The sequence below is a fragment of the Physcomitrium patens genome, chromosome 3, assembly GCF_059467195.1.
Source record: "Physcomitrium patens ecotype Gransden chromosome 3, ASM5946719v1, whole genome shotgun sequence".
NCBI lineage: Eukaryota > Viridiplantae > Streptophyta > Bryopsida > Funariales > Funariaceae > Physcomitrium > Physcomitrium patens.
Genome location: NC_143412.1, coordinates 4,549,510 through 4,621,598, shown reverse-complemented (window position 1 = coordinate 4,621,598; position 72,089 = coordinate 4,549,510). Strand labels below are relative to the sequence as shown.

Sequence of the window (72,089 nt, the reverse complement as noted above, 5' to 3'; positions counted from 1 at the left end):
ACTCAAAATTTGCATACTTTTTAATATCTTGGTTAAAAACAAGTACAAGAAAGATGAAATCAATTGCACTTACCAATTGAGAGAAATAAAAGATAATCCAATTGAGTATTAGGTGGCCTCTTATTCTAACTTAAATGCTTAACTTCTATCACTAATACCTCCTTCTTGAACTATTGAATTACTCTCAAATTTCACTTAAACATTGAAAATTGAGTCTTGTATCTAAAACAATTCACTACAATCCAATTGATAGATCATTGAAATCTTATAAATATTCATAGATGCTCAAACTTTAATTTTTGAAATTTCAACCCACAAAAACCTTCACACACTTCAATCTAACTATTTGATTGATATCAAAATTTTCATATACATTCACAATTAGCATAATGTATTGCCTAAAATTTTACTTATACATACACTATAAAATTCAAAAAATTCTCAAATTTATAAATCTATTTTTAGTTTTTAAAATCTAAATCAACTGAGAATATCACTAACTTTGAAAATTCTTCAAAAATTCAATATTAATTCAATTAATATAAAAGCAATGCATAAAAATCTATTTTCAAGTCTCCTCTCAAATCTCACTTTCTAATCTATAAAAGAATCTCAAAGTTACTATGTAGATGTAGTTATATGCCTTAGGATCTGATTTTAATCTAAGTTGACAACTAGTCTTCTCTGAGTGTCAATTTTTAGTAATTTGAGGTAAGTTTTACTTTATCCTATTGTTAATTCTCTCCTCAACATGCCTATATTAATTTCTTATCTCATTTACTTTGATTTGGGTCATTTATGCCTCTATAAAGTAAAAACAAGTTCCTTCTATAAAACACCAAGATTAAGATTAAATATATTTTTACCTTTCTATCATTTATCCTTATTTTTCTACTACATCTTTTTGCTAGGAACTTCTATAATAACATCCATATTTTTTATTTTTCACTATATAGTCGTGTTACCACATGACACCATCTTGTTCATTTCTTGCCTTTTTGTACCTCATGTCATATTTATTCCACTTTATGGTTTCAATATTGAAGCAAATAACCCAACAAGTCTAATCCTTCTTTATGTTATATTTGTGGTGGCAAATTTTCTTTATAAATATTCAAGTCTGATACTTTAGTCATAAATATATTGTTTATACTTCACATGTGTATGCACTTTGTAATATATCTATCTATATATATATATATATATATATATGTATATTCCTTAAATTTGCAGTAGTACACAACTTGAAAATAAGTAAACTAGATTATTGGTATATTTGAGATCTTTATCCGCTTCTTTTTAACACAATATACTAAAACAAAGAACAAGTGTATGTCTAATTTTCACTCAAAACAATTCTTAGTCTTGTAATGTGTTTGAGATTTGAATGCTTCAAATAGAAAATATCTGTATTTGTATATGTTTGATGAAAATATATTAGCTGGTATGCTCTATTCTCATTCACCAAACTTGTTACAAAACTGTGAATGGCTTCAATGGTCAACTTTGCTTATACCGTGCCTTGCTTGTCACAAGGTTCATTGGTGAAGTAGAAAATGATCTAATTTTAATGACCTTCTGATCTAATTTTAATGACCTTCTTATCTAATCATTAGCGGACCCTGTGACGAAAACCGCAGTCACGAACACCGTCGAATCACTGTTGCAAGGAAATCTCCAACACCAGCTCACAACTCAAAACGACCAGTACCCATGAGATTTTGCAGTCACTTGACACCAAGCAACAACACAATTCTGCAAAGTACATAGAAAGCATCAGCACTGTTGACGATGATGTGAGGTCGATGTTGTAAGGAGGATATCTGCTGCGATAACTCAGAAAGAGGTGAAAGAATGATTCAAAAGCACTCTTTGCAAGGCCCCGCCATGGCTGGAGTCCCATTCTTAGGCAGGACCAGGTCACAATGCAACGTTACTTCAGCGAGGATGGGTTTTAAATGCAGACCGTTCTTTGGGCTTTGCAGTGCCATAGTCACCAAGTTGTCCGCAACTTGCCCTGGTCAGACCTCCACTTCGATGCCGCTGGGGCATGTGTGATGTCGCGAGCTCGCCTTTGATATTCTCTGTTCATGTACAACTCAGGTTCCAATTACTCATTTGATCGGCCTTTCAAACGCAGATCCGACTCATTATCGCTTACGAGAGGTTTCCAGTGGCACATAATATTGTCTTGCCTGGCTGTTGACATTGGTATTGCACCGATTATTTTTATTCGTTTACTTCGAACACTTCATCTACAACATCGAGTTCTGAGACGGTGCCCCATCTACAAATGGCGGAAGCTCTGGCATTAACCGTTCTGCAACCAGTGCTGGAAAAACATTTGTTGGTGATGTTGGAGGAGGTGGCGCTTCCAGAATGGAACGACCACAAGCACGAGAAGGAGCTGGAGATTTGTCGGTGGAGATTTGTCAGTGCGGAGTCTCTTCCTAGGCTTCGGAATGAAGATCACTGGTCCCTCAGAGGTTGGCGGGAAAATTCCCATGAAAGATATGATAGCATAGCTACGTAATGAGCTCAAGGATAAGAAGAACATGCTGGTTATTCAGGACGTTGTTTGGAAAGAAGATTTGCTACGCTTGGTGACATCTTTGGTCCCCTTAAGAGCGGGGTGCAAAATCCTCGTCACCACTCTCATAGAGGAGGTGTTGGACAAAAATCATGTGACGAAGCTCGCAGTCGTGTTGCTAGATGAAGAGAACAGCTGGAAGTTGTTCTGCTGGCAAGCGTTTCGAGGGACCTCTCATGTCCCCCCGGAGCTGGAAAAGCTTGGAAGTATCGATCGAAGATTGCAGGATTGCTTTGTGTACTCGCTGCATTTCCAGAGGATTGGGAAGTCGACGTAAACGAGGATTTGCTGCCGTTGTGGAGAGCGGAAGGGATTGTGGGTCAGTTGTATGCTCCGAAGCTAGAAGCATGTGGGCTGGTGGGGGTGCTGGTCTCCCGCTCGCTGATTGAGCTCAAAAGCTATGAAAATGGTGAATTGTACTGCATGGTGCACGATATTCTTCGGGACCTGGAGCGCCACATAGTGCAGCATGAGAAAGCCGTCACCGAGCGAGAGTGCCTGTATGAGGCAGGGCGGGACATGAGGGATGGATTGCCTCGTGAATGGAGAAGATGTTCTGATACCAAGGATCCAGGCAGAGGCAGGAGGACTAGACTTTCCGCTCGGAGGTTGTCTGTCATGTCGACAAATCTGAAGGAGCTACCTGCCAAACTGGATGCCCCGGAGCTGGAGGTTCTTCTGTTACAAGAAAATCTATTGGAGTGTATTCCGAAGAAATTCTTCAACAACCTTCGTAACATCCGCGTTCTGGATCAGAGGGGGACTTGTATGAAGGTGCTGCCGGAGAGTGTGGGAGACCTAAAATCTCCGTCACTACTCAATTTGTCTTGGACGGGTAAGAGACACTCCTAAAGTCAATCGGGAAGTTTACCGGCATGGAGGAGTTGTATCTTGATTGGTGTCTGCGTCTCAGTTACTTATCTTCCAATTTGATTCACCTCACCAGGTTGCAAATTCTGTATATTTATGGAAGTGAGTATTTGTGGAGAACAGGCCTTTGGGAGGGACTTCCCAAATGTTCAGCACTTGGAATGCCTTTGGCTTAAATGTGAGGGATTGATTTTCTCTTCCAGACTCTTTGTATTCCCTCTCACTTCTGAAAACCCTAAATATAGCATGTCTAACGTTGGTCGTACTTTCAGCTCTAGATCGTCTTCCAAACTTGGTGAGTTTGTGTATCATGAATTTTGATGTTTTGGAGGTTCTACCAACTTCTTTTGGTAGAAAAGGTGGTTTTGGAGCTATTGTGGATTTCAACTTAGGAGAATGAGCAAGACTTGCATGTTTGCCAGAATTGGAGGATGGTGCAATGCCATGTCTTAAATAGGTTGGTTTACAGTCATTGGGGGGAGCTTGATGCTATTCCACATTCATTTGCAAAATTGAAGAACTTACAAACCTTAAGACTAGATGGTTGAGACAACTTCAAAAATTTGGAGTATGAGCATGTAAGCTTTGAGAGCTTTTCTAATTTTGTAGAACTGAATGTATTGGATTGTGAATCACTCTCTCAATTGCCTTGTAGCCTTGCTTTCGTACCTCACTTTAGATTGCTTCAAATGGATCTTGATTGTAAAGCTTCCATTCTTCTGAAATTAGAGGAAGCAATTTCAAATAAAAATATGATAATAAAAAATAGTTTTGATTAAGAGAATGGAGAAGATGATATATATATTTGTTAGATGGATTTATCACACCTAATATACATTGGATAACACATTGAATTGATTGATAAGGTAGCACTATTATAGTTTTAGTTAATAGCATATCACTTTGTATTATATTTTTTACAAATAAGTTATATAAAATTTTGGTGATTTAAAAATCTACATTAGGGATTTTGTTTGAAACATATATGTTTTTCATTATTGGATGTAAAATTATAAAATAGATAGAAAAAAATATTATTGGGATTATTTGTGGTTTAATATCCAGCCAATAGACAAATCCTTTTCTGATAAATCTTTTTGATTATTTAGAGCATTTTAATATAACATGTATTGTATGTGTAATAAGTTGAATTGGTTTTGAAATCTGGGATATAAATAAGAGGTAAAATGAACAAATGTTTCACATAAGTATATGTATATATATATATATATATATATGAATATGAAATTATACAAATTTAATAAAGAATAGAGACAGGATTAATACACCAAAATCAAATTATAAGAAATGAAGAATTTACCAAAATCAAAACATAAGACATGAGGAATTTAGTTTACATTATCAATCAAATAATAAAACTAATAGGAATTCACAAGTGATTTTCAAACTGTGATAGAAAACACAGTATATGTACTGGTTTCCAAATGAATATCTTGTGTAAGTAAAGGAAAATATTTTCTTATGAAACAATTTCATCTCAAAGTAAAGTAAAAATCTACAAATTTAGAGGTAAATTTTATGTTTAATATTGTTTCATAGTATTCTATAATTTACCTTACGCTTTTGCAGACTAATATTTTATTTGAGCATTTGAAGATATATACTTTGTGTCCCCTGTTTTGTATGTATGATAATAATTGATAAAATTATTAGTAAACTTGATCTATTTTAGTGAATTTCAAACCAAGTATTCTAAATTTATGTATTTCATTGCTCTCTAATTAACTCAAATTTTATGGTATATAAAATTTAAAAATAGAAAAACCAAAATTAAATCATTTATCAAATTCACCAATTATGATCTCAATTTATTCTTTGAAGAAATAAAAATCATTTAATATTCCTCAAAATAAATTTTTATTAAAGTATAAAATAATAAATAAAATACATGTTTTATTCATTGGTATTGAAGTATGGCCAAACCAGCATGTTTTTCAACATGAATATGAATAAAAAATACTCTTGTAATAATTAAAAGTTTCTATATGATTTGATGAAATTTTTAGATTAGAAATTGTATCATTATTTATATTCTCTTAACTTTCAATCCAGTTATTGAAGAATTTATTTATATATAATTTAAATTAATTAATAATTAGTTTTATTCAATTTTGATGGCTGATATTTTGATAAATAGCCATACATTATCTAGTTTTGTTAAATAACTTTTTTTGATCTTTTGAAACTTTTTTCTAAATATATATATATATATATATATATATATGAACTTTTCCAAAAAATAGGTTAAAAATCTAGCAAGGGCCATTGGCAACTTATATATGTATCCAAAATCACCAATTATAATAGTTGGAAAGCCAAGTTTATGATTAAAATTGTACTTGCATGCAACCTTATATTTTTACTAAAAATTCATTAAAGATTTTAAACATACATTATTGATTTTTTCAATACATTGTCTATTTTTTAAAAAAAATTGTAAAAATATGCTTAATTTTGAAAAAATAAATATGACAATCATTTAGAACAAAAACAAACTTAAAACAATTCATTTGGAATTGCAATAGAAGATTACAATTGAAGCATGTTATGATTCAAGTAATTAAAAGTTAGAATTTACGTTGCATGTGTCTTAAAGAACCATATCCAATGTATTTGTATTTATATTTCTATTGCATATCATCAACAGAACTTAGCCTACACATGAAATTTTTCAATGGAAGAATTTCTCATGGATGAATGATATACAATTTGTGCAATTATTATACACTCAAACTTAATTATCAAAAAAAACAATGAAGAATCTAAGTTTTAGAACTAGTAACCAGAAATAATGACCTGAAATGAACAAAGTATTTGAGAAATGTGTATTGATCTTGTCACTTATGGAGCACAGTAGTTAGAAATTAAAATCAAACATTAATGAGTAGGACAGTTTTTGTCAGGGAGGATAAACTTATAGAAGTTACATCTGACTTGGAGATTTTGAGCACAATTTGATAAGCAAACTTAAGAATGGAGAACACTATAAGTGCCAATTTAACAATAAAAAAGTCCTCAAATGCAACCTCCAATACATAATCTGTAGTGAAAATTTTTAAAACATATATGATCAAAACATTGCTATTTATCATCAGCCATTCTTGAAATTTATATAACTATATGTATATATATATATATATATATATATAGATACAAACATATATATGTATTTTCTTCAAATTTGTAGTAGTAAACAACTTGAAAATAAGTAAATAAGACAATTGATATGTTGATGATCTTTATTTTTTATTTTGAGAAAAAAATAAAATTAAAAATCTAATATTTTTTATTTATATTGATTCATAACCTTATTAAATATTTGAAATTTTAATATTACAAATAAATAACATCTATATATGTATATATTTGATGAAAATATATTTGTGAATATACTCTATTGTCATTCATCAAATGTCTTAGAAAATTGCAATTAACTTCAATGGTCAACTTTGTTTATTTCTTGCCTTGCTTCTAATATATAATAAGGTTCAATGTTGAAATAGAAAGTGATCTAATTTTAATGGCCTTTTGAGCTAAACATTGGCAGAATAGGTGACATAAAATATAGGCATGATTGCCATCAAAGTAGTGATGCAAGGAAATCTACAATACCAGTTCACAACTCAAAACCACTATTAGCCATACGATTTTGCAATCATTTAAGACAAAGCCACGACATAATATTGTAAAATCCATGGCTCAAATTAGTAAAATTAAAGATATTGTGACTAGTTCAAAACTCAAAACTACTATTAGCCATAAGTTTTTGCAATCATTTAAAACAAAGCCACAATATAATATTATAATATCTTTAGCTCAAATTAGTAAAATTAAAGATTTTATGAAGTTTGTGTTGTAAGGATGATATTTGGTACTATATCTCAATAAGAAGTAAAAGAATGATTCAAAAGTATCATTTGTAAAGCCTCACCATAGCTAAAATAGTATATTGAGGCAAGATTAAGTTACAATGCACTGTACCTATAATAAGGATGGATTTTAAATATCCATTGTTTTTAAGATTCGGTAATGCCATAGTCACCAAGTTGTTTGTAACTTATCCAAGCTAGCCCTCATCACTAAGTTTGGAATGAATCTATGGATAGTATTACAAATCCAAAAGAACTTTTATTATACAACAAAGCTGAGGTTCAAAAATACCATATATGATAGGAACTAATTGACCTTAGAATGCACACTTAGATCAATATAAATGAAAGTTGTAAAATAGAATTAATTTAAAAGTGGATTCAATTTCTTCCTACAAATTTGGTAAGTCATAATATTATAATAATCTACATCTTGTTTATATTAATACCATTCAAATAGAAAGTTATAACTTTCTAAATCAATTCTTTTAAGATTAAAAGACCAATTATGTAGATTTTTCATGGAGTCAAGATGCTTTACAAAAATAAGTAAAGAAGCTTCATGGGAATGAATCAAGCACACCATTAAACTTATTCACATATAAATTAGTGTCAATTTTATTAGAAAAATAAGCAACCATAGCACTATTTAAAAGCATTCACTTTGATTGTATAATTAATGGTTTTTGCAATATATTTGGATCATATTTGAAATTTAGTATAATTTGGATTTTAATTCTAATCTAATTTTTCTTAAGTAAATAACCATAAAAAATTCAACATAGGGATATTTAAATATTGTACTTCAATAATTTTTTCTCCCAAGCATTATAATGCCTTGACTATAAAGCCAACTACCAAAGCCACTAATATTCTCTATACTACTTCAAGCAACCCTTCTGATAGGTATATAACTAAATCTATATGAAGCTATTCAAGGTGAAGTTTTATCTTTTAGATTTAAAAAGAATTTTAATGGATAATATTTTAGAAATAATCCTATTATTACAAAAAATGATTTAGATACAAAATAGATAATCCAAGATATAATATACCTTAAAGACCATATTATCAAAGCTAGTTTTTTCAAATATAAGATATTAATACTCAATAAAAACCTCTTTTTGAATAAATTATATAAACTTATATATGTAGATTAGATTAATATTTTTTGAAATATAAAGTATAAACTATTCGATACTAAAATAGAAAGTCTAAAAATTAGCCAATAATTCTATAATTTATATATATATCTATTTTTGGAATGAATAATATTTTTTAAATAATAGACTCTTTACTTCTTTCTTCAAATATTTGTAGGCTTATATCTATTCTTATAGATTATCTAAAAGGACTTTTTTTTTGGACTATTTTGCACATGCCAAGACAATTGCAAAGTAAGTTGAAATTGTTCTCAAGTCAAATGAGCAACAAGATCTTTTTAAAGACCCTTTTTTTTTTTACCTTGTAATGGATATTGTCGAATTACGTGAAGTCTTGCTTGAGAATGCACCAACCTCTTAGATATAGAAGATAAACTAGGAATTGCAATAATAAAATTTTTAAAACTCTAATAGAATCTTAAATAAATTCTAATTAAAACTTAATAATTATAATCAAATTTTAATAAAATTCAATAGAATTCATATAAAAATTATAAAAAAAAAAATAATAATTTTAAAGAATTTCTAAAGAAATTATAAAAGAATTTATAAAATATTAAAAATAAAAATCCTACAAAATAAATAAAAATATAATAAAGAAATAAAAAATATTTTTTTAGAAATATTAAAAATAAAAATTCTTAGTAAATCCCAATCAAATTCTAATAAATCCTAAAAAAATAATAAAAAATCCTAAATAAGTCTTAATAAATCCTAAAAAAAAAAGCTTAAATAAAATCTTAACTAAATTCTAATAAATTTATAATAAAATCCTTAATAAATATTAAAAAAATTCTAAGTAAATTCTAAAAAAAATATTATGGTAATTTTTAAAATTTAATAAATATTAATTTAATTGTACACCTTGACTTAAAATTTGTATAATTTTTAATTACTTAGTTGATAACAAGTTTATAGACTTGCACATAAAGATGCAATAGAGACTATTTCCTTTAAGTTAGTTTATAATACTCAACCACTACTTCCTACTAAGTATATTATTCTAATATTTTAGTTATTCAATCCTCAAGATTATACTCTATACAAAATATTTGCCACTAGATTGGTTGATATATATTATATCAATGAATTATGTAATATGGCATAACAAAATATTATAAATAGCCAAAGGATGATGGCTAAGTACTATTAGTCCAACAAACCTTGACACATTTTTGTTAAACGTTTCTTAATTTTTTGGTGCTTTTAGAACCCTAAAATTACTATAAGAAAATTTAACTCAATGTGGTATAGTTTCTATTGTAACTAATTAATGCTTCCTAATAACACAATATTCTTCAGCAACCAAGAGTATTATGATCCATACACCACTATTGTTTATGTAGCTAAATCAAAATACTTCTATATAAGAGATTTAAATACTATTTCTATACCAATGCCATTACAAGAAATATTTGAAATTATGAATAATCTACAAAGGCCAAATGTATAAGAGTTTTATTTTCAAACCAAAAAAATAATTGATTTTCAACATATATAGATGGTATAGAAACCACTTGCTTCTTAAACCACTTTCCACTCAATTTGTATCAATATAGTTGTGCTTATTGACACAACATATAATCTTATGGTTATTCCTTAATTTAACTAAAAAATACATAACAAAATTGTGTATGTCAAATAAAGTCTTAGAACAATGCTTGCAAGGTATAATCAATTGAATCACAAATTTTTCTATTATAGATATACATATCTATTCCAATAGTTACATAGATAATATAATTAAATAAAAAATAAGTTTAAATAGATTAATTTGATAATATCTTACAAAATAGCTTTTTAAAAGCTTCATAGACATGGTTTCACCTTTATATATGTTTATAGGTGATTCATAGATTGAACACTTCACTAATAATTTAGCCACATATTGCACATATTGATAACTTATATTACAAGTTAATCATATGGCGCACATATAAAAAACTTTTGTTGCAAGTTATGATATTTATTTTGTAAATTGAATACATGTTAGAGATCCTATAGAATGTCACCACATACCTCTTAGTTAGATAGTATATATAGAAGTAAGAGTGAAGCCTTCTTCACTCTTATCAATACCTTTCAAGTCTTTAGTCTTGTTTTGATATTTTCTAGTATTTTTTTCTTTAAGAATAATCATTCTAGTTTCAATACTATATTGATTTTGAATGAATATCTATTTTTTTTAATCTTAGAAGAATGTATTAAGTAATTATTTGTTCAAAATTCATATCTTTAATAATTATAAGCTAAAATAAATTTCTACTAGTTAGAAGTCTATCATACTTTGTAACAATTTTAATTATCTATTAATTCTATTATTTTATAATTATTATTTAATTTATATCCAAAAAAATTTAAAATTCTCTAATTATGAGCTAAAATAAGTTCATATCTAATAAATAATATAAAATACTTTAAATTCTATATATTTAAAAAAATACATATTATATTATATTATATTATTTTATTTTATTTTATTTTTTAAAATATATTTTATTTTATATTATTTAAGATAAATTTTTTTATCTATAAATAAATTTTTATTTATAAATAAAAATTTATCTATTTTTAATCAAAATTCATTCATAATTTATTATTTCCTTAAATCTTAAATTTATTTGTGATTCAATTATATTCAATTATGATATTTAATTAATAGATTATCATTTTACAATATTTATTGGATTTTTTTACAAATAACAAAGACTAATAATGAATTTGGACAAAATTGAAAAGTACTTCTAGCTTGGACACCTTAAAGCTTCACTTTTTTACTTTATTGCTTTAGAACGTTGATAAATACCCTTTTAATGATGATTCCACTTTAACTCCAAGTCAATCTGTTTCAAAGTCTCTAATCTTTAATAATTTCATTAAGATTCTTACTATAAGAAAATACCAATAACAATCCTTTGTTAGTTGATTCAATCATTGAATACCTCTATTCTTGCTTTCTAATGCTCACTTTGGCTTGACCGCTTCTTTGTTTATATTTAAGCTATCCTACATCAAAGACTTAAACATTCTTATAGCCTAATATTGTAGTAGAGATAGTTGCATCAAAAAAGTGCTAGGCCTCTGACTGCTATTAAATGCTCAAAAAAGATGCAAGATTATAAAACACAAATATGATTTATAACTTATCTTCAAGAAGACAATTACATCAAATAGACAAGTCTAGAATGTACAAGAATACCCAAGATGCAACTAGATATCCTAAAATCACTTCTATTCCTATGGAGATCCTTTTTGTATATGTATCACTCAACAACTTCTAATCTAATTATCCAAGTGGGTTTAAAATTCTCTAAAAGTTAACTTATATCTGTAATTACTTCCATACAAAAAATCAACCATAAATTCATTGCAAGTCTTTAGATATTGCCTAATCTCTAGTAGATGCTAAACATGTCAATTTCTAGGCACCTATGCACTAATTCTTTTATATTTCAAAAATTCAAAGGTCAAATACTATAAATTTTTCATATGCAACTTTTCAACATAGTTATCTACATTTGTGGAAATATTTAGCCAAAAATTCATCTAAAAACTCAAGATATGGCAAAAATCAAAATCTCTATTAAAACAACTCACTTACAAATCCTAGTTTTAAATACTAACTTTCAACAACTCTTTCTCCTTTGTTCTAGATTATAATGTATCAATATTTTGACATAAAATGTAATTTTTTAAGTCAAATTTTAAATATCACTTTTCAATTCTTCAAAGCTTTTCTATAACTCTCTATATGCTTAAAAGAGTAATAGTAGATACCAAAAACACATCCTAACTTCAAACAACCATAACTCTCTCATTACTACTGCAAATTACACATTTTTTTTTACCCAAATTCTAGCCCAAAATACCAGCTTTTTGAATCCAGCCTCTATACTTTAAATGGGTTGCCTTCCCTCAAATGGTCTGCCTTGTCTCAAATAGGTCACCCTAAAGTCGTCCCAAACTCCAATATGGTCCCAGTTAACATCTCAAAGTCCATTGAGTATATCTTCCAATTAATAGAAATGAAGTCCTTTATCACTTATCCTATCCACCCATATGGTATGTTCTAGGAGTCAAAATACTATACCTTTCACTTCAAAAGCCTTTTAAACTTCTTACTAATAAATCCTACAACTTCTATCTTTAATTACTAAATTTAAACTACAAATTTAAATAAATTACATAAGTATTTTTTATTTTTTTATTTTTTTTATTTTTTTATTTTTTTAATAATAGTCCAAACTTTCATAAAATTTCACCTTATTTTTACATATTATTCTATTTTTCAGCATGACTCCAACTTTAATCTATGAAAGCACAAACAAAGCTAAGAATCCATACAACAACCACTGACGTAAATGTAGATACTTACTTCAATTACCAAATAGTAAGAAAAATTTGTATCCTAATCTACATTGACTTTTTGTAAAGCAATAACTTTCACTTGTGCTAGATAGTACTTGAAGTATAAACATTTATTTGTATAATAAGTTTTATTGAAAAGAATCAAAATTTGCTAAGCACATTGTATTTCTATTTCAACGTCAAAATTATACTAGTGGTTGGCCTTTGAACTAATGCAATAATAACAAGAGTTGCAAATTCTTTGGACTTTGTAAAGTATGATAAGAATTTGGACTAAATATGAATTATTAAGTAATTTGGACTAGATATGAATTATTAAGTAATTTGGACTAGATATGAATTATTAAGTAATTTGGACTAGATATGAATTATTAAGTAATTTGGCCTACATGGTGAAAACGTCCTTGCATACCTTTGATATATAATAACACTTAAACAAAAGAAGAAAAATTTATATTGTAGTAATAACCAGAAGAAGAATAAAAATGAAGCAACTCCTTAAATTAGATAAATTCCATGCTATGGCCACAGATCTATTGAACTCTAAACTAAAGAAGAATTAGCTAATCAACAATAAAGAAATACTTCTTTGTACACATAGATACCTTGTAGTAGTATTGTATTACGTATAATCTTACTTTAAAATGCACTAGGCATCTAACTATGGAAGATAAATAGAAATGCAACAACAATTCTTTCAAGTCTAATAGAATATCAAATAAACTTTAAATAAACTTTAATAATCTTAATCAAAATTTGATCAACCCAAAATAAATTTAAAAGAAGTAACAAAAGAAACACAAAGAAGTCATAAATTAATCTCAGAGAAAAATAATAAAAAAAATCCAAAAAAAATATAGAGATAAAATCTTTAAAAAATAAAAATAATCTTTAAAAAATACTATAAATAGAAAATTTAAAAGAAATAATAAATAATATTTAAAAAATAATAAAAATATAAATTATAATTAAATCCTAATTCAGTCCTAATTTAATCCCAATTAAAATCCTAATCAATCTTAACTAAATCTTAAATTAAATTTTACTTAAATTCTTATCATAATTCTAAATAAAATCCTAATAAATCTTAATCAAATCCTAAGTAAAATTATAATAAAATCCTAATAAAATCCTAATAAAATCCTAAATCCTAATTCAATTCTAATTCAATTCTAAATAAAATCTAATTGAATCTTAAATATTGGATAAATTCTATAGCAAATTAAAAATTCAATAAGTAACAATTAAATTTTTTATTTTGATTCAAAATCTATATATTTTATAAAAACTAAATTAAAAATTAGAAAAATATATATTTGAAGAAGATTGTGCATATCAAATAGATAATAATTCCTAAATTTTGCTCAAGTCTTGGCCAGCTTCTTTTTTCAACCTTGATGTTGATATTCTAGAATCAAAATCTCTTAATTTTACCATTAAACTTATTCCAAATTTTGTAAAGTTATTAGAAGTCTAGCTACTATTAAAATTATATATATATATATATATATATATAATAATAATTCAACTAATAAATTGACAGATATCTTAAAAACACTCATTGGCCCTCTAAATCTCAATTTGAAGCCATTATCTATAGTAACTCTCATATTCTTTAATTTAATCACTTAATTGACTTCAAATTATTACACACATTTACAACAAGCATATTGACAAATTTCCAAATTTTTACTTATAAATATGCTACAAAACTCACAAAATTTTCAACCTTAGAAACTTATTATACTTTTCAAAATCTGAATCCTTTGAGTACTTTACTTAAGTTTAAAAATTCCTCAAAATCTCAATATTAATCCAAATGATATCAAAAAAACTTTCTAAAATTTCTTCTCAAGCCTACTCTTAGAACTTACTCTCCAATTTGCAAAAGAGTCCTGAAATTGCGATATGTGCATGGTTTTGTACATTCGAATTTAATTTCAATCCAAGTTCACAACCAGTCTTCTCTATATAAATTATTTTGATAATTTATAATAATTTTATTTAAACTAATTTTTAATTTTCTTTTAAAGATTTTTTTATTATTTTTTTATTTTTATTTACTTTGATTTGAGGTATTTATGTCTATACAAAATAAATAAAAGTTTCTTTTATAAAAAGCAATACTAAAACTAAAAATTTTACTACCTTCTCATGATTTATCTTTGTTTTTTTATTACATCTTTCTACTAAATTCTTCTATGATAAAATTCATATTTTTATTTATTACCATATAGTTGTGTTATCACATAACATTGGATCCTTCAATCTCACAATGCTAACCAAGCAAGAGTAGCTAGCAACAAAGAAACTCATTAACTCATTTAGCTTACTTGTAGAGCCACCACAAAGAACAAATTTTCTCCTATGTTGTTACCACACAAATTTATTAGTCATACTATTGATTAAAAGAATATATAATCCAATCTTGAAAGTAAGCAATACCATAAGAACTCTACACAATATTGCAACAATCCAGCATCTTCTATTCTTTCACCTACACTATGATTCTTACTCCAAAATTTTGACTTTTCTGAGTACAATTAATTACATATTATTTTCTAGAAATACATTGATCAAATCCAATTCCAAGAAATAACATCACTATTTATAAAACATAAGTACAATATAAATCAAATATAGCCATTGACGATTGTAGCCAATTTAAAAGAAGAAATAACAAGAGAATAATGAAAAAGAACTTTAATTACATTATCTAGGATGGAAAAACGGCAATGTAATAAAATTGCTTCAATTTTTTTTTTGAGGATTTGCAACCAATTGCATAATTTATTTAAGGCAATGATTCAATGTAAACAATGGAAAGCCACACTACCACTTCTTATTGCCAATACTACTTTGAAATATGCCAACAACTTTCTAGCACAATAACAGCAAAGACTTTCTACTTAACCTTCCAAAAATCTATATTTAAATAATAATGGAGGATCGGCTGCATTATCAATAAGATTTGGAGTTTCTTCAAATATAAAATATAAAATAGGAAAAAAACAAAATGAAGATTAAAGTCTAAGCCAAATCTCTATTGCAATAGTACCTGTGATGATGGTAGAGATTCTTGTAGTCCTGATATGAAAAAAAAAATTGCTTAAGAACCACCACCTAATAATCAGATAATAAAATTCAACTTGCCATTATTGCTTATTTAAAATTTGTATATAAAGTCGACTATATATACTTGTACTCCATATATTATATTATATTATGTATATTGAATCAATACTATATAAATATAATATCAATATTATATTTTTTATATATTCAAATTATATTTATATTATATACAAACTATATAATATTAGAATCTCAAATATTTTAGATTCTTTCTAGATGTTCTTAAGATAATAAAAAGATATCAATTTGATATCTCTAAAATACCTTTTATATGAGAATTTCTATTAGATTTTCTATACTAACTATATTTTTTCTATTAATACTATTTTTTTATTTAACTATTTTAGACTAATCTTCAACTGCAATTTCAATATTGGTACTCTCAATGCATTCTTTTGTTCTAAAACAACAAATGAGTCAATTTGATGACTCATAACAATTTTGAGAAAAAAACTAACTCTTTTTCTTTTCTTTTCTTTTTTTTATTCTTTTAGAAGAGAGTGGATTTGAAACAAGATTAATCTATCTCAATTATCTAAGATCCTTCTAATCTACAGTAATATAAAACCTCATCACAAGGTAGGACAAAGTGGACCAGAACAAAATTGAACAAAATTAAACAGAATGGGCCATAGAAGACAAAACTAAGCAACCAAAATTAAGACAGAATAGAACAAAATAAGAAGATAAAAAATCCAATTGTATTTAGAAAAAGAGTCCAAAGCCATACTTGACCAGATGCCCCAAAAGGACTTGGCCAGTTCTATTTATACTTTATTCTAACACCCTAGACTTTCTAAAATGTATCTAAGTAATAGACTCCACTTAGATAATTGCCTCACATTCCTTCTAGAAGGTTCTATGGTGGATCCACCTAAATAACCACCCATGCCTTTTCTACAAGGTTTTATGGTAGATCCTACCTAAATTAATACCCTAAATTCTTTCTAGAATGTCTTATGGTGGATCCTACCTGGTCCACTAACCTAATCCCAATTCTAAAAATTTCCATGGTTCTAACTATCTATCTCTATACAAATATCTTATCTATACCTTATTACAGGATTATTCTACTTCTATTATTATATTATGGACTATCTACCTTTAAATTAACTTTTAGTTCTTTAACATTGATTTTTTCTTTAAAAAAAATTACCTCTCTTTGTAAAAATATTCTTTTGATATTAAAGGTTGCAAATTATTGTCCTCTAATTTGACTTTTGAATTTGTTTGAGTTGTCTTTAGAAAAAAAATTTATGGATATTATTCTCAACAAAAATAAGAATAAATTTATAATTATTATAAATCTTCACAAGCTTGTCGATACTCTAAAGATAGAAATTTTATGTATTTTCAACATGAATCATGAAGGTATTATTCTTATATCCATAGAAAAAATCAATAATAACATTCAAAATCCATGCCAAAAAGTTGTGTAGTTATAAGAAGCAAGCTGATCAAATTCTTAACTAAATTCAAAAAGTTCTACTACTATAAATATAAAAGAAGCAAGGATAAATATGCCAAAGAATTTTTATGAAATAAGATCAAAGTTTTGAAGATTTATATAACTAGTGAACCTATATTTAAGATTGTATCCTTTTCAATACTTTGATGGATTTATTTAAGTTGGATCCATAGGTGCACTTCTAACTTAAAGTATTTTTTCTTCATTTGCACCTTTAATAGAAAATAATTCACAATTACTTTATTATTTGAATTCACTCGTAAAAGTTTTTATGGCCATATTTGAAGAAGTAATTAAAAACATAATAGAGACTAAATTTATATCTTTATAACTAAGATTACATTTAGCCACCATATATATTACTAAATTTGAAAACCTTACCTACAACATAGATTAAAATAAAAAATTCCTTATCAATTAATTTTAGTATAGATTAAAAGATAATATCAAGGATTTATTATTGACAATACCAAAAGCAGACACATTGAAGTAATTTATTGCTTAAACCATTGCATGCAATAATTGACACTTTGAAAGAGATATAAGTCAAGTCATAGCAATATCTTTTAAATTTTTGGAAGCTTATAGATGAAATTCAAAGCCTATACAAATTAATATGATAAGTTTGAAATTCCTTACTGAGCAAAAATAGACTTGACATCATCAAGAAGGTTTGTGCCTATATATTAGATAATTTAAACATACTTTTTAATATTATCCAAAGAAGCAACATAATTAGAAAATGAGTAGCATGGTTATATAAGATAATAATGTATCATAAACAATTTTTTTTAACTACAATAGAGACCTTATATCTAAAATCTTCTATAATATATAATAAAGATTTTATTCTATTTTAAGATCCTTTACTTTGTTTCATAATAGAAGTTTGTTAAGGACTAAAAAATCAAAAAGTCTTTGTCTTATTAGATTCAAAAGCCTTAATTTGTTTTATAGATACAAATTTTGTCAAAAAAATTTTGTTTTATAGATACAAATTATATCTTTAGTCAAGAAAATTAAAATTTTTCATGTAAGAATAATAGATGGTCGTTTGTTGTCTTTTAAAGATTTTGCCTATAAAAATATTCTTTTATATGTAAAAACTAATGGTCATAATAGCTTAGTAATATTTAATATGATTAAATCTCTTTCTAATCAATTATTTTAAGAGAGTAATAGCTAAAAAATTATAACCTCAAATAGACTGTACTTCTTATAATCATGATTTTTGCTATTATTGAAGCCAAGATTTTGTCAATCAAGTAAAAATTTATAAGTCTAATATAATCAAATATATATTGATAGTTACAAGAGCTTTCATGCATGTTACAAAAAAATGGTCACTTTTTGCCATATATGCCACATCTATTTTTCATGGTGAAAAGACTATAAGTGGCATTTCAAATCAATATTAAGATTATTAAGATATTTTTAAGAAAAAAAATAAAAATATTTTTCCAAAAAATCATCTAAATGATTATTCAATTGATCTTCAAGAAGGACCTCAAGTACCATTTGAACCAATCATTATCTTATTGTAAAACAAATTGATTATAGTTAAGGAATACATTGATAAAAACTTAGCTAAGAATTTCATACACCATTCAAAATCTCCAATAAGTACTCCTATCTTATTTATGAAGAAAAAAGATGGATCTTTGCAAATATTAAGGACTCAATAAGATCACTATCAGCTATAGATATCCTTTATTTTTAATTTTATGACTTTTTAATTAATTTAATCAAATAAAGATCTTTACAAAAATAGATCTATGAAAAACATACAACTTGATAAACATCAAAAGAAGAGATGAATGAAAGAGTATGATTTGAATTAGGTATGTATATTTTAAATATAATGTCATACCTTTTAGACTCAAAAATATATCAGTTGTTTTTTAATATCTAAAGAATAATGATTTTATAAGAGTTTCTTGATGATTTTGCTACTATCTACTATCTCTTATCTAAAAAATATATTAATGTACTCTAAGAATATAGAAGAGTATGAACTTCATTTTTGTCATGTATTACAAAAACTTAGAAATGCATAATTATATGCCAAGATAGAAATGTGTATATTTTATAATAAATAAGGTGACTTCTCAAGATATACCATTTTTAATGATGGCTTCATGATGGAATCTGTGAAAGTCTAGACTGTTGAAGAATAGCAAGTACTTGCTTAGTTACAATCACATAAAGTTTAAGCATAGTATGTTGCTAATAGTAAAAAGGCAGCAAAGAGGTAAAGTAAGTTATTGTGGTGATACCAAAGCTTTAATAAGATGAGGTAGGAATGGATGTAATATCAAATGGATGGAAGTTGCCTCGTTGGTGTACAAACCACCACCTATAGGTAAAGAGTGTTGGAAGTAAGAATTATCTTCCTCCACACTTTCTCTTAGAGTACAATCCTTACTGATGCTAAGTGTTTGTAGCCTTTAGAATTCTTTTTCTTCAATAGGTTATGGGCCCACTTACATTTGCTTGAGTGTCTTTTGAAGTCTTTGAAGTATTTTGTAAGTGTAGAGTAGATCAAGTTGTTATTGTTGATGTTAGGCATTAAAAGTACCTAACTTTCAGATTCAGATCTAGATCTAGATCTTGGTTTGCTCTTATTTGTTGTTAAGAGCATTTTGGTGTTGTTGGTTGGTTTATCACCTAAAAGCAAACTTTGCATTGTGCTATTGCTGAGATAGATCTTTGGTGACCTTACTTTATAATTTCATGTCCTAAAATTACTGATTGTCTTTAAAAGGCCTCTTTCGGTGTAGAGAGGTGATTTATGAATATAAGAGAGATATTTGAGTAACAATTTAGATTTGGAAAGGTCACCAGACTTGTGAGAAGTCTTAGAAGTGAATTTGAGAGTGTTTATGAGAGTTAAAATACTAATTTGTTCACAAAGAAGGATTCTGGGATTCTAAGGTAGCAAAACTTTTTTGCTGATTTTGAGAGCATTAGGACTTCTCCTTACAATCTTTTTTGATACAACTCTTCTTTAGACATGGCAACAAGTGAGGGTGAAGGATTGAGAGTTATTGAGAAGTTTAGAGGTAAAAATTTCTACCATTGGAAGATCAAAATGGAGCTTTTATTGGCATCTTTGGATCTTTGGGATATTATAGATGAAAGTGAAGAGGCTCCAAGCAAAGATGCTGATATGAAGGAGAAGAAGGAGTTCAAACATCGTAAAAAGAAGGCTTTTGGGTTGATTGCAACAAATGTGGATGAAGCCAACTTCTCTCACATTATCTCTTGCAAAGGACCAACGAAAGCATGGAAGACTCTTTGCAACATCTATGAGAGTAAGAACTTATCCAACATCATTTATACAAGGAGAAAGTTCTTCACTTGCAAGATGGGAGAAGGTGAAGACCTCATGGCTCATGTCAATAAGGTAAAGGATCTTACAAACCAACTAACAACTGTTGACAAGCCTGTAGAAGAAAGTGATATTGTCATGACTTTGCAAATGAGCCTTCCTGAATCCTACAACTACCTTATTGTGGCATTGGATTCCATCAAGGTAAAAGAACTTACAATGGACTATGTGATGGCAAGACTTGCCCATGAAGTAACCAAGAAGAAAGAAAAGGAGCCCCAAAGTGAAGTTTCAGCATTGTATTCATGTCAAGGCAAGGGCAACTATCCAAATCAACGAAGTAATGTCAAATCTTGCTTCATTTGTGGCAAAATAGGCCATTTTGCTCGAAATTACTACAAAGGAAAAAAGATGAAGAAGGAGAATGCAAATAGTATGCAAGACGAGTTTGGAAGATAAGATTATGCATTCATGGCAACAAATGGGACCTCTATGGCTGCCATGTTAAGATGGATTGTGGATTTAGGTTGTTCCAAGCATATGACACCTTATAAGTGTTCATTTGATACTTATGAAGCTATTCGAGCATCAAACGTGGTGTTGGCAGATAGTGGTACATGTGAAGCCATTGGAATTGGCTCTATTATGGTGGAGGTGGTTGTGAATGGACAAACCAATCGGATGAGACTCAAAAATGTCCTTCATGTGCCTAAGATGAAGCAAAACCTTCTTTCGGTGAGTAAACTTGTAATGGAAGGTTTTAAAGTTCAATTTGATATGAATGGATGTTTTGTAAGATCATTGAGTGGAGACAAGGTTTTCAAAGGCTTGAAAGACGGAAATTTGTACTACCTCATTTGTAAGAAGGTGAATGGAGTAGAGGTAGCTGTATTTGTTGAGTTTATATCAAACGAAGACAAGTTGAATATAACGCATCGTCGCCTTGGCCATTTGAATGTGAAGAGCATGAAAGAGCTCAAGACCATGGTAAGTGGCTTAGATCTTGGAAATACAAGCCAAAATGCAAAAAAAATTACATGTGAAGGATGCATACAAGGCAAACAACAAAGGGCCTCATTTCCAAGGAGTGTAGCAACACATGCTACCAAGTTGCTGGAGATTGTCCATTCAGATGTATGTGGATCTATGAAAAATATAAGTATTGGAGGATCAAGGTTTTTTCTCACTTTCATTGATGATTATTCAAGAAAGATTTGGATCTATATTCTTAAAGCCAAGAATGAATGCTTTTGGAGGTTTAAGGAGTTTAAAGCACTTGTTGAAAAACAAAGTGAATGCAAGATCAAGGTGCTACGTACGGACAATGGAGGTGAGTACATGTCTAAGCAATTTGATATTTATTTGAAGAATGAAGGAATTGCTAGATAAACCACAACTCCATACACTCCACAACAAAATGGTGTTGCTCAAAGGGCAAATCAAACCATTGTAGAGATAGCAAGGAGTATGTTACATGCTCAAAACCTTGGCTATGAATTTTGGGCGGAAGCTATGGTGAATGCAGTATATACAAGAAATAAATGTCTAACAAGTGTTCTTGCATCAATGACACCACAAGAAGCATGGAGTGGTAGACAACCTTGCATTTCCCATATGAAGACCTTTGGTTGCATTGTATATGCAAAAATATCTGATTGTATGAAGTCCAAACTTGATGCAAAAGATACAAAGTGTGTGTTTCTTGGTTATTGTGAAGGTACCAAGGCATATATGCTAATGTGCTTGGAATCCAAGAAGATCATCAAAAGTCGTGATGTTGTGTTTTTAGAGCACAAGAGTGTTTGTGAGCACTTGGAGATGTGTCTAAGTGGGAGTAATGGTGTGTTTATGGACACATCTTTGAATTCAGCAAAGAAACAAAAAGATGAAGTCAATGAAGATGATGAAGATGAAAAGCAAAAGAAGGTTGAAAAGATGAAGGCTTCTATAATTGATAGGACCAGCAATGAAAAAAATGAAGATGTTGAAGATTGGGATGATGATAATGATGAAGACTTCCAACCATTGAGTGAGAAATGATAAGGTTTAAGAGTTGGAAAAGAACAAGGTGAATGTTCTTCAATCAATGAAAGGATATTTCCTTTGAGAGAAAGAAGGCAACATGGCGAATGATGGAAGGATCACATCTTCCATCAAGTAAGTAAAGAAAATGCAAATATTACTCTTCTTGCTGATCCATTGTCTTTGTGTGATGTTATGAAGAGTGAAGATGCAATCAAGTGGGAGAAGGCTATGGAAGAAGAGTACCAATTTCTTATAGACAATGGTACATGGGAATCGGCACCTCTTCCACCAAACCGATCTAGTGTTGGTTGTAAATGGATGTTTAGGACTAAAAGAGATGCAATGGGTGTGGTGGTGAGGCACAAGGCAAGATTAGTTGCCAAAGGATATTCACAAGTTGTTGGAATTGATTTCAATGAGACTTATGTACCTGTTGCCAAATTCACCACTTTAAGGACCATTGTAGCAATTGGGGTAGCAATGGATTTGGAAATACACCAAATGGATGTGAAGACGGCCTTTTTGAATGGAGAATTGCAAGAAGACATCTACATGGACCAACCTCAAGGATTTGTACAATAAGGCAAAGAACATCTTGTTTGCAAATTAAAGAAATCTTTGTATGGATTGAAACAATTACCAAGGGCATGGTACCATATCTAAGGGTGGATCAATCCATTGAAAAAAAATGGTAAACAAGATATTGAGGTACTTAAAAGGATATGTGTTCTTCATTGGAGTGGGAGCCATTTCATGGAATTACAAAAGACAACCTACTATTGTAAGATCAACGATGGAGGCAGAGAACATGGCAGTAAGTCATTGTACAATGGTGGCATGTTTGATTAGGCAACTCTTAGAAGACATTGGACAAGTGCAATTAGAAGCAACTCTCATTATGTGTGATAATCAAGGATGTCTTATATTTGCCAAGAATCCAAAACACCATTCAAGGAACAAGTACATTGATGTTCAATATCATTTTATACGAGAGAAGATTGAAGACGAAATAATAGGGTTGAAGTATTGTACTACAAATGACATGCTTGTTGATGTGCTTACAAAGGCATTGATCAAGGATAAATATCATGACTTGATTTAAAGATTAGATTAAAAGCCTTTTGAATATTAGCAAAGTGGGAGTGTTGAAGAACAGCAAGTACTTGCTTAGTTACAATCACATAAAGTTTAAGCATAGTATGTTGCTAATAGTAAAAAGGTAGCAAAGAGATAAAGTAAGTTATTGTGGTGGTACCGAGGCTTTAGTAAGATGAGGTAGAAATGGATGTAATATCAAATGGATGGAAGTTGCCTCGTTGGTGCGCAAACCACCACCTATAAGTAAAGAGTGTTGGAAGTAAGAATTATCTTCCTCCACACTTTCTCTTAGAGTGCAATCCTTGCTGATGCTAAGTATTTGTAGCCTTTAGACTTCTTTTTCTTCAATATAGACTACTATAGATTGAAATATTTAAAAAATAACAAGAAATGTATAATATTTTTTAAAATTTATAAATAAATATTGAAATTTCATCAACAACTATTTACAAGTTGTAACTCTTCTTACATATTTGATATATAAAGACAAACTTAAGTGAAGTAAAGAAGCTAAAGCATCTTTTAAAGTGTTAAAGATAATATTTATTTTTACACCAATCTTATATTCTAATGACTTTTTTAAAACATCTTTTATAAAAATAGAAACATCACATTTTTTCATTGATGTAGTGGTGTTATGAACAAAAGTAAATGACAAGTTCTTTTTGATAGCTTTTTATTCCATAAAAATTTTAGTAGTTGAGATCAACTGCAAGATCTATAATAAAGAGCTTTTTATAATTATATATTTATTTCAAAAAATGAAATTATTATTTAGAAGGTACTTCCAATCCAATCATTGTATACACAAATCTCAAAGAACCTCAAGTATTTCATGGTAGCATGTACTTTGAATTATTTTTAAGCTTATTAGAGCATATCTTTATGAAGCTTTGATTTTAAGATTATTTATCAATCTAAAAAATAATAAGATTTGTTAAAGGTCTTTTCTAGATATTTATAACTTACACCAAATGAAGAAAATGTAGCTTTTGATGAAAAAAAATAATTCTCTTAAAGCTAGAGTATTATCATCTTTGAGTAATAAAATCAATATTGACTATTAATTCAACCTTTTTTAAGCAAGTTCAATTGTGTTAATACTTTTGACTTCTCAAAAGTTGATAATCTTGTGATAAAATATTTAAAAAATAATTTATCTAAACTACATTCAATAATGAAGACATAATAAAAAAAAAATTTAAGAACAACAAAAGACCAATATTGTCGTATTGTAATACAACTATATGGTAAAAGATGATAATATGGATCTTATTATAGAAGAACCAAATTAAAAAATAAAGTAAAAAAATATGGATAAAAAGATAGGAAGGTTGTAAAACTTTTAGTAGTAGTACTATTTTTTTACAAAAGTGACTTCTATTTATTTTATAGGTCCATAAATAAGCCAAAATAAAATAGATTGGAAAAATAAATAATATAAGTATCTTTAGGAAGAAGTTAAGAGTAAATTCTAGTAAAAATTACATAAAAAAACTAGATATTGATACCCAAGGAGGGCTGGTTATCAACCTAGGTCGAAATCAGACCTTCAGGCACAAAGCTGAGCACCTACAGCAACTCGAGGGTTCTTTTGCAAAGCGGAGAGTGGGATTTGATAGCAAACTAGATAGGATTTCTATGAGCATTGGTTTTGGATGATTTAGAGTTGTTAAGACTTTGTAAGAGCTTTACAAAGTCAAGATTGTTTTCGGATGATTTGGATTTTGTGAAATAAAATAAGATTGATGTTTCAAGTATTTCAAGAGTTTTCTAATAGATCTACAAGTGAAATTTTGTGGATTAATGTTCATAATTGTGCTTAATATGTATTGTAAATCTTAGTTCAATCTAATAGTTGAATTGAGGGTTATTGAGGTTTAAATAGGTCAAGTTCTCAAAAAGTAGAATTTTAGGTCCAGTGAGGATTTTTAAGATTTCTTGCAATCTATTATTTGGATTGGAGTGAAATTTATGTAAGAGGATATAAGACTTATTTTCCTATGTGTATGAGAATTTTGAGATCAATCAAATGGTGAAAAAAAGAGATATTGGCTCTTGGAAATTGGCATCAAGGTCAGAGAAAGAGGCCGGCCAATATCCAAGCATGTTTTTGAGGCTATCGTCTATTTGGTTATTTCGATCATTTTCAAATTTTTTTGTGCTTGTTGTCAACTTAATTGTTAAAAACCATGCAAATTTTGAGTTAAGATCAATGATTCATTCATTAGTAATTGAGGTATAAATATGTTGTAGGAATTACTAGGATTTGATTTAGAATTTAGGGTTTGGTTTAGGATTTGGTTAAGATTTGGTTAGGATTTGATTTAGGATTAGAATTTGGTTAGGATTTAATTTAGGATTAGAGTTTGGTTAAGATTTGATTTAGGATTAGGATTTGATTTAGAGTTTTTGATTTGGTTAGGATTTGATTTAAGGTTAGGATTTGGTTAGGATTTAGGATTTGATTAGGATTTGATTTAGGATTAGGATTTAATTAAGATTTGATTAAGGATTTAGGGTTTGATTTATAATTGGTTCAGATTTGATTTAAAATTGGTTAGGATTTGATTTAGGATTGGTTAGGATTTGATTTAAGATTGGTTAGGATTTGATTTAAGATTGGTTAGGATTTGATTTATGATTGGTTAGGATTTGATTTAGGACTTAGGATTTAGTAAGGATTTGATTTAGGATTAAGATTTGATTTAAGGTTTAGAATTTGGTTTAAGGTTTAAGATTTGGTTTAGGATTTGGTTAAAGTTTGATTTAGGATTTAGGATCTTATTTGAGTTTTTTTAGGATTTAAGATTTAGTTAGTTTTTGGTCTAAAGTTTGAATGAATTCTAATAGGATTTTAACTAGGATTAAATTAAGATTGAATTGAGATGTATTTGGGATATATTTGTGATCATTCTAATATTTTTTTAAGATTATTTATTGCTTCTTTGTAACTCCTTTGAAATTTCTTTGAATTTGATTAAAGCCTGCTTAGTATTGTTATGGTCTAATTAGAGTTTAATTAATATTCTATTAGAGTTAGGATTTTGTTGAGCCATATAAAATAATGAATATCTTAGAAAGAAGATAAATGCCATTGTTTTTTATAGAAATAGATAATAATTAAGAATTCTAGGTAGAAGAAGTCTTAAATTTAAGGCAGCTCCAAAATAGGTTGGAATATCTTATTCATTGATACAAATATGATATAAGTAAATTTACATAGGAACAAACTAACAATCTTGCAAATGCTATATAGGAAGTTGATGCTTTTCATCAATGACATCCATCAAAATCAAAATGAAGAATAGCAAACCTTTACTATAAAGAAATGTGGTTTAAAAAAAATTTATTTTATTCTTTTTTCTTATTTATAATTTTTCTATAGTTATTGCAATAAGAAAACAGAAAATCAATAGCCAAAAAATTTAACTTAAAACCTATAACTTACTGACTTATTAAATGATATATTGTAATTATTACAACCTTTAAGATAATGTAATAAAAAGAAAGATCTTCAAAAACAACATATTTTTCTTTGAATAGATGGAAAAACACAATAGATTTGGTATCACAATCTTAAAAGAGGCTTCTAATGTTTGATGGTTTTATTAGAGGGAAGAATAATTCTTGATGATATTACAAATATTTTATTTGAAAGAAGTTATGAAGGCCTTAATAATGATCAAATATTAGGATGGTTTTTTTACTTTAGAATAGAATATTATTAATAGCTAAATAAATCTATCATCTATCTTTGTAGAAAATAACGATCACAATATGTGGCAAATATAATTTGTTATGTCTTAGATTTCATCAAGATATGATTATTATTTCATAAAGAAAGAATAATATATATATATATATATATATATATATATATATATATATTTATATCTACTTTAATAAATAATTAGATAATATAGCTAAATAGAAGTAGTTAATTTTATAGTATCTTATAGGATAGCTTCCTAGAAGCTTCATAAACATGATTTTACTTTTATATGTATTAATATGTAATTAATAGATTGAACAATTAGACAATAAGTTAGCCATGTATTGCATATATTGATAGCTTGTATTATAAGTTAATCTTATGGTACACATATAATAAACTTATTTTACAAAATAAGACATGTATCTTACAAATTGGACACATATCCAGAGTCCTTTAGAATATTGCCATATAGCTCTTGGTTGGATAGTATATATAGAAGCAAGAGTGAAGCCTTCTTCATTCTTATCAATACCTTTCTAGTCCTTAGTCTTATTTCAAGATTTTTTTTTTTTTTCTTGTCTTTGATAATAACCATTTTAGTTTTAAGACTATATTAATTTTGAGTAAATATCTATTCTTTTTAAATAATAAAAGAGTAAATTGATTTTTTATTTATTTGAGATTATATCCTTGACATTTTCCTATTAAGAATTAGGATTGAAGAATAACGATGGACCATAATTAGGTACCTATGCACTATTGGCCAACTTTAAGAACCTTTGGAAAGTATTCAAATTACTCTAGAAATGGTCCAAACAACAACTGTTGCCTAAAAAGTTAGCCTCTATATTATATATCAATAAATTATGATATTAAAAATATCTAATACATCCATATAGTACAACAAAGAACTCATCCTTCAAATATCTAATTATTATAGGAACTATGCAAGATCTAAGAAAAAAAAAATGACCACTAAATAATTAAATTAAAGTATCCAATGGCAAGAATAAGAACTCTATACTATAGAAGTAATTCAATAAAATTTTGAGACAAATTATATTAGTTGGATTTATTAGATATTACATAGCATTTCTCTTAATCCAATTCAAATGTTGAAACAAAATTCTAATATTCAACAAATATATATATATATATATATATATATATATATTTTATAATAAAGTATATCATATATATATATATGTATATATATTTATAATAAATTATATCATAAATATTGTGAATACTTTAGAATTAGTAGATAAAGATGAAAGATGGGAACTAAAACATGCAACCATTGAAGTACAAGGACATGAATGAAGCATACTACTAATCAAATCAAGTAAGAAATCCATAGAGAAAACCTTGAAAGCACGAAGATTTAATCAATAAATCATCATTCTAGGAGAGTATATTCAAATTCTAACCAATGAAGATGAAAAAAAAACCAAATTAGTCCCTATAATCTTATATTTTAGATATAAAGTACAGTCAATCAACTTTTACAAAAAAAAATTGAAAAATTAGAAGAGGATTTTTGAGGACAATTCTTAGATAAAAAGAATCAAGATGATAAGTAGAAATAGCTAATAAAGTGGTTTTATTATATTTTTGAAATAATCTAAATTATATCTATTTATATAAGGATTTAAAAGCAAATGTCAATTACTTGATTTGCAATAAATTTTTGAAAAAAAGTATTTCTGATATATACAAATATGCATCAAAAACTAACAGTAAAAAATACTTTTGTATTGTATTGTTGCCAAAGCTATAGCCAAATTATACAAACGACAACCACCTCTTTAATGCATAATAAATTATTTCCAAGAATATCAAAGATATTATTTTTAAATCAATAGATGCTCTTATAAGTATTATCTTTAGATGCATTATTTTAAATAGAAGTAGCAAAGTAATGTATCCAAAGATAAAATATGAGCTTACAATGAGAATAAAATATAAGTACTATACATAATGACAATATGATTTTCAAATAGTTGTACTTGTAAGGATTATTACAAGATAATATAATAAGTAGATTTAATGAAGTTGTACTAATAAAAACTATTTTAATAGCTATTAGTGATACTATGGCAAAAATAGAATAGAAAGTAATATTTAGAAAAAAATTTAGCTTTAAAAATACCATCAAAGGAACTTTGATTGTCTCTTTTTTTTTGAATTCAAATATGCAATCATTTGTATTATAGTATTTCAAACACCATTATTTTATCAAATTCCTTGAGCATTTTTTATATGCAAAAATATAAATTATTTTGCTTAAGTAATAAAAGAAGCATGGTTACTTAAATATTAGTATAATCTTGATACTTGTCAAAGACATGAACTAAAAGTTGATGTATAAACCAATGAAATCCATGTCAAAAAAAAAGTAATAAAATAAAAATAAAGAAGTACGTATATTAAAAAGAAACTCGAATGGTTATTGCCAAATGACAAGAAAACTTAAGATACTTGAAACTAAACTGGAAGTAACGAAGGAGTTGACAAGAGTGAAGAGAGCTTCACTCTTGTCTCTATATATACTATCTAACTAAGGGCTACATGGCGATGTTCTATAGGACCTCCAATATGTGTTGACTTTGTAGGACACATGCCTTGACTTACAAAGCAAGTTTTTCTATATGTTAGCCACATAATTAGTTTATTCTTCAAGCTACCAACATGTGTAGTACATGGATAACTTGTTGATCAAGTTTTTAACCTAAAGTCAACAATGGACATCTATAAAGTCAAAATAATATCTATAAAGCTTCTAAGAAGCTTCTTTAGAAGATATTATAGAATTAACTTATTTTTATCTATTTATATTTACTTCTACTTATTTATATAGGTAATTACTAGCTTACATGTGTATATCCATGACATTATCTCCTCTTTTAGGAACGAGTTCTATAAGGAGCGATCATCATATGTTAAAAAAATATATGATGCAACAAATTATATTTGTTACATACTCAGATCTTTGTTCTCTTTGAAGAAAGTTGATAGGACCTCTCAACTATCAATAGTATCCCATACTAGGAAAAGAAGACCACCCTATTATTTAGTCATTCTTGAGGCCTTCATAACTTCCTTCAAATAAAACATTTGAAATACCATCAAGAGTTGTTCCTACCTCTAATAAAATTATCAAACATTGAGAGTCTATTCCAAGGTCATGATACCAAACACATTACATCTCGCCATCTATTTGAAGAAAAACATGTAATTTTTGAGGATCTTCATCTCCATTGCATTGTCTTGAAGGTTGTAATAGTTACAATGTCTCATCTGGCAAGTCAACAAATAAAGGATCTTTAGTCAATTTCACTGGTTGTTGATTCTCCATCTCTTCAATGTCACATATATAAAGAAGTTACAAACAAAGATTGAAAGTAGAATGTTATCTTACCTAGATCTTATTTCTTTTATAGGGAAGGTCTTTATTTTGATTTTGATGGATGTCATTGATGAAAAGCCTCTACTTTCTTTGCTGATTTATAAGATTCTTTGCTGGCTTGCATGTGCTTTCACTAAGATTATATCCATGCTAATGAATAAGATATTCTAACTTATTTTGGCGCTACCTTAAGTTTAAGACTTCTTCCACTTCAAATTCTTCATTATTATCCACTTTTATAGGAAGATGTGGTACTTGTCTTCTTCTAAGTATGTCCACTATCTTGTATGGTTCAAGAAGAGATACATAGAATACTGGATGGATTTTTATTGACTTTGGTAGATATAAATGATATGCAACTAGATTGATTTGGACAGAAATAAAAAATGGTCTAAGCTTACAATAGTCCAACTTTTCACAAGAATGAGTAGTCTTGATATTGTGACAAAGTAACCATATCTTGTCACCTATGTGGAATGGTGGTTGTTTCTTTTGATAGACATCGATATTGATCTTTTATTGTTCTTGAGCTTCTTTAAACTGTGCCTTCATTGTTGTATGTAGCTCTGACAAATAATTTGTCAAATCTTGCGCTACTAGATTATCAGCTTCTAAAAGTCAAAAGTATCAAGTCGTGGATGATAACCATAATTGGCAAAGAAAGGTGTTTGTTTTGTAGAAGAATGTACTATGTTATTATAAGTAAAATCTACCAATGGCAAAAGAGTTGTCCAATCATTTTGTTGGTAGTTCATGGTACATTTTAAATACTACTACAAAACTTAATTAACACGCTGTATTTATCTATCAATTTGAAGATGAAATGCCAAAGATAATTTTATATCTACTTTTAGAATCTTAAAAAGAGTCCACCAAAATCTTGATACAAACTGAGTTCCTTTATTTGATATGATATCTTTTCGTAATCCATAATAGCAATAGACGTTGTCAAGAAAGAGTTTAGCTATTTCTTCATCTGTAATAGATTTTATATATGGTACAAAATGTGCCATCTTAGTAAAATGATCTACTATCATGAATATAGAATCATAAGAACCTGAGATTTGAAGATCTATGATGAAATCTATAGAAATAGAAGACTATGATTGTTCTAAAATGGATAATGGTTGAAGAAGTCCATAAAGTCAATAATAGAGAGTTTTTGATCATGAACAAATGTCGCATGATTGAACAAAGTCTTTCACATCATTCTATATTTGTGGGCACTAAAAATCTCTGGATATAAGCTCCAAAGTCTTGTTGTATCCAAAAATGTCCTACTGCTGGAAAGTTGTCACACGCTTGAAGAAGATGTTGTCGTACTGTGACACGATTATATGATGAAAATATGACTAAAAATAATTTTTTAATTAATACTCTTTATAGTAGTTCAACAAGAACTCAAAATATTTTAATAAGGCTTTTATGAAAGTCTCTTAGTCTATTTTCTTGTCTTAATAGCAAGTAGATAAAAGTTAATTAGTATTTTTACCTTCTAGGATATAAAAACTCTTTTTTTGCCTTAGAAGGCCATTAATTAATAAAATCAGGATAGAAGAGGTAAATGGTTGGTATGGTTGATACTAAATCAAGTTGAAGGTAGGGTTGGGCTAAAAAATCCTTAGGATATGTTAAATTGATACCTAGGGGGTCGACTATTTGTGAGATAGGATCAAAATTAGACCTCTAGTCACTAAAATGACCTCCTAGGGCAAATTAGGGATTTATTTGAAGATCGTAGATTAAGGTTTGAGAGTTAGCTTAAAGCTCTTTCCAAAGGCGTATAGATTGTCTTTTTAAGGTTTTTGAAGACTTAAAAATTGTTGTTCAAAGTCAGGGTTTTTATTGATGATTTGGGTTTTATATAATATAATTAGGGCTATCAATTTTGGCTAGTTCATGTAATTGATGAAGCATCTACGGTTCAAAATTTAATATTATTTGGATTATTGGATGTGCTAATTGTATACAAATTTTTGTGATAATCTAATAGTGTATTTCAAAGATAATTGGTTTTTAGCACAAGAGGGTTTTGGAAGTTGGCAGTTTGGGGTTGGATAGGATTTCTATGATATCTAGAGATCTACTAGTCACATCAAAATGAAATTTGGCATGATCTTGAAGGACTTGAAGATTAAGGTGCACACCAATTTTGAGTCAAAGTTAATAGTTGGAGAAGGAGAAATCACTGCTGGGATTTTTGCTTCACTTTTCAAGGTGGCGGCTGAGTGACATTAGTGCAATTTTTGGAGGTTTTCTCACAATCTATAAGTTGGATTGTGTTGAAAATTCTTTAGCGTATAGAAGACTTACATTGACAATTGCATGCAAAATTTCACATCAAGTAGACGGTCAGATTAGAAATTAAAGCTTGTTAGGATTGGGACTTATAAGAAAAATCTAAATTGCTTAAATATGAAAGTATTAAGGTAATTGAGGTTTATGTGTGATTGAGGCTACTAAGAAGAGTATTTTTTAGGACTTTTAAATTAGAATTTGGATTATATTCTTCTCATATGGATGAAATCTATTAGGATTTTATTTTTATGTTTGTGAAACACAACCTCACCTTCCACAACTAAGTGCCTAGTGCATTTCCAAGCAAAATAATATGTAATACAACAATGTAATCATGCTTCTTCTTTTGGAACATATAATCGACCTTCAAAATAAAGTAGGTTGTTTTTGAATTCAAACTTAGAAGTATCTTGGGACTTAGAAGAAGAATTCTTGATATTGAGAACAAGAAGATCAGAAGACATACTTGATTGAATTTGTTTCAGAAGAGTTGAAACAATAGTCAATTTTGATTTCATTACTCGAAGATGAAAAATGCTTTGGCTTCAAGAGAATCATTTTTTGTTAATCAAAAGATGCATCTTTTTTTTTGGTGCAAGATAAGATCGTCTAGAAATGGCATTTGATAAACTTTGTTATTTTTTTGGATCGATATGTGATCTTGAAATCAAATCTTGATAAAGACATGCTCCAATGGGCTTTGTGATGATTCAAAACATGTACTGACATGAAGTATTCAAGATTCTTATGGTCCGTATACATCGTGACTAGATTGAAAATGCCTTTTAGATAATGATGCAATTCTTGAAATGAATCCACGATTGCAAGAAGCTCTTTGTTATGGATTTTATAATTAATCTTGATTGCTAAAACATTTTTGGAATAAAAAGCTATTAAGTGAAGTTTATCATTTGTTCCCATTTGTGATAATACAACACCCAAAGTAAAGTTTGATGTGTATGTTTCCATAAAAAATGCCTTAGAAAAGTCAATGTGATATAAGATTGGTGGAGAAATAAAAATTGACTTTAAAGCTTCAAAAGATGCTTCAGCTTCTTTACTCCACTTAAGTTTGTCTTTGCAAATCAAACGCATAAGTAGGGCTGCAATTTGAGAGAAGTCTTTGATGAAAATTCAATAATAATTGGCAAAGCCCAAAAAGCATTAGACATCTCTTACCACTTTTGAAATCTTCCAATCCATAATAGTTTGAATTTTCTTAAGATCCATCATAAGTGCATCATTTGAAATGATATATCCAAAGAAGTCAACTTGAGTAGTGTAGAATATATACTTTTTTATCTTAGCATAGAGTCTCGCATCTCTTAATTTTTGTAATACACGATGAACATGAAGTTTATGTTTATCTGTATTCTTAAAATTGATTAAGATGTCGTCAAGATAACAGACAACAAAGTCATCTAAAAACTCTTGAAAAACATCATTCATTAGATGTTGAAAAGCTATCGGTGCATTTGTAAGTCCAAAATACATGACATTGTATTTAAATCTTATTAGGATTTGGTCTAATATTTGTTTAGAATTTTAATAGAATTTATTTATGATTGTTACAGTTTCATTAGAATTTGATTAGAGCTACATCAAGATTTGATTAAGATTTATTTAAGATTTACTCAAGATTTATTTAGAATTTTTATTTTTAATATTCTTTAAGAAATTTTTATTATTTATTTAAATATTTCTATTAAAAAAATATTATAAATATTATTATTATTTCTTTAAATATTTTTATTTTATTTTTTAATATTTTTTTATCATTTTTTTAGATTAATTAATTTCTTTATGTTTCTTTCATAATTTCATTAAAATTTATTTTAGATTTATTTTAAATTTTAAATTTATTTTAAATTTTAAATTTATTTTAAATTTATTTTAGATTAAATTTTTATTTACCTTCCAAAAGTAGGTGCTTAGTGCATTCTCAAGTAAGTATTCATGTTATACAATAATGTACAATTTTACAAACTAGGTAATGAGTTATTAAGATTGTTTTATTATGCAAAGACACATTTTTGAACATGTTTCTAGTAATTTTGCATATAAAAATCTTTGAGATGAATTTTTTATTCTTAATTCTTCATATTTGCAAAGAAATTCTACAAGTAGATTCTTGAACTTCTCTTTTATTGATTTATACCATCTTATTATCAATGATTAGTTTTTAGTTTCAATAGATACTGTCAATAAAAATTAGATTCAAGCTTAAATACATTTATTAGAGTTTTACATGGCTACTATCTATATTCAATGATATCATATCCATGCTAATGTATGAAATATTACAATTGTTTTTAGCCATCAATAATGTCTTATATCAAGACGATAATATTATTCAGTAATTTAATCATTATAAAGGCATTAATTGCTACCTTCAACAATATAATTTATATTTGAATCCAAGACTACTTCTACTTCAAATTCTTAGATGTTTTCTATTTTAATAAAATATAGTGGTGACTACTTTCTTTTTAATATGTTCATTGACATGTAAGACTCGATAAAAAAAAAAAAAAAAAAAAAAAACATAGAACATAATATGGATCTTTATTGATAGTAGTAATTGTAATTGATTTGATATTGAATTAATATATTTTTGTTAACAAATAGACTAAGCCTTTAATGATCTGACTTATTACAAGGTTGATTAGTTTTGACAATACAACAAAGTAATTATACCTTATCACTTGTTTTGAATGAAGGTTATTCTTATTCAAAAATATTTTCGTTTTATTTTTTTTATCTTTCTTGAGCCTCTTTTAATTGTATCTTCATTGTTATAAGAAGTTCTTTTATTCTACTTGCCGAATCTTTTATTATTGGATTTTTTATTCTTATAAAATCAAAATTATCAGATTATAGATAACATCTATAATTAATAAAATAAATATTATTTTATATAATATATTATTATATAAATTATTTTATTATTATGATATTAAAGATATAAAAACTATAAATATAATATAATAATTATTATAATACTAAAGAAGATATAAAAATATAATTAGTTGAATATTACAAACAAAAAAATTAAATATTAAATTATATATATTTCATTTAGGTTTATTAGATTATTTTATTAATATAAATTTTATTTTAATAAAATTTTGTTTTATCTTTTTTTAGTTGTTTATTGTTATGAATTATTATATAAATATAGAAGTATAAATCATATTTTTTTAATAAATTACTCCAGGTTGTAGTTGTGAAACATCAAACCTATTAGCCATTAAACTTATATATATAAAAAATTATTAAATCTCTTTATTTCTATATCAGTGTGAGGCCAAATTTCACCACTTGATGAAACCTATGCCACACAACAAGTCCAAGAGGTGGAATTGGAGAGCTCCCAATTGTGTAATTGTTAGATTAATTTAAATCTTTATATTAAAAATTCAATTAGTTTTAGGCCTTCCAAGCAATGGTTACCAACATTAAATTAACATGTTAAATAAAATTTACTATGTAAACGTAGTAAAAATAATTAACTAAATTATTACTATTAATTGACCATAAGAATAAAAACTTAAGTTTGAATTAAAAGTTAAGTTAAAAGTTAAGTTAAAAATTTAAGTTAAAAGTTAAAATTCAAAGGTTAAGTTAAATATAAATAAATAAATAAATAAATATTAATTATTTAAAAGTTAAGATTAAAGGTTAAGTGAAAATTTAAAATTAAAAGTTCAATTTAAAAGTTAAAAGTTAAAAGTTAAAGTGAGAATATTAAAGGTTAAAAGTTAAACTTAAAATTTATTAGCCATAAAGTGAAATGTGGAGATTACAAGTCACTATGAAGATGATAGTAAAAACAAAGTAAGAGAGGTGGAAGTGAAGGTACCTTGACAACACGTAAGGATTGAAGGCAGCGACCCCCTTCTACTCCAAAATTTGCAAAAATTTGTAATCGGCTTCAATTTGAATGATTCTTAGCTTGTTACAAGGCTAACTTGAAGACGCTTTTGATCCAACAATCCTCGTTGCTATCTAATGAACCAGTCGTGAGAATTCCTCCTTTGAAGTTGAGTGATCCAAACTGCCGTGGTGACCAACCCTCTTCACTTAGAAATTGACTAAAAATTAAGATTGTCTTCAAATTCAACAAAACTTGTTCCTTTCAGAGCTTAGCTTATAAAGATTGATGCTCCCAAAATTTCAAATAAAGCTAATCATCAGGCACTAAGAAATGCCTTTCCAAACTCGATTGATTCAAACTGCAAAGGTAGTCGACTCCCTCAAACTCAAAAATTCACCAAAACTTCTTTCTTACTCCAAATCAAGCGAGTCTTATCTTGTCGGAAAGCTAACAACAAAAGCTACAATTATTTAGAATCTCAAATTGAAAAAAAAGAAATTGAGTGACTGATTGAAGAAAATCCAAGGCCCTTAAAACCCTTGGGGTATTTGAAAGGCCGAGGAGATATCTACCTCAATGAAACATATTTTAAAACTTAATGACCATCCTTCATAATTCATAATCCATATATACACGATCACAAGGTTCACAATGAGAATTAAAATCTAAATAAAATTAAGATTAGGATTTTGGCCAAATTTTGGCATGGATCCACCCAAAAGAAGAGAGAGAGAAGGCTTGGAAAACCAAGCCTCTCTTCTACAATTGAATGGAGGCTCGTAGAAGGGTGGCTACATCTTCACCCTTGATTTTTAAGATTCCTAATCTAGATCTACGGCCTTCATTCATCCAAGAGCCAATCTCATTACCAAGGCTGATGGCTCTTGTAAGTGGTCAAGAAAGCATTTTTTTGTAAATCTAACTTCACTATTGTGTTCAAAATACCTTTTTAAGCTAAGATTGACTACTCACATGCCTCAATCCATGCTCAATTATAATTTTCATGGAAGTTTTTACTTATAAGGATCTTAGCAATTTTTGTGAAATTCTTCAAAATGAGAATTTCATTGCTTCTCTTGTATTTTGAAGGAGAGGTGGCTGATGTTGTTTTCTTCACTCCACGAGGTAAATCCGATGCCACCATTGCATTAAAAAGACTCCCATTAAGTAGAAGAACCACCATGCTACTTGAATTTGTCGAATTTGGAGGAAAATCCAAAATTATCATTGCTAACTTCTCTAAATCTTTTAGAGAATTATAATTCCAACTCCTAAATCATGTGAATGATTATAGATGCACTCATAGGCTTTTAGTCAACGCTTATAGTAATGACTAACAACCTCTAAATTATTAAACTAACTAAGTTGCTATTCTAATTTTCTAACTCTTATCACTTTAGTCCTAATTAACCTAATTCAAGAAATTAGATTATAATTTATACCATCAAGGGTTGTAATCCTAAAAATTCTATAAAACTAAATTCCACTTATATAAATCCTAATCTAACATGTTTAATTATCATAAAATAGGAAAATAATAAAAATTTAAATTTTAGAGTATAATTGACAGCTCACAATGATCAATCTAATGTTTTTTTTATTTAGATTCAAATTATTTCATGACATTGGTAAAATATTTCTTAAGAATAAACTAAATTAATAAGTCATCCAAAAAATTAAAAAAATTAAGGTAAAAATTTTAGAAGAATTAAACAATTAGATGTATGTTATTTCTAATTCTATTATAATTAAGTTATATTGTGGTGCAAAAAAATAATATAGAAAAGCTATAAAGATGCAATTTTTTTACAAATAAGACAAGTATTTTTTTGACATTGGCAAAGAATATTGAAAAACTAATATTACTTAAAGGCTAGATTAACATTTTTGTCTTAATTTTGTCAAAAATGCTTTATAATATTGATACCAAAATATATCAAAATATGTTTTTGGTTTTAATTATTTATAATTTTATGCCATGTAAAAATCAACTATATAACAATATTAATTTAAATTAGACTCAAGTAACTAATATTTTATAATTTTGGCAACAAAGTCTAAAAAATAGTTTATTGTCTTTGTATAAATTGACCATATATTTTTTCCCTATGACATATTTTTTAGAATTCTATCGTAGTATTCAAAATCTCCTTGTTTTTTTATCTTCAACATGTACTACATCAAATATATATCAACTCTAAGTTTTGCGTGCATCTTAAGTTTTGGTTCTATCTAGTATACATTTGTATTTTTGCTCCATCTTTAACTATGATTTTACTTACCTGCTTGTTGTCGACCATGACCCCTTCTTAGAATAATAATAACATTTAGTAAAGGTTCAATAAACAACTTTAAAATCAAAATTAAACTATTAAGTCTAAAAGTGTGCAAAATGCATATTTTGTTATGGATACTTTGATGTTGCTTGTAAAATTTCCACACTCTTGTTGCAAGTTGAACCAAGAAAAGTAATGTCCACTTTGGAGACAAATGGTTGTCACTACTAATAGTGCTAAGCATTCATTCTTGCCATTGTGTTTTTTGGATAAACGAAAGTATCTCTACCTGTTCTTAGACTACATCTATTGATTGAATCTATTTGTTCTTGTATTTGTATGCAATTGCTTACGCCCCCATCAAGTTAAACAAGCACTTCCGAGATGGGGGAGCACAATCGTGCCTCGCCGTGCAACCTCACATTACTAAATGCTTTCAACCAGGGAGCAGCATCTTGTTGCCTGTTTGTGTAGCAGATTGGCTTTGCGTAACCGAGCGCGCCCGTCCCTTCCCAGATCCTCAACACGAAGCGAGAGCCTCGTTGCGCACAGAATTCAGACCATGACACAAACCGAGTAAAGTCGGGGTCGACAATCGCACGATTCCGAGGCTAAACTGCAACATCACTAGGATTTTACAAGATTTCCAAAATCTGCTCACAGGAAGCATATCCAGCGCCTACAGCACAAATCGCACACATTCTTCACATCGCAAGACCCCGGGAATCACCTCCCGACACCACAGCAGTTCCACATTTGATGACTCATGCCATGTTTTTAATCCAGCCAGCCTTTGGCCAACTTCGATTATCGGACTCGGTTTGTACACTCAAATGTGCGTCACACAGTTCTCGGAATCAAGCTTGTCCAGGTTCTGTGCGCACGGCACCCGCAATCTAAAATCCCAAAGGGTTCGGAAATTTCCGGAGAAAGTCTAGTTTCTAGCCTAAATTCGCTCGTCGCCGTTCGCAACCTTGTGCGGCCCCAATGTGGAACCCCATTCTGATCTCACTGTACAAAATTTGCAAAACTGGCAGTTGCCCCTCACCATTCCCTCTCTACGCGTGTTGCAATCGTCGGGTTCGGCACGCTCATGTAATGCGTCCGAGCGGTGTCTCTGTACGCCGGGCACAAGCTCCGAGAGTATGACTCGCTCCTCGAGCCGTCGTAGCTGCGGTCGGAGTGCGACCTCTGCTCTCTCACGTTGTATTGGACGTACTCCCTGCGACCCCTGTCTTCGAATTGGCCTCGGTGTGATCTCTGGCACGAGGACTCCTCGTATCTGTGCTGCTTGTTGCGAGAGCAGAATGTGGCGCAGCCTTTGGCCTGCTTCAATCCATTCAGGCCCTCTACAGGCTCCAAGTACCCCGTCACGGTCACCCTCTGCACGCCGGGGTCGCAAACCACGTCTTGGACGCCCCGCACCGCATACAGAGCGTCTCGCACCTGGTCTTCGCACCCAGCGCAGCACATTGGCGCCATCAGGTCAAATCTGCGCAATCCCGATCGACCACGACTGGTGCGGGACAATTCGGGCATGGCCGGTTGCGGGGTGTACGAGTGCGACCCCCAGCTTGTGGAGCTTCTTTGCCGCCCATAGTGGACCAAGTAGACGGGCTCGCTCTCACCGTAGAACAACTCTTGCATGGATATTGCCATTGTGCGAACCAACCGACGACTGTCGATCGCGACGACTACACGGGCCCTGGCTCGGAGGCGTTGAGAAGAATTTCGAAGTCCAGCGGTTGGTTGCTTCGCCGAGGGACATAGCGAGGGGCCTGCACAGAGATGCACTTGGCAATCAGCGTGGAGAAGCAAAAGGCCCGGCGAAGCATGATAAATAGTAGGAGATGGATGGAAGGAAGGGGAAAGGCAGGCGAGGCAACTTGCAAGTGGAGTGGGGGCGCCACCGTGTGAGTGATGGTGCCATCCATCGCAAAAGAAGAAGAAGCAGAGAAGGTGAGGGGGACGGGGACAGGGCTGGCATCTCTCCCTCTCTCGCTCACTGTGGGCTGTCTCGACTCTGGCCTTCCTTGCCACTCTGCCGTGTGACGTCGCGTGCTTCTTCGCCCTTGCCAGTGTGCCTCCCTGGACAACCCCCCACCCAGCGGTGAAGCTCGGCCCTTTCACTCCTCGCACCAGATCACAAAGATCTAATAGTAAAATAGTTGGAAATGCTTTTGTGTGGATTTGGACTTTTGATTTGAATGACATCTCATTATCTCAAAACTCGCAGTAATTCTTAGGCTCGTTTTTCTACTGGGAGTGGAACAGAATGTGTTGTACGGCGAAAGATCTTCTCTTTTGTTGTGCCACGGTTTCTACACCTACATGTTTTCCAATAATGATACCACAGTCTGTAAATGCCGCGCCATGATTACCAAATGGAACTTCTCGACGTGTACGAGATATTTCGATGTTGGGTTCGAGAAAATTTTACTTGATATTATTTCGAATCTTATTTTCCTTAAATTTTTCTCACGGCGTGATGCTTTTTTTTTGGGAACCTCTAATGTGCACAATCACGACCTGCTCCTGAGCACCATCCGTGTAAATGCAGAGTGACACTCACCCGTCCACTTCCCCTAAATAATTCATTGGTCCATTTATTGATTCATTCATTCGTTCGTTCAATCACTCACTCACTCACTCACTCAATTAGGCGTGAAGTAAAGGACATGGGGCCGTGGAGGGCACATCAAGAAGCAATTCAAGCTGCCGGTGGAAGGAAGGATGGCTCATCGGCCTCACAGGCACTAGTGAACAGCAAGCCTTGTCTGGCTTGGCAAGTTGGGAGCCATGCTTCCATTGCTTGGGGCACCCGTACCCCCTTGCAAAGGTTGGATGAATGCACCTGTGAATGGATGATGGTTGAGGTTTTGTGCAGGCCAGGATTGGTGGTGGCAATTTTTTTATTTTTGTGTTTTTTGTTGTTGTTGTTGTGAGTGTTTGGTTGCTCCACAGTGAGCACGTGTTTCTAGTGTGTGAAGAGACGGAGCCAAGACTTGGACTCTTCAGCAACTTATTAGCAATGGCTGTTGCATTCATACACCCTTTAGGAGGAGGAGGAACTTGGGTACTTGAAATGTGACAACCCAGTTGCAAAACCTCGTCTCTTTCATGCCGCTTTACAAACATTCCAGACAGATATTTTTAAATTTTTGAAAGGACGTTATCTGATTAAACAAAGTAACAGAGATGATGCTGCATGTATGGATCCATCATAGTTGGTTTTTTACTTCATTATATTCGTTCGGAACTTATATAAGATCAAAAAAATTATGTTATATTCTAAATTGTTTCAACCATGATTGTTGAGTTCAGTTGGATATCTTTTGCAAAAAAGGATCTGCAATAACATATTGGAAAGCTTGAAGCAAGCATGAAACTTCAATTTGAAAAAGATTAAGAGCTATGTAATTTCTTAGTTGATGTGTTTTAAATAAAGAAAAATGATCTTTTTTAAAATTTTAAAGAAATTCTTTGAATTTTAATACTTATTTTTTAGAAATATGTTTTTTATGTATATTTTTTCAATCTTTTAATTCCAATCATGGTATTTTAACTTACACCAAAGTTGCATTCTTATTATCATTATTTTTAAATATTACAACATGAAGAAAATTATTTATCTGAGTGGTATCTTTTATTTTCATACATAGTATTACCTATAACTTCTATATGCAGTATGTAATAATAATAATAATTATTATTAATCAAATCAAATCAATTGATTTTTTAAATTCATAATGAATTTATTTTATTAAAAATATCAACATTTTATCATATAAATTAATAACTAGTATAAAACCAACTGATGTAAATATATTATAATATTTAAAATAATTAAAATCAAGTTTTGTAATATTTTCTCTGCTTGTAAAATATAGTTTTTATCAAATTGATAAAAAAACAACTCATAGAAGGTAATGTTGTTGAAGAAAAAATGCATGTCCATATTAATTGTTCAAATCCTTCAATAACAAAAGTCACATATTTACTGGGGAATGTTAAATAGATCCACACTTTTACTAAATAGACCCATTCTTGATGAAGAACTTGGTAATCATGATGAATGTGGTTGGTTTTTATTGGTTGCAGATTTAACAGTGGAAAAATGGATCCAAAAGTCATTTTTTTGTTCATTTAGGATGGTTAAGATGGGTGGCCGATTTAGTAAAATTTTGGGTCTATTTAACATTCCCCCCTTTATTTATCACTAAGACATAAATATTTATGCAATGAAACAATCATTAGAATGTACAACTTTAATTGAAAATCCTGTATGCAAGATCGTTGTTGTGCATTTTTTGATTCTTTTGTGGATGACATGAACAATAAAATTCCATTCCATTCCATCTCATTATGGATTTTTATCATTCTATTTTAATGTACCATTTGTGCAGGGGGGATTTGGCTCTTCATGAGCTTCACGCTTATAGGTGTCATGTGGTGGATGTCCGACTGCCAAACCGTGGAAGCAGGGTCAAGAAGCGGTCCCTTGGCCGTGTCTGGAGAGTGCCGGAGCTATGGCGGACACGGCGAGAGCTAGGCTTCGTTAACGACGCCGACGTTACAATCCGATTTCTTGAACGTGGCCTCTTCGTGTGGTGCGATACTTTAAGCTAATCGAATACTGAAACGGAAGTGAAATGCATCGTTTTCGCTGCTAGAAGGTAGAAACGATTGAGATGTTGGGAGTGTGTTCCATTTGCAGAAAATTCTGAGACTAGTGCACAAAAACTTAAAATTATGATCTCCAGGATCCAGTGAAGGCTAAAATTTTATGAAGCAGTGACTGTACATGTGTGTGCGCTGCGCAATTTCTTGAAGCTTTCTTCTATCGGTTGCGTCACCAAGCATCTCCACCCTAAAATGCGTGGAACTAATTCGAGCAACACAGACAGCCGTTGTCCTCGTCATTTTTGTCGCGGTTGCGGATTTTTACAGGCTACTCAATTTCCGGTCAAAATTTCGCATGCTATAGAATAACTATGTTCCAATATGGAGAGATTCTACCTACGCTGTACAAAATTGGCATTGTGGTTTAGAATTCCCTCTCCACGCGTGTTGCAATCGTCGGGTTTGGCACGCTCATGTAATGTGTCCGTGCGGTGTCTCTGTACGCTGGGCACAAGCTCCGAGAGTATGTATCACTGCTCGCACTGCTGCAGCTGTGGTCAGAGTACGAGATCTGTTCTCTCCTGTTGTATTGGACATGCGCCATGTGACTCCGGTCTTCATGTTGGTCACTGTGTGATATCTGGTACGAGGATACCTCATATTTGTGCTGCTTGTAGTGAGAGCTTTGAGAGCAGAATGTGGCACCCTTCCTCACCCGCTTCAAGTGTTTCAGGGCTTGTGCAGGTTCCAAGTAGCCTGACACCGTCACCCTCTGATTGTAAGCGTCGCAAAGCACTGATTGAACGCTCCGCAGGGCATAGAGAGCGTCTCGCACCTGGTCTTCGCACCTAATGCAGCACATCGGCACCATCAAGTCGAAAGTGATACATTCTACTTGACGACTGGGCTTTGGAACCTGGATATCATTAACATGAGAGTAAGTAAGGGGGGCTTGCCGTCCATACTGGACGAAGAAGGCAGGCTCACTTCCCCCGTAAAACATTTCCTGCATAGACATAGCCATCTCCCTGTCCGTGTTTGACTTCTCTTGAAAACCCAAAATCACTTGAAGTGCAACAAGCACATACAGCAACGAGCAATGAGTGATGAAGGAATTTGGGGAGGCAGAAAAGGTTATATACAAAATGTGGCCGCACATGCCGAAGGAAAGGACAAATGTCTCAAATTGCAGCAGAAAGATGGAGGGAGCAGATTCAAAGTGCGGCTCCGGTGGATCCCAGTAGGGGCGGCATCCAGGAGCCCCTCACGGCTGTCCTTTGCCTGTTCCCGAGGTGTGCCATGCTGGAATCGCATAGCATCCAGACTTTGCGAATGCGATTGCACCGACTCTCCCAACGTACTAATAATACCTGTGAAATCTTATTCATTTCGTTACCAGAGGTTGATGTTCACGTTGATTTTATGAGCGCAAGCATGTGCGTCGACGACCCATCTCGGAAGGCGGTGAAGACCAGTTCAGACTCAGCTTGGTTTCGTCGTTTTGAGACTTTTGTCCCGGGGGCCGGTACGTCTCGTAATGGGAGACAAACCATTATTAGCAAGAATAAAGTGGAAGTGTACTAAAAATAAAAACTAATGAAGAATTGGAAGTAAATGAACGATTACTCTGCAAAGAAAGATGAGTGGCAGAACAATTTTTCTGTTAAATACTGATATTTAATTCAAGCGTGGCATTTCCGACACTTTTTGTTAGAAAAAAACCACTATGCGAAAACTGTGATTTAATTCTTTATCGTAAAATACACTTTCACAATTGAAATTTTGGCTTCCCCTCCAACGTGTAAAAAAACATTTAAAAAATATGTGCCAGTGATTTCTTCTGAGTATGCATCTCCTGGATCTCCAGTGTGATGGCTCTGCCTTGCAACTTTTGATATCTTTTGGCTGCTCCTCTTTGAAAGTCATCTTTCCAACAGTAGGTGTGGTACGAGGAATTTGTCTTATTAAGCAACGATGGGTCGCGCAAGCCTTGTATTTCAGCTCTCACCCAAATAATACAAAAAATCCTCTCCAATCGCGATTCGAAGTCATCCAATTCTATATAATTTGAAAAGAACACTGGTCTGCTGTGTCCAGTACCCCATTGGAATGCACCGAAAAGTTCCCGAGTAGGTGGATAGCGCGGTACACATCTCGGGAATCGGACAATCAACATGCTTTTGCAGCTCCGTTGAAAGAACTGCACAAGTGGCTGGAACATCAATCATGAAAAGAATGACAATGTCCAAGTGGAAGCAAAAAAGCTGAAGGGGCTGACGAAGTCGACGGTTGTCTATCATACAGTTGGGGAGACGGTTGTCTTATTCAGGTCCGTGGCTTGATGCGACGCAATTTGCCAGAGACGAAGTAGATGACGCGCACGGACAACAGGTTGAGCTCACAAATGGCAATAAAACATGAATGTCTCTCGCCTACAGGAATGATAATTTTAGCAGAGCCTTGCGAAATTCCGAATCTGTTGTGCTCCACGAAACCTGTAATCAACTATATAGTCATCATTTGAGATGGTGGTGAAATCGTTTCGTATATCGGTATTGTGAGGTTCTGATGAACCCATCCAAATTAACGTCTAAGATATCATTCCTCATGGAATGGTTTGGAGTTGAGCTGTTAACTGTTGTGAACTGCAGTGAACTGTTAACATTCATGACTCGACTACTACTTGAAAAATAGTAGCTTCAACACTCGGGTACTTCACTCTGCTCCTGAGTCCGCTCAGCAAGGGGTGTAAAGATTCAGGTGGTCTGTATTCCTATCTCTTTAAAGAAGGCGAGGGGTTTCCCAGTTGGTGTCAAAAGTAAATTAATTATTAAATAAATCGGATTGAATGGAGATCGGTAGCAAGGCGTTGGAAAATACTGTCATCGTTAGTGTCATTATTATCTGAGGACCATGTAGAGAATTAGTTCACAAGCGACCTCAGTCATCGGGAATTCATACATCCGAACGAGTATGTTGCCCGATTTTATTGAAATAAAATAAAATAAAATAAAATAAAAAATTCGCTAGCATGTCCACTCTAATACTCGTGTACTTGCTTCTGATCCGACTATTCTAAAAGCATGTATACACAAAGCAATTTCACTATCTCCGAAAGGTAAAGTTTCAATCTTCTGTTCAAATGTTTACGCTATGGAGGCCAACCACTTCAATGTGAAGCCCGTTTCTACATACGCTATACAGCTTCACAACAGGCTTTAAGAATCATATTGGGTTCTTGTTACAATGCCTTGATTAGCACTTACATATCCGGTAACAGACTCCACTCTATGCCTGGGGCAGTTGGTACGAGAATAAGTTGAATCGCTGCTGGAACGATAACACTGTTGACCATGACTTGATCCCCGAAACGAAGAAGCGCTGAAATCGTGCTCGCTGTGTGAGATGCCAGAGCTGCAGAGTGCTGCTTCGTCTTTCACCCACCTCACCTGGTTCGAAGCTCGCGCAGCAACCAAATGCCTGGTGTCCATCGTCATCTGGTCCTCATATTCGTTGCAGTTGATCGGCCCCATCATATCACAAGAGGTCTCCACAAGTCCACAGTGGGACCAAGGTACAACGTGTTTGGAGTATTGTGCATACGGAGCTGCGGTTTGCCGTGCATAGTGAGCGAAGTACTCAGGCTCCCTTCCATAGAAAACGTCATGCATTGTCACCATGGCCTCCCTTGTCTACCAATACTAACGATGAAACGAAGCTGCACTACAATCCTCACTACAGTTTTTGGCGATGGCAAGAAAACAAATCGACAAAAGAGCGCCAGCGGAACTGCAAGACACAGGATCGACTGTGCAGATCGATGCATGTGGATGAAAATATGCACACACATACATGTTTGCATTTACAAGGAAATAAAAGGAATTTGAATGTTGCATTAACAAAGTATTGATATTAAATGAGTTGTATAAACACAATTTTTTAATAATTTTTTTTTAAAAAAAATTACTCATAGACTTTAATTTTTTTTAATCTATTTGACAAAAAAGAAATGCTTTGGTATAAAAGTTATTTAGATATTGACAATGATTTGGAAAAAAAATTGATTGTTAGTATATATATATATATATATATATTAAAGAATGTTAAAATGACCCATCCATTTACTAAATTGCCCCACCCTATTGTGACCATCATTAGAAAAAAGGATGATTGTAATAATAGTTTTCTCAAACCCCTTGTTCCTAGGCCCCCTCCCTTTGTTCCCAACTCTCATCCTAACCTCCCTTATTCTCCCTCATTTATTATGATAAGATAGGTTGATTTAATAAGTAGGTGGATCATTTTTACATTTCCCTATAATTTAACATATACTTTGAAAGGTATAATAAACAATATATTTCTATATTTCAAAAATTACCATGATGAAACTAAACAACATAAAATATCAATCCATAATGTAGAAGTCACAATTATAAACCTTTAAGTTTTGAAGTTCTTCCCTATTTGATTTGATTATTATTATTATTATTATTATTTTAATTGTAAAGAATTGCATGTAAACATTATAATACATACAATCTCTTAACATGATTATTGTGGATAATCTCTAATATTGTGGTCTCTACAAACACATTGTATTGACTGATACGACACATATGGACATTATCTATAATATTTCACAACCACTCGATACTTGTGGTTTAAATCAATTTTGATTAAGTTAATCCCAATTCACAAATTAATTTTAAAAGATAAATCTATTGGGTTCAGGATGAGTTTCTTATTCTAAATGTAAGGTTTTAGTGTGGTTGTCCACAAATTAAGTATGTGCGAAAAGGGTAATTGAGAAAGAAAACGGAAACAAGAAATAGTATTTTCTGAAATCAATGCAACGAACTTGCAACGTACGTGAATCAGCGAGATAGCTAGGTTTACCAGAGATAGATGATTATACAATATTCGAGGATCTAAGGCTCCAGAGGAAACTACGGATCTGCGTCACTCTGCATGCCATTGCTACAAGAATTGTACATTACACGCGATCTCCAAAATTTTCATGAACATTCCAGTGAAAAATTTGTTCTCATGTTCCTCTGCTGAAATACACATATCAGGCGAGTCAGGTTCCCAACCTGGAGCTGTATTAAGAGTAAATAATAGGGTCTAGATACTCCAATCCTGCATCCAGTACTTCCACAATCACTAAAATATTCAATAGATACTAAAATATCTTCGCATCCTCCCGAAAATACAATATGGAAACTGTTGAAGACAGTATGAAGTAGAAAACTTCCTACTCCTACTTCCTGTTGACTCGGTTGTAATTTTGTGTTCGGATGTGCAGATTCAATAATTGCAGAGCAAGAAAACTATGTAGAATCTCACATGGCTTATCCAACATGAGGTTAATGGTAATTCTTCTACCAGAAAAATATATCATCCCAAAGTAGGATGACACATCACTCAACACACCACTGAACAACTTCGGCGCGGTTTGCAAAAACTGCAGTATTTGCTATTTCCAACACCTCATGCAACCCTTCAAGTATCAATAAGGATCTATGCATCGAATTAACAGATCTTGTTTACTGTACAGAATCGCAGTTACATGAGGAATAAGCGAATTAAACATACCCGCTAGTGGTGAAGTGAACACCATCTCAGGTTCCTCGGGCATAGGGAACTCAACTCCATTTTCTTCAAAATAATTGCAACCAAACTAATTTCCCTCAGGTTTACGTCCAACTGGGCATGGGCGCAAGGCAATCGTAGACCCGCTCCATTCTTTCTGCTATCGCAAGCTTGTAAAACGTTGGGAGTCTCGGATTTGTTAAGTCAAGGATATCCCTTCGCAAGCTGCATGCAAACAGAACTAAATGAATTTAAAAGTGAAATTGAGATACTAAAAATCTGATTCAAGCAAAAGACATGCAATTAGCATCCTCGACAAGCTTTGCATACATATTATGACGTTCGGGTGCGCTCTTCTTCATCGATGCACACATCACACGTATATCTAACAGAAAATTTTGATGTAACAAGGTGATTACTGCATGACACAGAACAGTCTGAGACAAATACTCTGAACATAGTAAGTATTATGATGACGTTGAGCTGACCTAAGCCATTCGCCACTGTTTTCTGCCGCTCTGTGTACTCCTTTATGCAACTGATCAAGGCTGTAAATCAGCATCCCGTATTCAACTGATACATCATCTCCCTGACAAATCCAAGTTGAAAATCCACAAAATTCCGTCAATACAACTTCTAAGCTTGTAGCACACGATGATGAATCAAAATGCTACTGGTTAGAAACGCATGAAGAAGCATAGACTATTTATGGCTACGTTTCATTCATATGATTGTCATTGTCACACATGGTTCTGTTGTATATATTTCACTATTATTATCACCTTCAAAATGTCACTAGAATTCTTCACATGGGTGCCTTGATGACACGAAAAGCAGGCATATAAAGAAGTTTATCTATACTGTTGGTTCCAAAGAAAACTAGGTTAGAAATTAAACTTACTCGATTCTCATCGTCTTTTATTTGGCAGGTCATAACTCCTTTCTCTACTTCAACCATAAGCATGCGACGCATCATTTGGGCGGTCCTACCTCTACCTTCTGCCCCTTTCTGCAGGAAATTCACAAAGCAGAGACCAGAAAAGTTTAGAAAATAACTTTGTTGCTGTTACCTCACTGAGCACCAGTGACCAAAAGACGAGTTTCATAGTTAACATAACACAGATCAGTGTGCACAGTAATCGAATCTAGATCATGATATATTTACTTGCTTAGACCCCTGGCCTTGAACTCGAGACGAACTCCAAAACAATCGCACAATGCACGGAGTAAGTCTCAAAATTTGATTGCAGAGTATTACTAACCTTATTGTTCAATTGACGACGAATCAATTCACCGAGAATGAGAAAAAGAGCAAAAGCTGGTAAAAATGTTAAAATTGCAAAGTTGATCTCATTTGCTCGTAGAATTTTATTCAAATCCAGCATCGCCCTACAAAGTATCAAAAAAACTCAATACTTATTTCTGCATGATTACTAAGGATTAATATTAATAGAAGACACTGCATTGACAAGTACGAAATTGAGATTGAAAGTCTGGAAATTGATAAAAGTTATTCAAAGAACACTACATCATCGCCCTATGGTTCAAAATCGCCATTACAAGTAAAAACACTTCATCTTATTACTGTGACAAAGTATAGACACGCAACTTACATCTCTACATCAAGTTTCAGCTTTTGAACCTGTAACATACAATGGAACATGCAGGCGTGAATGATTGATCTGATTAGGCGACAAGACGCCTCTAGCACTACATCATACATAAACCTTGTGATGAATCAATATCAAAGCCAACCCTGAAATAACATCAAAGAAATGTCAACAAGTAGGTAGCGGACACTACAGTTTACACATAATGTTCCCATTATATAACTGTTAACAGGGTTGAAAAAGACGCTTAAGGCAGGTCCTCACATGGCAATTCTTGAATGACACCACGATATGATAGATGATTAAATGCTATCCCTTAAAGCTGGGTTAACTTGACGTTACAGACCAAGTTTATGCAAATGAACTTATACATTGCTGTTCTATCATCAATGAGATCTAAAATATGAATTAACCAAGTAAGACAGCAAAGAAAGAAAAGAAACCTGTATCAGCAGCGCCCTTGCCAACTCTCCACTAACAAGGTTTTTGACAGGGTTGACCAATTCTTGTTCATATCTGACAAAAGCAAAAAACAACATCAAGAACAAGAGTGGTCACTCCCCAAGAAAACAAAATACTTTCCCTTACTTAACAAATAAGATATAACTACAATCTGCATACATCTTTATTAACCATGAAAGTCGCTATAGAATTTTTTCTAACCTGCTCATCACAATTCTCATCATCTCCGCTTCCGATGCAGCCGATACCACTTCAAGACCACTTGTTTGCATCACAAATTCTTTGACCATCCTGCATTTGAAAGTCACAAACTACTCAGGAGAAGACCTCTCAACTTGGGTGCTCGAATATGAATGAAACATAATTTTAGTTACAGCTTACATTCACCAAAGGCGCCTATAGACAGGTCTAATATACACCATCACAACTTGCTGGTGGAGACATGTTGACAGTTGAGTCATTCTTATTTAGAGTTGGTATAGAAGCGGGCCCCAGAAACAACCAGTAAAACATCTCCAATAACTTCCCTACACAGTAAAAAATCATAGAAATACAAATCTGCTGGAGATGCCTTGAAATCCCATGCATTTTTCAGAGCTTGAAACCCCATCAGAATCCAGCTTAATAAATCAAGGCAGAAATATCGCACGCCGTAATTTATCATGTTACCCCCTGTCTACAAATATCACAAAACTGATCTAAAATAAACCAAGAATAGATTCAGGGAATATGTCAAGACCCAGGTTTCAGACTTGCAAGTAAGACTTAAGTGAAACCAACTAAGTCTATAATTAACGAAAAGCACCTGTTTAGAGAATCTGAGGCGAGCTTCACTTCTTCAAGCTGTGCGGAACTCTCGCGACGTTTGCGAAAAGTGTCAAAGAGTTCGCTTTTGATGGCCGTTAACTGACAAAACAATTCCAAGTTTTAATGTAAACAGATAAGAGGAAAATTCTTTCACATCCAATGCATGCAAGTTCTTAGTGCTACAATCGTTCTCCGGAGGACTACATAAACCAAGAGGCAACACAATGCCATCAAGGGAGTAAAAGGTACATAGTAATGAACCCAAAATGAACTTTTTAAATTATCTTCCCTCACGCTATAAGAACCACGAATGGTTTCCCTTACAACGTGCATCATCATTACAGAAATACATTTGGGTTTTAACAAAAGCCCTACCGGTTGGTGCAAACGCCTTTCATAGAACAAGTACGAATCTTCACGAGCCTTATCGATCCATCGGCCAAGGTCATCACTTCCTCCTAACCGACTGTGCTGTACAATCCAGACAGAAGCCATAGCAAGTCCAACCGCACCACCAGTGTAGTGGAGCCAATACCTAACCAAACGCCTTGGCTTTTCATAATAAGGCACCTGTAAAGATGAGAACGAGTTAACAATCGATATTCGTGGCACAGTGGAAGAGTATAACTTCCTCTTCTACTGTAGGTTTACCAACAAGGTGAGGTAAAGCTTGCCGGTTGAACTTGCATGCTTAAATTGTGTTCCTAAGTTTAAGTGATATATCAAGAAAGGAACATGAGATCCTGTTCCAGTGAAAACATCCAGCTTTGAATGCCTCTGTCCCAGAAGCCTCAGAACCTCAATTTTCTGTTCTACATTCCTAATACAAGTAGGAAAATGCCAAGAGAATGGGCCACATATGATGAAAAATTTGCAAGTGATGGCTCGGAAAAGAATTTTACTAGATCAGACAGAAACTCTTTCAGCTTCACTACGTTGCTCTGCAGCAACTGAATAGCAGCTTGGAGTTCAGAATCGGTCCAATTTATTCCTCCCATAAGATCGTCCGGCATCCGGTCAAACTCGAGGACAATAGTCCTCGATTCATTCGAATCTCCATGACCATGATAATCACTCTGCCAATTTCAGAACATCTTTGCTCTAGATTTCAGCATGGTGTAAAACGTGCAGAAAAGAAGGCAACTTCCCAGAAACCCAATAGAACTTATCAAGAATGTCATGGTTAGTAGGTGCAATACTTGAAGAATGGTCCAAAATACCTGAATATACATAAATGTAAGAGTTCACAATGCATCAAGAGTGGGGCGTTACCTGCCTGTGGGAGGTCGTAAACTCCTTCCAGTCCATTCAACGAAACGAGAATAGCAATTACACACTGAGAGAGAACACGTCGACTTTCTCCCCTGCGTCTATTCTCCCGTCCTGTGTCCACTTTCTCTTCCAACTTTGACACCTGAAGATGAACCTAGAAACAAGCAAAACAACTGACTCAGAAAACCCTAAAAAGGTATGTCCCCACCTTCTCACAACTTTTCGTGTTAAGTAGATCAGATCTAACCAACACAGAATTACCTGGCCAATGATGATGGCAAGTCGTTTACGGAGAGTGTTCAGCATAGTCACTCTTTCATTGATGCGGGAGTAGGCAGCAGATAGTAGCCCACTTGTAAGTGACGATTCCAAAAAGAAAGATTGAACAACTTTCTTTAATCCTCGAACAAAGGCAACTGGGCCCCTTTCCAACATCATGAACCGAACTTTATCTTGCTCTGCACTCTGCTAGTTCAAATAAAATTAGTAAAAAAAATAGTAGTAAGAACAACGAAAGCTAAGTAGATGGTATCTAATGCAAGACTCCTAACGGCTATGTGCGAAGATAGAAACAGCTACATGCACCACAGCGTACGCATACGACCTAAAATACCTGGGCTTTAATTTGCCAAAATTTGAGATGCTTGTTAACGTAATGCATTAGCTCCAGCAGCTCTCTTGATATGTTCCCAAACACATCCAAAAAATTCTCTGAGCCCTGTGTTTCGTCCCTGCACATACGCATTTATCACACAATGCGGTACCATACAAATCGAGAGTGCTTAAGACAGCTTGGCCAGTTATCGATCTTAAACCCTAAACCTTCACATGCACATAGATTCGTGACTAAAATACCTTCAATCGAGGCTCACCACAGAACGAATTAACTGCTATATGAGGAGATTGAGCAGAAATTTGATATCGTAAAGTAACTCCGAAAAGAAGTCCATAGGCATTGAGAAATCTAGGTCCATATCTAGCAGAACAAGAGCAGAATCCGACTTGGAAACATACGCTAATTATACTTGGATTGCTGCCATATGCCATTGTACAAACCCTCTGATTAATTTCCCCTATGGACGCGTACTAGGAAGTAAGCGCCTCCGTGAAGACACGAACTACCCTGAAATCTGTCTACTTAGATAGCATACCCTAAAATGCAGGGATGAGATTCTTCCCGGTCATAACGAAGCAACGCACAATCTTTTTATTTGATACTTACAGAGTAATGTGGTAAGGAGATGTGTTCTAATTGGAAATTACGTAGTAACAAATTGGAAAGTGTGGGAATGAAGATGCTTTACAGCAGAGAAGGTTGTGGCGCCGAAAGAAGCAGGGGCAGGCCTTCGCGCGGCTTGCGCTTGAACGTTTTCAACCACTCATTGGCCCATTTGTTCACGTAATACGTCCCTATCAATCGAACTGCACCCTCCATCATCTTTTCCGGATATCGGTGAAATATGATCTGAAAATCGAACCAATAAAATTATCAATTCAGCCGATGCATTACAAGAGACGGGTATCGCAAATTTGATAAACAGTCGTACAACAAATCCATTGAAAAGAAGGAAAGAAAGAAAGAAAGAAAGAAAAAAAAAAAAAAAAAAAAAAAAAAAAAAAACCTTCAACTTGATACGTAATGATTATATGGCATCGGCATCTCGCCAGCGGTGACACTTCGTACACAACTATTTAGGTCAAAAGAGATGTACAATCGCTACCTCAAGAGGCCAGAAGCATCTCATACATGAACATAATCAAAATAGACCTATGAAAAATGTCATTCGCTAGAAGTATTCACAAAAATCATATTCTTCGAGAAGATATCCTGCAATGAGTTTAAGTCAAAAAACCAGTAAACATTATCACAATAAACAGATGATTGACGAAATCATAAAAACAGAGCCGGATTATGTCCACTACAGTAGCACCAATACCGTAAGACTGAAAGCCACCTGACCTAGGTTGACTTAGCAGGATGCAGAACCACAAATGTCTGCTATAAAACACAACTAAGAAGCACGGGATTGATCATAACAATGCGTCAGTTCAGTGGAATCCGATCACAAACATTCTCAACAAAGGAATGAATCAACAGAATCCAATCCCTGCACAAGATACAATCTCACACACAGAACGCTCGGAAACCAGCGTGACCATCTCAGCAGCTTCAAAAACTCATTCAAGTCTCCATTCTCAACTATCATCCAAGTTCATAGCAACGCACGACAAGGTCGAAACACCGTGAACAACGAGCAATGAAACATGAAACTTGCCAAATCCAAAAATTAGCAAACGTGCTCACCGCGCACTACCGCAAAAAAACACAAAACAACTCCATGTTTGCTGAAAGAATGCTCCAAACGCACCGCAATTACGGCGCTCGACGCTAAAATTGGAGTATCAACACAAATGAATACGAATACAAGGAAAAAGCGCCTCACCTCGCATTCCATCGTCTTCGCCAACATCATAAGTACGGTTCTAAATACGCATTCGCAGGAAAACGGTACTTATGATTATACTATGGAAATCCGTGACATCCGTGATATCCGTGACATTGATTCATCCCTTTCATGCTTCATCCATCTAAACTGCCTCTCAAGCGCAGACTCAACTTTTGTGTCTGGAGAGCTACGGCGACACTTGACCGTCTTCAATGCTCATTTATATAATGCTCACTACCCTCGTCATTTCATTCTGGTCCTACATCTCGTTTTCAGAAAAAATTCCGATGCACGATGTAGATATTTGTGCCATCAAAAGAGACATAAGGTTGCTGGATGTTTCGAATTGTTGCAGCGAAAGATTAAGAGGACTTTCGAGTTTTTCTTACTGCTGGCTTGAGCAGGATTTGTGAGCGACTAGACGTCCTGGTCATTCTCTCAGTGAGGGAGTGGAAGGCGTGAAGGATTCCGAGAGGTTGGTGGGAGGATTTTCTGATATTATTTGGGATCCTCACAGTTGCGCATTCTCACACCCTCGATTGCACTCGAAACCACAGTACTATAGCCAGGAAGCTCCTACATATGAATGGTATGGTCCATCGAGAGCACCCACTAAAGTCGAAGAGTCTGTGGGCAGTAAAGAGGTGAGAATGATCTCTGTTTCAGATGGGAATGTACCTGTGGTGGTGCTGCAAAGTGCTCCGTCTGCTTCATGCTTCTACATTTTATTTTATATTTCATTTATTTAGTATCCCTTAAAAGACATTAGTTATACTATGTTAGAGAGCACAATATATTTGCATAATTTTTTCAAGTAAACTTTTTCCATTAAAATTGAAAAAAAAAAAAAAAAAAAAAACTAAAAAAAAACTAAAACTAAACTAAACTAAACTAAGAAATGATAAATATAATATCTAAAATGTAAAGCATAGGCAATAAAAAAATATAATTTTTTTTGTTAATAATTTATACATTAGAACAACTAAAATATTTTTTAAAAAAACTTTGTTGTTAGAATAAATCACATGTTTCTATTAAATTATATTAAATGAAGGAAACTAAAATTATTATTAAAATAGATATAAATGGTTATTTTAGGTTGAACTATCAATCCTTCAAATAATTTGATTTAATAATGTATAAGTACATATTTTCTACAACTTATATGTTTATATTTTCTAAAATTTATAAATGATAGAATTTTACTTAATTCTATTAATATATTTTTAAAATTGTTTTCTTTAAAAAAATTTAATTTTATAGATATTCTAAAAAAACATCAAGTCAATGCTCATCTAATTTTTCTAATAAATAATGGGATTTTTTTAAAGATTGATTATCATCCAACCATATACCAATGGAAATGTAGAAGTTAGCAAATTCAAATTTGATGAAAGATATGACTTCTTAGCCATAATTAACTCAAATAATGTAGAATTTTTAGTTATTTTTTATAATACAAATATGCCCATATATACTTTGATATATATATAATTTTTAGAATTATTTTTGTAAGAATATTAAAGAACAACTATTGGTCTTCTTAGTTTAACCATTAATAATAATAATAAAAAAAATGATATGGTATTGCCTTACAATATCTTATAAAATTTTTAGTTTAAAAGAATTTAATTTTACTATTAAGAAATATTTAATATAATTAATAATTAATTATTTAGAATAAATATAACAAGTAATAATATAATCATATAAAAAAAATAAAAAATAATGGTAATATTGTCTTGTCAAGTTATAGTGACTATTATCTATTTAGTTATATATTTAAAATGCAATCAAAATATAATATTTTTTTTTTATCTTAAAGTAGGTGTAACTGGTTTTATAAAATTTAGATTTTTTTTCTCTTCAAATGAATATTTAGCAAATAATAGTATCAATGGCATGGTTGTTAAAGTTACTGATTTTTTTGCCTTTAGACAAGGATAATAATGTTAATAGTAGAAAAGGACATTATTAAAAAATTTGGACTACTAACAGCAAAAATTTCATATATTATAAGTAAAAAATTTAAAAACTAGGTATCTTTCTCTATTATCCATATAGAAATCTATTAAATTATCTAAAAAAACACTTATATTTAAAATGATTAATTTTAGAATTTAATTTTTTAATTTTTTTGAGTATAAAAAAAGATCAATCTTAAAATTTATTCTAAAATTGATATCAAATAACTTAGAATTAAGAAAAAAATTATTATTTTAAAGTAATAAAGATATATTTTTAAAAATTTATAGACTACATATCTAACTATACTTCAAAATAATTTTCCAGTTTATTTGACAATAATATCAAAATTGAATACTTTTTCATATTTAACATAAATAAAGTTGTGAGATTGCCTAATTTATTTGCAATAATTTCAACTCCAAGCACCTACCATATCAAAAGTAGTCAAAGATATAAATTCTTATCAATGAATATTTACTATAGTTATATAATTTTTCACTTTAATATTTATTATTCTTTGTTTTCTAAAATGTGGTACTTTTTTCATACCAATTTCTGCTACACACTTCTGTATTATCAATTTCAAGCTTTAAAAAATGTTTATAAATTTTGGTTGTTAAAAAGATTTAATTTCTAACATTCTTGAATAAACATTATTAATTTATTAATTAAGAATAAGTTTGTTCTTTTTATTCTAATGCCTCTTCTATCATGTGAAAATTATCAAATAAATTATTTAAAAAAAATAACAGAAAATATTATTATAAATAAATAAAATTAATAGACACATTGATTTATTTATTTATTTATTTATAATTCCTTCAAGACCCATACAATTTTTACCACCATAAAATTAATTATTTTGTATGCTTTTGGATTCTCTCCAAATGCAATCTTAGACAATCCAAACTCAATTAATTTTTATTTCAATATTTTTTCTAAATTTTTTTACATTAATTCCATCTCTAGACTCAAATATATTATTTTTAAATATTATACAAGATTTATGAGTTTTAAATTTATTAAACTTCATTGCAAAAGAATAATCCATTAAGCTGGAAAAATTCAAACTTGCTAGAGTCAGATTAGATAAAATAAATAAATAAATAAATAAACAAACAATAAACCAATTATATGTATATATATATATATATATATATACACAAGTAATTAGACATACAATGAGTCAGTTAAAAAAAGCCATTGTAAACGAACACCACCTCAACTGCAAAGCCTCAAGCATGTAGAAAAAGAGACTCAGAAACTACAAATATTTGGCACAAAAACAGGGGGCAAAATGGAAGGATCATCAACATGAAAAAATAATCCCTTGTTAGGTTGCTGCCAAGTTAAATTAAATGACTATTATTTCTTTGATGAGCAAGTCCATTTTGATGTAGTTATGCCACACCAAAATTCTACTTGACCAAAGAATCTAATATTGAAGTTGTTGGCATTGACTTGTCAGTAACTATGACATTTTTTTGCTGTAGTTTGACCATTTGGCAGGATATGCATCATGAAACTTGAAGTTGGGTATTGTATCTCAATAAACTACTCTAAAGCTTTGTTTGATGTTCTCTATAGTCATAGTACCATTCTGCATATTACATTATACTATTGACCTTCTCTTCCCTTATAATATTTGCTATTCTACATATTAGTATTAATATGTTCACCACCTACTTAGGAATAGTTTTAGATGTAAATTTAGAGATGGAGTTAATGTAAAATTTCTCTTAGAAATTTGCATCTAAAACTATTCTTCTCAAAGAAATTTGCATCTAAAACTAAATTATGGCATAATACATTTAGACATTTAGCATACTTAAATTTAAAATAACTTTATATAAATTATAATATTATAATATTAATATGATAATATTGAAGAATTACCTTTTATTGAAGTTATTCACAAAGAAGTATGCAAAACTTATATTATTAATTATCAATATAGGAAGAAATTTTCAAAATATAGTCTCAATAAGTTTAAGAATGTCTTACAATTAATTCACTTTGACCTTATGGGATTTATTTCTAAACCTTTTTCAAGTGGTATTAAGTACTTTATTATCTTTAGTAATGATTATTCTCAAAGGAATTAGATTTATTTTCTAAAATTCAATGATGATGTATTTTTTAAATTCTCTATATTCAAAATATAGCTAAAAAATGAAGCTAATGAAAAATTCTTGATTCTTCGTATTAATAAAAGAATTGAATTTTTATTATAAGAATTTTAAGAATATTATCAAAATTATGGCATAATAAGATAACTATTTCAAATATTAATTCTTAAAAAAAATAGAATTATATCATTGATATATATTTATTATAATTATTATTTAGATAATATGAATAAATAAAAATAAATAAAAATAGATTAATTTTATAATATCTTATAAAGAATATTTTTAGAAGCTTTATAGATGCTACTTTAACTTTATATGTGTTTGTGGTTGATTGATAGGTTAGAAACTTGGTCAACAAATTAACTATGTGCCACATATATTAGTAGCTTGTGGAACAAGCTAACTATATGGTGCCCATATAAAAAACTAGCCTTGCAAATTAAGATACTTATTGTGCAAAGTCAACATGTTTTAGAAGTCTTATAGAACATTGCCTTATGTCAAGGATATAAACCTCAAAGAATTAAAATGCCAATACACTCTTGTGTCATTAAAAAAAAATTAAAAAATTACTTAAAGATGATATAGTATTAAATTAGAATGGCTATTGCCAAAGACAAGAAGACTTAAAAAGACTTGAAACAAGACTAAGAACTAAAAAGGTGTTGATAAGAATGAAGAAGGCTTCATTCTTGTCTCCATATATACTCTTAACTAAGAGCTACATAGCAATATCTTATAGGACCACTAAAACATGTTGACTTTGCAAGTCATGTATCCTAACATATAAGGCAAGTTTTTTTTATATATGTGCCATATAATTAACATATTCTACAAGTTATCTATACATGGATAACTTGTTGACTAAGTTTCTAATCTATCAATCAACTAAAAATACATGTAAAGTTAAAATAGTATCTATGAAGTTTCTAAAAAGTATCTCTTAAAAATATTATGAAATAAATTTACTTTTATTTACTTCTACTTAATCATATATATAAATATTAGAACAAATATATATGTTTGTGACATTATCCTCTCTTTTAGGAACAAATTCCATAAAGAGTGGTTATCATATGTTAAAAAAATTTAAAATGTGGCAAATTGTATTTGCCACATACTTTGATCTTTATTCTCTTTGAAGATGGATGATAGGTCCTCTTAGCCATCGATAGTGTCTCATATCAAGATAAGAAGGTAAAATGCAATCTTCCATGGATCTTGTTTCTTTTATAGTAAAGATTTTTTATTCTTCATCTTAGTTTTGATGGATGTTGTTGATGAAAAACATCAACCTTCTTTGTTCTATTTGCAAGATTTTTTGTTACTTTCCATGTGCATTTATTAATATCATATCTGCACCAATAAATGAAATATTTTAATCTATTTTGGTACCACCTTAAATCTAAGATTTATTCCACATCAAATTCTTGATTATTATCTACTTCTATAGGAAGAAGTGGCATTTGTCTTCTTTCTAAGATATTCATTGTCTTATATGGCTCAAAAAGAGATACATAGAATATAAGATGGATTTTCATAGACTTTGGTAGATATAATTGATAAGCAATATGATTGATTTATTCACAAGTATGAAAAGATTCAAGTCTACAATAATTCAACTTATTACAAAAACAAATAATCTTGATATTGCGACAAAGTAGCCATATCTTGTTACCTACATTGAATTGTGGTTATTCCTTGCAATTGGGATTTGTATTGAACTTTTTTCATTTTTGAGTTTCTTTTAACTATGCCTTTATTGTTGCATGTAGCTTTGGCAAAGAATTTGCCAAATCTTTTGCCACAAGATTATCAACTTTTAAAAAATCAAAAGTATTAAGTTATAGATGATAATCATAATTGGCAAAAAAAGGTATTTGTTGAATAGAAAGATGTATCAAATTATTGTATGCAAACTTTGCCAATAGCAAAAGAGTTGTCCAATCATCTTAATGATAATTAATGGTAGACCTCAAATACTACTCCAAAATTTGATTAATATGCTTTGTCTATCTATTAATTTTAGGATGAAAGGCTAACGATAATTTTATATCTATCTTTAAAATCTTAAAAATAATTCTCCAAAATCTTCATATAAATTAAGTTACCTTCTTTGATATAATATCCTTAGACAATCCATGATAGCAATAAATATTGTCAAAAAAAAAAGCTTAACCATTTCTTTACTACTGATACATTTTGTATATGATACAAAATATGCTATCTTGATAAACAATCTACTATCACAAATATAAAATCATACAAACTTGAGATTAGAAGATCCATAGTAAAATTCATAGAATCAAAAGACCATGATTGTTTTGGAATAGATAATAGTTGAAGAAGTCCATAAAATTGATGATAAGGAGCTTTAAATCTTGAACAAATATCACATGATTGTATAAAGCTTTTGACTACCTTTTATATTTGAGGCCATAAAAAATCTCTAGATATTAGTTTCAAAGTCTTATTGAATCTAAAATGTCCACATATTAGAAAGTTGTGACAAATTTAAAGAACAAGTAATCGTGTTGTGCCTTCTAAAATATATAATCATCTCTTGAAGTAGAGTAGATTATTCTTAAATTTAAACTTTAAAGTATCATGAAACTTAGAAGAATTATTTTTAATATCATGAACAAGAGGATTAGAAGATATATTTGATTGAATTTACTTGACAAATATTGAATCAACAGTCAATGTTGTTTTTATTGCTCAAAGATGAAAATACTCCAATTTCTAAAGAATCATTCTTTGTTGATGAAAAGTTACATCTTCTTCTTTCGATATAAAATAAGAATGTCTAGAAAAGACATTTGATAAACCTTGATGTTTTCTGGATCTATAGATGATCTTAAAATCAAATCTTGATGAAGACATACTCTAATGGATGAGGCAATGATTTAAAATACGTGTCAATATGAAGTACTTGAGGTTCTTGTGATCTGTATATATAACAACTCGACTAAAAGCGCCTTTTAGATAATGACATCATTCTTAAAATAAATCCATAATTGTAAAGAGTTCTTTATTGTAGTTCTTATAATTAATCTTGGCTATTGAAAATTTCTCAGAATGATAGACTAATGGATGGAGCTTATTATCTACTTCCATTTGTAATAAACTAGCAACTATAAGAAAGTCCAATATATTTATTTATATAAAAAATGATTAAAAAAAATTGACATGATGTAAAATTGGTGCAATAATAAATGATGACTTTAAGGCTTCAAAATATATTTTAGTTTCTTTTTTCCACTTAAGATTGTCTTTATATATCAAATGTATAAGAAAAATCAAAATTTGAGAAAAATTCTTATTAAAGATTTGATAATAATTCAAAAATTTCAAAAAATATTGCATATCTCTGATTGTTTTTGGAACCTTCTAATCTATGATAGTTTGGACCTTTTTAAGATCTACCATTAATCTTTCAAGGCTTTCTAGTCTTCTTGTTTTTGACAATAGCCATTCTAATTCAATATTATAATATCTTTGAGTGACTTTCTAATTCTTTTCAATGACACAAGAAAATATTGAGGATTTTCTTTCTTTGAAATTCATGTCCTTAACACTATCATTTAAATCAATCTATAATTTATTACAAAATAAGTTGGTTGCATTAAAAGAATATTATGATAAAAATTTGGCTAAGAATTTCATACGTTATTTGAAAATGTCCAGTAGGAGCTCTTATTTTATTTGTGAAGTAAAAAGATAAATCTCTATGAATGTACATAGACTATCAAGGACTTAAAAAATTTACTATCAAAAATAGATATTCTCTATCTTTGATTTTATAACTTTTTGATAGACTCAATCAAAAAAGATCTATATAAAAATAGATCTATGAGGAGCATACAACTTAGACTAGAAAACCTTGAAATAAGACCAAGGACTAGAAAGGTATTAATAAGAGTGAAGAAGGCTTCAATATATATCGCGTCCATATATATTCTTAATTAAGAGCTATATAGCAATGTCTTATAGGACCTCCAAAACATGTTGACTTTACAAGACATGTATTTTAACTTATAAGACAAGTTTTCTACATGTATGCCACATAATTAGTTTGTTCTGCAGGCTATCAAGATATGATTAATTTGTTGACTAAGTTTCTAACCTATATATATTTGTGATATTATCTCTTTTTTTAGGGATGAATTATACAAAGAGTGGTCTTCACATGTTAAGAAAATATAAGATACGATGAATTATATTTGCTATATACTCTAATCTTTGTTCTCTTTGAAGATGGTTGATAGATCTTCTCAATTATTGATAGTATTCCATACCAAGGCAAGAAGACTATTGTGTTATTTGGTTGTTGTTGAGGCCTTTGTAACTTTGATCAAATAAAATATTTGAAATTATTTCTACCTCTAATAAAATCACCAAACCTTGATACTCTTTTTTAAGGTTGTGATACCAAAAACGTTGTATCTTGCCATTTATTCAAAGAAAGATATGTCATTTTTGAAGATCTTCATTTTAATTTTTTTATCTTGAAGGTTGTAACAATCGCAATGTCTTGTCTAGTAAGTTTGCAAATAAAAACTCTTGAATTGAATTTATTAGTTATTGGTTCTTGATCTCTTTAGCATCACAAATATAAAGAAGCTAAAAAAAAGATAGAAAGTAGGATATTATCTTCCTTTGATCTTGTTTCTTTTATAGCAAAGATTTATTATTCTTCATCTTGATTTTGATGGATGTCATTGATGAAAAGCTTCAATTTTCTTTGCTGCATTTATAAGATTCTTTATTAGCTTCCATGTACATTTACTAATATTATATCTATACCAATGAATAAGATATTTCAACCTATTTTGGCACCACCTTGGATCTAAGACTTCTTCTACTTCAAACTCTTGATTATTATATACTTTTATGAAAAGAGGTCACATTTGTCTTTTTTCCAAGATATTCATTATCTTATATGGTTCAAGAAGTGATACATGAAATATAAAATAAATCTTTATAGACTCCAATAGATATAATCAATAAGCAACAAAATTGACTTGTTCACTAATAGGAAAAGGTCCAAGCTTATCATAGTCCAAATTGTCACAAAGACAAGTAAACTTGATATTGCAACAAAATAGCCATACCTTATTATTTATGTTGAATTTTGGTTATTCCTTACAATAGGCATGTACATTAATTTTTTGTCATTCTTGAAGTTCCTTTAACTGTACCTTCATTATTGTATATAGTTGTGACAAATAATTTGTTAAATCTTTTGTTACAAGATTATCAAATTTTGAAAAGTTAAAAGTATTAAATCATAGATGATAACCATAATTGGTAAAAAAATATATTTATTGAGTAGAAGAATGTACCAAATTATTGTATGCAAACTCTAGCAATTATAAAAGACTGTCCAATCATCTTGATGATAGTTGATGGTAAATCTTAAGTATTCCTCCAAAACTTGATTCATCCATTTTTTTTATTTATTAATTTAAAGATAAAAAGTTGAAGAGAACTTTATATCTACCTTTAATATCTTGAAAAGATTCTTCAAAATCTTGATATAAATTAAGTCATCCTATCCGATACAATATCTTTAAGCAATCCGTGATAGTCATAGATATTGTTAAAAAAAAACTTAGCGATTTCTTGACCTATGATAGATTTTGTACTATGTACAAAATGTGTCATTTTGATAAAATGATCTACTACCACAAATATAGAATTATACAAACTTGAGACTAAAAGATCCATCATAAAATCCATAGGAATAGAAGACCATAGTTGTTCTAAAATAGGTAATGGCTGAAGAAGTCTTTAAGGTAGATGGCGAGGAATTTTGGATCATCAACATATATCTCATGATTATATAAAGTCTTTGACTGCCTTTCATATTTGAGGCCACTAAAATTTTTTCTATATTAGCTCTAAATTCTTGTTGTATCTAAAAATTTTGGCTACTAAAAAATCATGACAAGTTTGAAAAATATATAATCGTATCCGACCTTCTAGAATGTATAATCATCGCTTAAAATAAAATAGGTTGTTTTTGAACTCAAACTTAGAAGTATCATAAGACTTAGAAGAATTATTCATGATATCATATACAAGAGGAACAAAGGACATACTTGATTGAATTTGCTTGACTAACGTTGAATCAACAATCAATGTTGTTTTTGTTGCTCGAAGGTGAAAATATTTTGGCTTCAAGAAAATCATTCTTTAGTAATTAAAAGATGCATTTCCTTCTTTTGGTATAAGATAAGAACATCTAGAAATGACCATTGACAAACCTTATTGTTTTCTGAGTCAATAAGTGATTATAAAATCAAATCTTGATAAGAACATGCTCCAACAAGCTTGGTGATAATTTAAAACACATGCTTACATAAAATATTTCACGTTCTTATAATTTATATACATGATAATTGGACTTGACATGCCTTCTAAATAGTGATGCCATTCTTATTAATTATATCTACCAAATTTATCCAACTACAATATAGATCATTGTTGTATCACATGATTTGCTATCTAGAAATACATTAGGTATCTAGTTGTAGAGAATTTAGCTTAAACTTTTATATGTATCTTGTTTTAGCTTCTAAAATTCCTTTAATTTGTATAAAACTCAAAATATAACAAAATGCCTTTAAAACATATTTTTCATATGAAGGATTTTCTCTTTCTAAACTTTAGAAATTCATAATTCTTGATCTAACCATTCAGTTTATCTCAATTTTATAGAATAGGTAGAATTCACCCTTACGTTTTATCACAAAAACAACCAACTACAAATTCATTTCCGATCTTCTAGCATCTAAAAAATCCTAACAGATGCTCTAAACCCTAATTTACAAGCACCTGAGCACTATTTTCTTAATAACTCAAGAATCCAATACTCAAATGTCATCAAACTTATGTACAATATTTACTAACATGAATACACATATTTTCTAAAATTTTGAGCCAAAACCTTATCAAATTATTCAAGATATAGTTCAAGATACAACTACTAGTAAATCGGATTACTTACTATCCTTAGGTTACATACGCTGACTTTAAATTCCAATATCTCCTTTATTCCAACTTGGAATCCAGCAAGCAGTATGCAAAAAGTGTAGTTATAAAAGTGCTCTATCTAGTCGCAGTCACCGATCCTCAATTGCTCTTTGTACGCATGTGTTATATCAATAAGAGTGACAATAGCTCCCAAATCAATACCTTAACTTTGAGTACCTATATCTCTTTCATGTAAGCTCCAAATCATACAAGATTTGTACCAAAACCATAGCCAAAAACCTAAACTTGTTGATTCTAGCCTTCAAAGCTCAAACTCTTTGAAAAACTAACCCTAATCTCTATTATGGCCTCAGATAGCCTCCTCGAAGTCCACTGGTCATGATTTTTGACCAATAGGAATGGAGATTTTTATCATCCATCTACATTCATCTATATGGATGTCTTAAATTCTCTTTTTATTATCAAAATCCCTCTCCAATTCTTTTTTTTATAAGATTTACTCAATATATGCCCTAAACACCAAATTAAAGAACCAAAATAAGAGTTCAAGGGTCACCAATGTCTAATAAAGGTGACTCTAAATATTTAAAATTATTACCAATAAAATCAATTTCAAAAGCTACTATCAAAAGAAAATAAAGTTATACAAATTTCGTAATCTTTTTAAACAACATCTTTTCAAGGTAATAATCAAATTATATTCTACAACCAAATAAAATCTATTAACATGGCTCTCATCATGTTACTTAGTAAATTATATATTAAGTACATAGTTATATTATTTTCATATAGTACCCAAACCACAACACGATACCGTTGTCATATTACGTGCTTTCCTGCTCGAGAACGCGCCGGGCGTCTGGCTGTAGAAGGTAGTATGGAGATTCGCCAATAATCAAGCAGTCTATCAGTTTTTGACTGCTGGAATATAAATGACTGCAAGAATACATCGTAAATCTATACGGATGTCCTTCGACTGCTTGTCGAAGTTCTTTTTGTCCCAGCCAATAGGTCTCTAGACGTTACAGAGAACCCCGAACAACTCAATCTACTAATCTCCGATACCGCTTTGTACTTACGATCTTGTATCCACTGACTGTCTTGTTAGATTAACCCAATAAATTTCATTCACTCCGCATACTCAATCCTATAGACACCTTTTTAATCCTTCAATCACAGACGTAACTAGATTTCACAAAACAGTCAAGAGTAATCAAACCCACTTCATTAAAAAAAATCCCGATTCACCATTATAACATTAACTTCAGCAATGATTGCCTCAGTCTTCCCAAAACTCTATGAAGAAGAAAAATCCAATTCTCCATCTTTTCTTTCCCGACCCGAAGCATGAAGCTCCTCTCCAATCCCCTTGATCTTCAAAAAACCTCCAATGAAAAAAAACTCGTAACCTTCCCAAGAGCTTGAAGCTAGCTCTTCCCTGATTCCCAAAAAAAAACCTCCCTTCTTCTCTACTCTGAAAAAAAAACCCCCCCAAAAACTTATTCCCCCCCTAACCTTATCCTCTGAATTTCTTTAATCTTCTGTCTTGGATCCGGAATTGGCTCCCACCGTCAGAGCTTAGATCCGAAATTGGCTCTCGCCATCAAAGCTTTCTCCTCCGTTTTTACCTTTAAGAGATCCATTTATCGAAAACAACATTCCCTGAAATAGGGAATAGGACAGCCTGAAACAAAATTGAACCCCATAATCGGGACCATATTGAGTCGCTCGACCAATTCAGGTCTCATATTGGATAAGAGTCTAGTAGTAAGATCCGGATTTTCCCGTAATCAGACTGCATTGGATTGCCCGACCAATACAGGTCTCATATTGGATAAGAGGACCCGGATTGGATTCTCGAAATTAGATCCAATTGGCTCTTCGAACCAGGCTCACCCGTCGCGTGAATTGGTCCTTTCCCTTCCTGCTGACTCCCGTTATTGGAATCGAACGGAGCATTTCAGTATGCCCCGGCTGACTGTAACGGGGTGACTGAACCTGGCTACTCAGTATTTGCACTGGAGTTGGTCGTTGCTCCCAATATTCGACGTAACTGAACATTAATAAAATTCCCCTTTCTTTTTATTTTCACGGTATACTCGTGCTACAACACAACATCTACCCCCTCTGAACATGTGCATCCTCCGGTATGCACCAATTTACCCAATTGCTGTTTGATTCAGAATATATCCTCTACGTCTTTGTCCTGTTCGTCTTCGTCACCTTCATTATCCAAATCACTTTCATCTTCTTGCTGCTGAATTTCTATACCTTCATTATGGTCTTCTATATTCATCTTTGCGTGTCTTCGTTTAAATAGTTTTTACTCGCTTCCCTGCAATTGATATTTTCAATTTTGTACCATCTAACTCCCGTAACGAGTAAGTCGCATTATCATGAACTGTTGTTACCACATATGGTCCAAACCAACGTTTTAAAAATTTTCGCAAAGTACTATGTTGATTATCTAGACTATTGTCATAAACAAGTACCCAGTCACCTTCCTAGATTGTTTTTGGTCTCAATCGATGTTGCTTATCGAATCGCGCCTTGTTTTGTAACCTTGCTCTTTTTAACCTTTCCAATGCTATCTGGACATCTTCCGTTCTTTGCTCCAATTGTCGAATCCTAATAGCCAGAAGTTCTTCTCTTGTCAATCCATCTTCCTATGGTAGCATACTCCAAGTAAGTACCTTTTCTTCAATCGGCATAATTGGTTTTTGACCTGTCATGAGTTCTACTAGCATATATCCTGTCACCGAACTATGTGTAGTTCGATCAGTCCATAATGCAAATGACAAAAGCCGTGGCCACTCTTTAACTTTCCCATTACAAGCTTTAACCAATGCTTTCATAATCGGTGGGTGACCGCGTTCGCTTTTTGCATTCCCTTCTGGATTATAAGCAGTAGTCAGTGATAGTTTAACTCCACATCTTTCAAAGAACTTACGAGCTTCTTGCGCATTTAATTCTCTACGATCTGTAGTGATTTTTCCCACGCATCCATAGCGGCAAATGACATCTTCAAGCAAAAATCTACAAATCCCCTCTGTAGATTTTGTCCTCAATGCTCTTCCTTCTACTTGATTTGATAAATCTTCTCGAGCTAAAACCAAATATCTCATCTGCCATAACCCAACCGGCATAACAACCAAATCAACAACCCATTTAAAATGAATAGCCAGAGGATACGTAGGATGAAGACCATCTCGATGTCAGATATTAGAATACGATTGACAGATTTCACATGACTCTACAAATGAGAGCACATCTCGATACATATTTTTCCACCAATGTCATTCCTTGAGTTTAGCAAAAGTAGCCCAGATTCATCTATGCCCTGCCCATAAACTACCATAAAACTCCTTTAATAGTTTTAGCCTTTCTTCCTTTTTGCATATCACTCGCTGTGGCATCCCAATTCCTTTCTTTGGTCTCTTCCATAAGAATCCATCTCGAAGTAAAAATCCATATGCTTTTTTTCTTATTTGTTTGAATTTTTCTGTAGACCAATTCCCCTGCTTAGTCAAGGTATTCAATTAATGACCAACATCCAATAATTCTCCTTCATAAGACTCTTCAAGAAATAGCTTGTCTTCTCTGTTGAGATTTGATATTGAATAGAATTTCAATCCGATGTCATCAATGTCTGCAACCATTTCGTCCTCCCTCTCGTATCTTGCTCGAGATAGCATGTCTGCTACTAAATTGTCTTTCCCAGTAATATGCTTAAATTCTGGATTTAGTGACTTAATATAAGCAATCCATCTCAACATTGCAATATCTGGCGTCGAACAGTTAATAATCATTCCAACCAATAGCAAGCAATCTGTTTCAATTACTACTACTGTTCCAATCAAATAGTCCTTTTCAGCTTTCATAGCCGAAACGACTCTCCAAAGTTCTCTTTTGACTTGCGAATATGCACGCTGACGAATACTTAAAACTTTAGCCCCAAATCGAACTGCAAATCTACTCCCATTCGAATCATCTTGACCCACAACCCATCCAACGGCAATTGGACTAGCGTCTATAGTAAGAATCACTGGTCTATTGCACTTATAATCAACCTTCCTCAATATTGGAGGTGACATCAATAATTTCTTCAATCTTTGCATTGCCTGAATATGCCTTTCTTCCCATTCAAATCGGTAATCCTTGCGTAACAGTTCATATAATGGATCCGCTATGTGAGTAAAATGAGGGATCCAGATTCGATAAAATACACATGCACCCAAAAACCTGCGAACCTCTGTTAAAGAACCACAATCCTCTTTCATCCTTTCAATTGCATCAACTTTAGTCGGATCTAGTTTTCTTCCATAAGATCCGCATAAATGTCCAACAATTACAACCTCTCGCACTCCAAATACGGACTTCATATCCGATAATGTAAGATGAACTTCTCCAAGCCGAGTTAAAATCTTTTCACAATCTTGTATATGATCAACAACATATCTGCGACATCCCCTCGTATCTAAAGTTTCATCCTTGTCTCCTTCTCTACACCCTTTTATAGGAACATCATCCCGAAAAGGCATAGTCTTTTCCGGAATAAAATCTCTCAATACCTTATTCATCCCATTCATCATATGTGCAACTGAGTTGGTCGCGCCTTGAGGAAGAGTGCACATTCTAACCAATCCAAGCGGTGTTCTCAT

The 72,089-nt window shown here is 31.2% G+C and overlaps 3 protein-coding genes across 9 annotated transcripts; all 3 read right to left on the bottom strand.

Moving 5' to 3' along the window:
• Positions 1–40,288: 40,288 nt before the first annotated feature.
• LOC112279826 (uncharacterized) lies at positions 40,289–41,763 on the bottom strand. 2 transcript variants are annotated; one of them, XM_090248584.1, is made up of 2 exons: positions 41,403–41,763; positions 40,289–41,294 (listed from the first exon to the last, which is right to left on the bottom strand). In XM_090248584.1, exons 1-2 carry the CDS (start codon positions 41,728–41,730, stop codon positions 40,561–40,563), a joined length of 1,062 nt encoding a protein of 353 aa, XP_090104710.1. In that variant the 5' UTR covers positions 41,731–41,763; the 3' UTR covers positions 40,289–40,560. The 2 variants fall into 2 exon arrangements, with proteins under 2 accessions (XP_090104710.1, XP_090104711.1); XM_090248585.1 differs by having other exon boundaries at positions 41,427–41,763.
• Positions 41,764–44,260: 2,497 nt separating this feature from the next.
• LOC112279548 (uncharacterized) lies at positions 44,261–45,513 on the bottom strand. The gene has a single exon (XM_024514115.3). It carries the CDS (start codon positions 45,296–45,298, stop codon positions 44,564–44,566), a length of 735 nt encoding a protein of 244 aa, XP_024369883.2. The 5' UTR covers positions 45,299–45,513; the 3' UTR covers positions 44,261–44,563.
• A 3,429-nt stretch (positions 45,514–48,942) lies between these two features.
• Positions 48,943–56,907, bottom strand: LOC112279342 (protein DGS1, mitochondrial). Of its 6 annotated transcripts, none has more exons than XR_002968993.3 (16): positions 56,327–56,907; positions 55,187–55,347; positions 54,496–54,613; positions 54,144–54,347; positions 53,887–54,036; positions 53,513–53,686; positions 52,986–53,180; positions 52,609–52,709; positions 52,005–52,094; positions 51,785–51,857; positions 51,345–51,373; positions 50,994–51,120; positions 50,633–50,740; positions 50,220–50,320; positions 49,735–49,956; positions 48,943–49,278 (listed from the first exon to the last, which is right to left on the bottom strand). XR_002968993.3 is itself a non-coding variant. In XM_024513700.3 (15 exons), exons 1-15 carry the CDS (start codon positions 56,354–56,356, stop codon positions 49,836–49,838), a joined length of 1,782 nt encoding a protein of 593 aa, XP_024369468.1. In that variant the 5' UTR covers positions 56,357–56,907; the 3' UTR covers positions 49,647–49,835. The 6 variants fall into 6 exon arrangements, 1 of the variants encoding a protein (XP_024369468.1); XR_002968999.3 differs by having other exon boundaries at positions 54,496–54,600; positions 56,327–56,358; XR_002968995.3 differs by lacking the exon at positions 56,327–56,907 and adding an exon at positions 56,188–56,318.
• Positions 56,908–72,089: the final 15,182 nt, after the last annotated feature.

What these genes read in the sequence shown, in the direction of transcription:
- LOC112279826 (XM_090248584.1), bottom strand. Translation starts at nt 41,730, where the DNA reads ATGTCATTCAAATCAAAAGTCCAAATCCACACAAAAGCATTTCCAACT. An exon ending in CGCCCCCACTCCACTTGCAA is followed by an intron (nt 41,295 to 41,402) that starts GTTGCCTCGCCT and finishes ATCTCTGTGCAG; the next exon opens with GCCCCTCGCTATGTCCCTCG.
- LOC112279342 (XM_024513700.3), bottom strand. Translation starts at nt 56,356, where the DNA reads ATGATGTTGGCGAAGACGATGGAATGCGAG. An exon ending in GCCTCAGATTCTCTAAACAG is followed by an intron (nt 52,095 to 52,608) that starts GTGCTTTTCGTT and finishes TTTCAAATGCAG; the next exon opens with GATGGTCAAAGAATTTGTGA. An exon ending in AACAGTGGCGAATGGCTTAG is followed by an intron (nt 49,957 to 50,219) that starts GTCAGCTCAACG and finishes GTTTGCATGCAG; the next exon opens with CTTGCGAAGGGATATCCTTG.
- LOC112279548 (XM_024514115.3), bottom strand. Translation starts at nt 45,298, where the DNA reads ATGTGCGGCCACATTTTGTATATAACCTTTTCTGCCTCCCCAAATTCC.